The following is a 72,089-nucleotide window of genomic DNA, read 5'->3' on the forward strand; positions in this document are numbered from 1 at the left end:
CTCTGCCTCCCAAGTTCAAGTGAGTCTCCTGCCTTAGCCACCTGAATAGCTGGGATTACAGGTGTGTGCCACCATGCCTGGCTATTTTTTTTTATTTTTTACTTTTAGGAGAGACGAGGTTTCACCATGTTGGCCGGGCTGGTCTCAATCTTTTAGCCTCAAGTGATCTGCCCGCCTCGGCTTCCCAAAGTGCTGGGATTATAGGTGTAGCCCTGGCTAATTTTTAAATTTTATTTATTTATTTATTTTTCTGTGGAGACAGGATCTCTATATGTTGCCCAGGCTGGTCTTAAACTCTTGGGCTCAAGTGATCCTCCCACCTCAGACTCCCAAAGTATTGGGATTATAGGCATGAGCAACCATGCCCTGCCTAACTCCTTCATTATGTTTCCCATCAACTTTTCATCTAATAGTTTAATCTGTTGATGACCATTGGTGGAATTAATCATTTTACTAGTAGTTTCAAAATAGTGATTCCCTAATTTTGTTCTCCACATTAATTAGTTGGAATTCTTCTGAAAGTAAGCTTTCCCTCATCAACTAGGACTACTGTGTTACTCCTACAGGGAAGGCAGAATACATGATTAATTCTTTCCTTAATTGCCAATTTTCAGAGTAAAGAGTTGGTGCTCTACTTACTTTCAATGATATCCAATGAGTTGTATATGTTTGTTCTTTCCCTGTCATTATTAACCACTCTTTAAAAAATGTCTATCACAATATATGTACATCTATTTATGTATCCATAAAAATTAAAAATTTTAAATAATTTTTATGTATATCTATTTATGTATCCATAAAAATTAAAAATTAAAAAATGTATTCAATGGGTTTTAATTGACTGCATTCATTGTTCTTGTTAATGCTCAATTTTTACCATCTTTTGCCAATGTGTTGCCTCCTGTATGTTCCTGACATGACTCATTAATGTTCCATAGCTTGCTTGATTCCTGGCACAAGGTTTATATATTTCCTGCCTCAGACTTGCTATTTCTCCAAGGAGTCCTAGTTGACTTATATTTTCTTTTTTTAAAAAACAGCTTTATTAAAGTTTAATTTACATAGCATAAAATTCACCTATTTTAAATATACAATTCAAAACTTTTTAGTAAATTTATAGTTGTGCAACTATGTCCACAATCCAGTTTTAAAACATTTCCATCAAACTAAAAGATCTCCTATATACTTTTGCAGTCAATCCTGCTTCATGTCTGTAGCCCCAGGCAACCACTAATATGCTGTCTGTAGATCTGCCTTTTCTAGATATTTTATGTAAATGAAATCATATGCTATATAGCCTTTTGCTTTCACTTAGCACTAGGTGTTTTTAAAATTTGAAATATACATGCCATAAAATTCATCCTTTTAGAATGCATAACACAGTGGTTTTTAATATATTCACAAGGTGGTACAACTATCACCACTATCTAATTCCAGAACATTTCCCTCACACCAAAAATAAACCCTATATCCATTAGTGTGCACTTTCCATTTCCCCCTGCCCTCAGCCCCTGGCAGCCATTAATCTACTTACTGCCTCTATGAATTTGCACACTCTGGACATTTTATATAAACGGAATCATATAATATGTGGTCTTTTGTGTCTGATTTCTTTCACTTAGCATAATGTTTTCAAGGCATCCATGTTATAGCATGTATCAGTACTTCACTCCTTTTTATGGGTGAATAATATTCCACTGTATGGATATATATATATAACACTTATCCATTCATCAGTTGATGGACGTTTTGGGTTGTTTCTGCTTTTTGGGTCATAGAGTAACTCTAATGTTTAGCCTTTTGAGGCACTGGCACATTGTTTTCCAAAGCACAGGCTTTTTACATTGGTTGTACCATTTTACGTTTCTACCAGTAGAGTTTGAGGGTTTCAGTTTTCTCCACCCCTTGCCAACACTTACTTATTGTCCATCATTTTTATGATAGACATCCTAATGAGTGTAGCTACTTTGGAAAACAGTCTTGCAGTTCCTCAGAATGTTAAGCTTAGCGTTCTGATCCCCACTCCCTAATGATTGTTGTAGCTTTCCTTTATCTTTTTTTTTTTTGCCCCATCCCCCTCCACCCCTCTGTTGTATTTTCTTTCTCCTCTCTTGTCCTCCTCTCCTTTCCTCTTGTCCCCTCCTCCCCTCCTGTCCTTCAGAGATAGGGTCTCATTCTGTTGCCCAGGCTGGAGTGCAGTGGTGTGATCATAGGTCACTGCAGCCTCAATCTCCTGGGCTCAAGTGATCCTCCCGCCTCAGCCTCCCAAGTAGCTGGGACCACAGGCACGTGCCACCATGTCCAGCTAATTTTTAATTTTTTTTTGTAGAGACAGGGTCTCCTTATGTTGCCCGGGCTGGTCTTGAACTTCTTGCCTCATGCGATTCTCCTGCCTCAGCCTTCCAAAGTGCTGGAATTACAAGCATGAGCCACCGTACCCAGACTTTTGCTCAGTTAAATAAAAAAAATTGACCGGGTACGGTGGTTCATGCCTGTAATCCCAGCACTTTGGGAGGCCGAGGTGGGCGGATTACTTGAGGTCAGGAGTTGGAGACCAGCCTGGCCAACATGGTGAAACCCCCGTCTCTACTAAAAATACAAAAATTAGCCGGACTTCATGGCACATGCCTGTAATCCCAGCTACTCGGGATGCTGAGGCAGAAGAATTGCTTGAGCCCAGGAGATAGAGGTTGCAGTGAGCTGAGATTGTGCCACTGCACTCCAGCCTGGCCAACAGAGCAAGACTCTGTCTCAAAAAATAAAATAAAATAAAATATATATTTTTTTTCATTTCTAAGCCTGGCTTTCTAGGTATCATATCTGGGTCAGGGTAACTTAGTGGTCAGTCAATAATTTGCTGGAGGTTGTCCTGAAACACCTTGGGCCAGTATGTCTTCTGCCCTTTGCTGACGAAGTTGTGTGTGGTTGGGAAACACATTCAAAGTTTGGAGAGTTTACAAGTCTTCCATGACTTTTACTTCCTGATAGGCCTTCTCATGTCCTGTGCCTGTGCAAGGCCTCACATTCAGCCAAGGAAATGTAAATAACTAGGCCCCTCTCTGGTACCTTGAACTTCAGTGCAGCCTTGCACATGCACACAGCCTCCTAGACAACGAGGGCCTTGAAGGTGCTTATCAAGCCCCACTATTACTGTCCTGTTTTCTGGATCTCTCTGTAAACTTCTGGCAGATCTGCTATGCTGTTGCTTGCTCCAACCAATATTGTAACTTCAGGTAACTGTGATATTGGCTTCCCATGTTTGTATGAAATTGAGTTAGCTATTGTTTTAAACACCCCTGGGTATAGGATTTTTTTGGTGCTCATTCTTTATGAAGTAATTCCCCTCCAGCATCTAAATTGTTATTTTTTATGGCTTGCCTTGACTTTTCTTGTAAAATCAGCTCCAAGGGACCTAGTGGGAGCAGGGGAGATAGAAGCAGCCCCGTAGTCTCCCACTGTTCTTAGCCAAAGGTTCCACAGGTTTTCTTAAATGCTTCTTAATTTAATTTTTGTCTATTTCCAGAGTCCTGAAATTATTGTTTTTGACAATTTTTCCAGTTTTATCATTGTTTTAAGGAAGAGAGGATTTGCTGAGTTCCTCTGCCATTCCAGAAGTCCTGCCTAATTTATGTTTTTTTGTTTTTGTTTTTGTTTTTTTTTGAGATGGGGTCTCACTCTGTCACCAGGCTGGAGTGCGGTGGCACAATCTCAGCTCACTGCAAGCTCCGCTTCCTGGGTTCAAGTGATTCTCCTGCCTCAGCATCCCGAGTAGCTGAGATTACAGGTGCATGCCACCACACCCAGCTAATTTTTGTATTTTTAGTAGAGATGGGGTTTCACCATGTTGACCAGGATGGTCTCGATCTCTTGACCTCGTGATCTGCCTGCCTTGGCCTTCCAAAGTGCTGGGATTACAGGTGAGAGCCGCCACACCCGCCACTAATTTATGTTTTAAAAGATCATTTTTTTTTTTTTTTTTTGAGACGGAGTCTCGCTCTGTCACCCAGGCTGGAGGCAGTGGCCAGATCTCAGCTCACTGCAAGCTCTGCCTCCGGGTTCACGCCATTCTTCTGCCTCAGCCTCCCGAGTAGCTGGGACTACAGGCGCCGCCACCTCACCCGGCTAGTTTTGTATTTTAGTATTTGAAGAGACGGGGTTTCACACCGTGCTAGCCAGGGTGTCTCGATCTCCTGACCTCGTGATCTGCCCTCTCGGCCTCCCAAAGTGCTGGGATTACAGGCTTGAGCCACCGCGCCCGGCCAAAAGATCATTCTTAAGTGTTCTTACTACAAAAAAAAAGTATGGGATGTAATGCATATGTTGCTTATTAGCTCAATTTAGCCATTCCACAATGTGTACATCTTTCAAAATATCATATTGTATACCATAAATATCTATACTTTTTATTTGCCAACTTTTAAAAAAGAACATTCTGTTAGGAGTGGAGGATGGAAGGGAAGCTGGTGACCAGAAGTATATAATTTTACTCAGCAGTACTTTGTAAGCAGGAATGGAGAATATAAATAGTTTGGTTGATTTGTGGGTGAGAATTGACATAATAGGTGTGGTGGAAAATCAAGGGGATAGGAGAATAGAGAGTGCTTGTTACTTTTATTGAAGTCCCACTGTCCATAGACTCTTTCCTAAGTAGACAAGGAAGTGCAGTCCAAAAGTATGTGATGGCAATGACTTTAGGGACTCAGGGGGAAAGGGTGGGAAGGGGGTGAGGGATAAAAGACTACAAATATGTGCAGGGTATACTGCTCGGGTGATGGGTGCACAAAATCTCACAAATCCCACTAAAGAACTTACTCATGTAACCAAACACCACCTGTTCCCCAAAAACCTGTGGAAATAAAAATCTTTTTTAAAATAAAAGAATTCCAGTCCCCCCCCGAAAACAACAACAACAACAACAACAACAACAACAACAACAACAGCAACGCCCAAAAGTACGTGATGGCTTTGGAAAATAGGTAAGAGGGTTAATGAATTAAAGGCCTTGAGTCAGTTGAAGGGTAAATTCAGGGAGTATAAGGTTTAGGAGAGGTAGAATAACAAGTAGTTCTGAGAGTGGCTCCTGTGTTTGGTTTTGGAAGCAGAGCCATTCCAAGTGTCACTCCAGAAACAAATAATTGATACCTGGCAGGGGAGATACCATGATCACAAAGGTGGTTTTCTCAGGGTAAGGCCATCCATTGCATTCTGGGTGTGCGGGCCCTTGCGATTTCCCCAAATACAGGAAACTCGACTGCATAATGTGTGGTAGTGAGAGACTGAGTTTGTGCTTTCCCCTGAAAAAAAAAAAAAAAAAGAAATGGATGATTGAAATGGAATTAAGATCAAGAAATTAGAATAGGGTATGTCAAGGATCCATGAGGTCTGGGTGTTAGATCATCAAGGGGGATAATGAAGGCTTTCAGGATGAGAAAAGAAAAACAGTTGGTACGAAAGTCCTCAGTGAATGTTGGGGGGAGAATTGAGATTTTCGTTTAACATTGAGAGAGTCATAAAATTGAGTATTATGAACTTTGAAGAAAGAGGTTATTGAGGTAAGATGGTAAAATAATACCTTGGGGATCCAGTGAAGAAGATACAAGAAGATGATAACCTGATCTTGACTTATGGGGAGATATGAGCAAAGGAAAATGAACAGCCTCAGCTGGGCATGATTGTGTGCACCTGTAATTCCAGCTACTCGGGAGGCTGAAGTGGGAGGACCACTGAAGCCCCAGGAGTTCAAGGCCAGCCTGGGCAACATAGAGCAGGACCACTGTCTCTAAGAGAGAGAGAGAGAGAGAGAGAGACAGAGAGAGAGAGAGAGGAGAGAGAGAGAGAGAGAGAAGAGAGAAGAGAGAGAGAGGAGAGAGAGAGAAAAAGCCTCAAATGAGAGCTTGGCCATGGAGGAAAAAACAGCACAGTTCATGGTTTGAGGTGACCAGAGTTCAGGTAAGGAGAGGTGATAGAGGCTGAATGGATGGCATGACCAAAAGCTGGAAGGTTTTAGGGAATGGTGGCTAGTTTTGGCTCAAGCATAGGATGCAATTAGTTGTATAAGAAAAAGATAATATTGGAATCTATGTGGTTAGTTGGAATCCAGAACATAACTAGAGTCATTATTGTTGAAAATATTCTTCCCAGCCGGGTGCAGTGACTCATGCCTGTAATCCCAGCACTTTGGGAGGCCGAGGCGGGTGGATCAGAGGTCAAGAGATCGAGACCATCCTGGCTAACATGGTGAAACCCCGTCTCTACTAAAAATACAAAAAACTAGCCGGGCGTGGTGGCGGGCGCCTGTACTCACAGCTATTTGGGAGGCTGAGGCAGGAGAATGGCATGAACCTGAGTGGTGGAGCTTGCAGTGAGCCGTGATAATGCCACTGCACTCCAGCCTGGGTGACAGAGTGAGACTCCATCTCAAAAAAAAAAAAAATATATATATATATAATATAGCATATATAATATATAAATATATTTATATATGCTATATATTTATATGTATATTATATACATATAAATAGATACATAAAAATTTTAAATATATATTATATATATTTTTCCTAGGCAGTAAATTAAGGAAACTTTTTGAATTGTTTTGTTTAGATCTCAGTGAAATTTGGGAACTGATATTGGTAGCTGGGAAGTAATTTGACAGCTTTGGAATACTGTGACTATGACAAGCGTGAAATTGGTATGTGTGATAAGTTATTAATGCCCCCACTAGAATTAAAGTTGACTATAGATCATAATTTTGGTAAGAATGCAGTTTAGTATCAAACAGATTTTTCCTTGGGCTGTGTCCAGTATATTGTGATGAATTTTTTGTCTGTTTGTAATTAGAAAATTGGAGCTTAAAAAAATGTACTGATGCCGGGCATAGTGGTGTGTACCTATAGTCCCAGTTACTCAGGAGACTGAGGCAGTAGGATGACTTGAGCCCAGGAATTCGAGGCTGCAGTGAGCTATGATTGTACCACTCCACTCCAGGCTGGGTGACAGAGTGAGAACTCATCTCTAAAAACATGTATTGACTTTTTGGAATGACCTTTTTATATTCTTTTCCAGGACCATTTGCAATCCACAATATACAGAGACTACTTGGAATCTGCTTTAGTGTGAGGGTTCCATCTTAATTACCCTAGCTATATTTGATGTAATTTTATCGCTGTATAAATAAGATACATAGCTAGAAGCATGGAAGAGAAAATGTAAAGCAAAAATGAGAGTGAATCAGAGGTGTAGAGCTCCAGTTATGAAACCCTAAGAATATTAATTGCCGTGATGATAAATCTGGCACATATTGAGTTCTGGCTACCATTTGTTACAGGATAAAAGAACATTGGAATCGTTGGATACTGAGGTGCTAATGCTGGCAATGGAGTGGAGGAGAGGAGCTGATCAGCCGGAAAGGAGCCTTATAGCTGTTTCTGTACTAGTACTTTATATTTGATATTGGTTGACAACAGCAGAAAAATTATTATCACCGTGCTGGGGACTTATTAAATTGATTTCTACTCTGAAATAATATTGAAGAATTAATGGTTACTCTTAGAGATGTAATATTTCTTTATTTTTCATTCTAGCAGCCATCAGAAAAAAAAGTCACAAAAAATATATTGCTTGTACAGTCCTCTGTCATTTGTGACCTGGGATATTTTGCTCTCGGGCTGCCAGAATTCCAGTTTATGAGGCAATCTGTGTCATTCTGGTTTAGCCAGGTGAGTAGTCCCCCGGCTCTGTAGAAAAGAACAAGAAAGAAAAAGAACAAAAAAAGGGGAATGTGGAAAAATATAGATATGAATCTTAGACCCTAGAGGACAAGTTAAGGCCGGTTACAAGCGGCAACAGAGAGGAGGCCCCGGGGGTTATGGACACAGTCAATAGAGTGGTAGTCATGAATTATAAAAACTGAGAACTAGAGAAACTAACCCTGTGTGGGGACCTGGCTTGAGTTCAAAAATGAGAAGCTTACAGGAAGCAAGGTTAAATAGAAAGAAAGTATGCTTTCAAGTTAAAATGAATAGAAGGCCAGGCACGGTGACTCACACCTGTAATCCTAGCACTCTGGGAGGCCAAGGTGAGAGGACTGCTTGAGGTCAGAAGTTCGAGACCAGCCTGGACAATATAATGAGACCCTGTTTCTAAAAAAAAAAAAAAAATTTAATTAGCTGGAAATGATGGTGCACTAATGTAGTCCCAGCAACTTGGAAGGCTGAGGCTGTAGGATTTGTTGAGCCCAGGAGTTTTAGGTTGCAGTGAGCTATGATGGCACCACTGCACTCCAGCCGGGGCAGTAGAGTGAAAATATCTATGAATATCTATCTGTGTCAAAAAACAAAAAGTCACAAAAAACTAAAAATACTAAAAATGGATAGAAGTTTAATTATAGGCCAGGCATGGTGGTTTGCGCCTATAATCCCTGCAATTTGGGAGACTGAGGTGGGAGGATCACTTGAGCCTAGGAGTTGAGATCAGCCTGGGCAACATAGTGAGACCTTGTCCCTGCAATAACTAACTAACTAACTAAATAAATAGAAATTGAATTATGATGACTTATCCTTTTCTAATGAAATATTGGCTATATAGAGATGCCAATCATATTTTAAAGGTTTCTTGCCGCCTCCATTGCCGCCATCATGCCAGCCCCTCGGGTCTCCGCAAGGCCGGGTGATGCTCCAGAATGGGAGACAAGCCAATTTGGGAGCAGGTTGGATCCAGCTTCATTCAACATTACTACCAGTTATTTGATAACGATAGAACCCAATTAGGTGCAATTTACGTTGATGCATCATGCCTTACGTGAGAAGGACAACAGTTCCAGGGGAAAGCTGCCATTGTGGAGAAGTTGTCTAGCCTTCCGTTCCAGAAAATCCAGCACAGCATCACAGTGCAGGACCATTAGCTCACGCCAGATGGCTGCATCATCAGCATGGCTGTGGGGTCAGCTTAAGGCGGATGAAGACCTCATCATGGGATTCCACCAGATGTTCCTATTAAAGAACGTCAATGATGCTTTCACCAATGACATGTTCAGCTTGTTTGCCCTGCACAACTTCTGTTGACCTCCTCTCAGCCAGGCACTCATACTGTTTCCTCATCCCTCCTCTTCCCAATACTATTCCCACTCTTCCAGATGCTCCAAATGTCATGCACAAATGAGCAGGGCTGCGGCGGGAGTGGGCTCAGTGTGCTGCTGCCACCAAGGTGTTGTGCATGAAGTTTGGACACTAGACTAGTTGCTTCTGACGGGAGAAGTTTGTGTTGTACAGCACATGCGTTGGAAAGACTTAGGTAATGCAAAAGGTTGTCCTTTTTTTTTTTCTTTTTTAAATCTGTGGAGAAGTTGCTCTAGTAACCCAAAGAAGGGAAGGAGAAAGCAGCTGCCTCACTGCCCAGACATTGATTTGTTCAGATGATACAATGAAACCACAAGAGTTTTATTAACAACAAAAAAAGATTTCTTTAATATTTAATAGTTGAAAGAAGGATCCTGGCTCTCCTATGTACTAGCTGCCTGATCATAGAAATATTATTTACTTTCTCCAAACTCAGTTCTTCATCTATCAAGGATTGGATACTTACTGTAAGAATTAAATGAAAAAAATAAACCACACAACACGATGCCTGGCACATACTTAGAGCTCAATAGTCACTATTATTAGGCAGTGGAAAGCAGAGTTAATGAGATGGAAGTTGAATCATGTGATGGATTATTCTTCACAGATAGGTATGCAATTAATTATTTCTTGTCAAAGCAGCTTACAGAAGTTTAAGGGTCAGAGCTTCTTGGACATCAGGCTGCAATGGATGCAAATTAGGCTCATTTGAAGAAAGGTAGTTCCCTTTTGTTTCCTGAGTTTGTAAGAAATTAGATCTTCTGTATATTTTCTCTGATGGTTAATTTTAGATGTCAACTTGGCTGGATTAAGGAACACATAGAATCCTGGTAAAGTACTATTTTAAAGTGTGTCTGTGAGGGTGTTTCCGAAAGAGATGATTGTGTGAGTCTGAGTGGACTAGGTGGGGAAGATTTGCCCTTAGTGTGGGCAGGCATCATCCAATCTGTTAGAGACCTGTAGAGAACAAAAAATGAGAAAAAGGCAAATGTGTTGATTTATCTGCTGGAGCTGGGATACATTTGTCTCCTGCTTTGGGCAACAGAACTCTGGTCTCCCGGTCTTTGGACTCCAGAACTTACACCAGTGCTCCCTGCCTACCTTCGGTTCTCAGGCTCTGGCCTCAGACTGAGAGTTACACGCCATTGGCTTCCCTGTTTCTGAGGCCTTCAGACTTGGACTGAGCCATACTCTCAGCATCCCAGGGTCTCCAGCTTGCAGATGACCTGTTGTGGGATTTCTCAACCTCTATAATCATGTGTGCCAATTCCCCTAATAAATTCCCTCTCATATATCTATCTATATGTATCCTATTGGTTCTGTCTCTCTGGAGAACTCCGACTAATATACTTTCCTTCCAGAATAGTACTTTTAACATTAGCATTCTTTTTATTATTATTATTATTTTTTAGACAGAGTTTCACTTTTGTTGCCCAGGCTGGAATGCAATGGTGCAATCTTGGCTCACTGCAACCTCTGCCTCCTGGTTCAGTAATTCTCCTGCCTCAGCCTCCAGAGAAGCTGGGATTACAGGCATGCGCCACCATGCCCGGCTAATTTTGTATTTTTAGTAGAGATGGAGTTTCTCCATATTGGTCAGGCTGGTCTCAAACTCCTGACCTCAGGTGATCCACCTGCCTCAGCCTCCCAAAGTGCTGGGATTACAAGCGTGAGCCACCGTGCCCAGCCAACATTAGCATTCTTAGTATTTACCATTAGTATTTTTAATGTTTTTGTTTGACTCAAATCTTGAATTTTTTGGAAAATAGTAAAACGATGGACAGGTTAGGTAGACAGACCATGCTAGTTTAAAACAGAGAAGATGGTAAAGTATAAAAGATAGCTGGGCATAGCAGCATGCACCTGTAGTCCCAGCTACTCAGGAGGCTGGGGTGGGAGGATCACTTGAGACCAGTAGTTTGAGGCCAGCCTGGGCAACATAGTGAGACCCTATCTCTAAGAAAAAAAGTTTCCTCCTTAATCAGTTCAGATCACCTTTTGGATATAAGTCATTAGGTTATTTGTCTGGGTAGAGTAAAGCAGGCTGGCGGGAGTTGAAGCGTCACAGGGAGACTAAAGAAGAGGTACTAAAGAGGCTCTTTAGACGGCTTATTAAAGTTAAGGAGGAGGAGTTAGGCCTCTCAGTCTAGATAGCAAGGAAAGGGATGGACTGGTGTTTTGTTTGTTTGTTTGAGACAGAGTCTTGCTCTGTCGCCCAGGCTAGAGTGTAGTGGCGCCATCTTGGCTCACTGCAACCTCCACCTCCCAGGCTCATGCTATTCTCCTGCCTCAGCCTCCCGAGTAGCTGGGACTACAGGTGTCCACCACCATGCCCAGCTAATTTTTTGTATTTTTAGTGGAGATGGGGTTTCACCGTGTTAGCCAGGATGGTCTCAATCTCCTGACCTCATGATCTGCCCGCCTCGGCCTCCCAAAGTGCTGGGATTACAGGTGTAAGCCACTGCTTCTGGCCATACGCTTATTTTTGGAGAAGTTTTAGATTAACAGCAAAATTGAGCAGAAAGTATAGAGAGTTCCCATATACTTCCTGTCCACACATGCACAATCTCTTTCACTATCAACATCCCACACCACAGTGGTATTTGTCACAATCAATGAGCCATCATTACCACCCAAGGTCTATAGTTTACATTAGGGTTCACTCTTGGTATTATACATTCTATGGGTTTCAACAAATGTTTAGTGACATGTATCTACCATTACAGTATCATACAGAATAGTTTCACTGCCCTAAAAACCCTCAGTGCTCCACCTATTCTTCCCTCTCCTCCCAATCCCTAGAAGCCACTATAGTCATCATGATGTACAATAGATCTCCTGGCCAGGCGCAGTGGCTCACAACCATACTCCCAGCACTTTTGGAGGCTGAGGCTGGTGGATCACTTGAGGTCAGGAGTTTGAGACCAGCCTGGCCAACATGGTGAAACGCCGTCTCTACTAAAAACAGAAAACTTAGCCGGGGACAGTGGCTTGGGTTTGTGATCCCAGCAACTTGAGAGGCTGAGGCAGTAAGATCACTTGTGACCAGGAGTGTGAGGTTGCAATAAGCTATGATTGTGTCACTGTACTCCAGTCTTGGCAACCAGAACAAGACCCTTTCTCTAAAATAAATAAATAATAAAAATAAAGAGGTTAAAATGGTGAATTTTACCTTAATTTAAAACCACTCTTTTGTCTCTCTGTTATTTACAGATAAAACTCTTTAACAAGCCAGGCGTGGTGCTCATGCTTGTAATTCCAGCGCTTTGGGAAGCTGAAGTAGGAGGATTAGTTGAGGCCAGGGGTTGGAGACCAGCCTGGGTGACAGAATGAGACGCTATCTGTACTAAATAAATAATAAATAATAATGCACACCTCTAGTTTTAGTGCCTTGGAAGCTGAGACGGGAGATCACTTGAGCCTAGGAGTTGGAGGTTCCAGTGAGCTATGATTGCGCCACTGTGCTCCAGCCTGTCTCTGAAAAACAAAACAAAACAAAACAAAGCAACTCTTTAACTTGGTATGCAAAGCCCCACCTGTGTCTCTAGTCTCATTATTCACATGTATCTCCTTTCACAAATATTCTAGACATATTGAAAGTAAAACTTCTTTTCTGTATCCCTGTGTCTTTACATATCCTGTTCCTGTGCCTAGAATTACCAGTATTCTACTCACTTGGCAAATTTATAATCACTTTAGAAAATCCTGCTAAAATAACCTAAGTTGGGTTTGGTAACACACCTGTAATCTCAGCTACCCAGGAGGCTGTGGCAGGAGGATCACTTGAGGCCAGGAGTTTAAGACCAGCTTGGCAAGGCAGTGAGACCTTCATCTCTGAAAAAAAAAAAAAAAATTAGCTGGCTGTGGTGGTGCACACCTGTAGTTGCAGCTATTTGAGAGGCTGAGGTAGAGGACCTCTTGAGCCCAGGACTTTGAGGCTGCAGTGAACTATGATTTCACTATATGAAATCGTATGATTTCATATGATATGATTGTGCCACTATACTCCAGCCTGGGCAACAGAGTGAGATCCTGTCTCTAAAAACAAAATTAAATAAATAATAAATAAAATAAAACGTTACCCTCACATGAAGCTTTTCTTAGCTTTTTCTGGGACACTTAGTTGCTTTCTGATCTATATTCGCACAGCACTTTATTCATATTTCTCTTCTGTCACTTAGCTGAATTGTTGTGTAACCTGTCAGTTAACATATCTATTTCCCATTTGATCAGTGGCTTTTAAACTTTTTTAGAGGTCATAGATGATGTACTACAAACTGTGGACTCTGTCTAGAAAAATACACATATATGTATATATTTACACAGTTGTTCGTGAGGTTCATGAACCTCCCAAAGGACATGCACAGACTCTTCACCTGCATTAGAATCACTAGGAATGCTTGTTTATAAAGCAACCTGAGTTACTGAATCAGAATCTTTTGAGGGTAGGCCTCAAATATCTTGAACAATCCCACCAGGTAATTATTTTATTCACTAGGCCTCAAGAACCACTGTCCTAGCTTAAGGACGCCCATGGTAGACAGTGAGTTCTTGAGGGCAGAGAGTAGATATTATTGATCTTTAGATCTTATCGATCCTAAAATCTTATTGATCTTTGGATCTTGTTGATCCTAAGATCTCACCGTGTAATAGAGATCAGGATAAGAAAGAGATCATTTTTAGCCATGGTGATCAGAAAAGGTAGCAACAGGAGATGAGAATCACCTGCCCCACAGAAAACAGGTTTTCAGTAGGTTGAGATGAAGTAGTGGAAAACATTGTAGGCACAGAGATTGGCAGCAGCAAAGCAGAGAGGCTAGAAAATGCTATGTATATCCATCGAACCAGTAGGATAGTAGGAAATAAGGCCAGAGAGGAGGTTTATTTAGTCATTAACTAACCATCCCCTCCCAACACACTATGTGCTAGATACTATACAACACATTGAGAGTAAATATATGAATAAGACATGGCTTTTGCTCTTCAGGAATAAGAGCAATCTAGTAGCAGGGGAAACAAACATGAAATGTGATAAAGTATAACAATGGAGAGTGAGATCTGAGACATCTTCACAGAGAAGATAATTAAATGGAAACAGGGAATGAATACATATTTACCAAATGCACAAAGTTAGGAAGGATATTTCAGGAAGAAGAATTTAAACTACCCAGTTATGCTGGGGTGAAACAGTATGGCCCATTCTTATATCTGAAAATAGACTGGTATAATTGAACTATAGGTATCGAATAAAGAATTGGAGCCGGGCGCGGTGGCTCAAGCCTGTAATCCCAGCTCTTTGGGAGGCCGAGACGGGCGGATCACGAGGTCAGGAGATTGAGACCATTCTGGCGAACACGCTGAAGCCCCGTCTCTACTAAAAAATACAAAAAACTAGCCGGGCGAGGTGGCAGGCGCCTGTAGTCCCAGCTACTCGGGAGGCTGAGGCAGGAGAATGGCGTAAACCCGGAGGCCGAGCTTGCAGTGAGCTGAGATCCAGCCACTGCACTCCAGCTTGGGCGACAGGGCGAGACTCCGTCTCAAAAAAAAAAAAAAAAGAATTGGATAGAAGGTAAAGTTGGATAGGTAGGCAGTGGTCAGAGCACAGAAGAGCCTTGCATGCCAAACTATGTGAATAACTGGTAGCTGCTGAGGCGCTTTCAAGGGGAGAGTAAACTGTGTTTTAGATGGATGGTTACAGTATAAAGAAGACTGGCGGGGAAAGGCCAGAGGTAGGGAGACTAGAAGGACATTAGTATTCTCAAGGGAGAATGAGGGCTGAACAAAAGAGAGCAGGTGATACATTAGGAGACGTTTTCTTGTTTTCTTGTTGGTTTGTTTTTTGAGATGGATTCTTGCTCTATTGCCCAGGCTGGAGTGCAATGGTGTGATCCTGGCTCACTGCAACCTCTGCCTCCTGGGTTCAAGTGATTCTCCTGCCTTGCCTCAGCCTCCCGAGTAGCTGGGATTATAAGCGCATGCCGCCATGCCTGGCTAATTTTTTAAAATTTTTAGTAGAGACAGGGTTTCAACCATTTTGGCCAGGCTGGTCTTGAACTCCTGACCTCAGGTGATCCGCCCACCTCAGCCGCCCAAAGTGCTGGATTGCAGGCGTAAGCCACTGTGCCCAGCCCAGAGAGTTTTTTTTTTTTTTTTTGAGACAGAGTCTCGCTCTGTAGCCCAGGAGGCTGGAGGTATTTTAAAGAAGGATCAATAGGCCTTTGGTGACTAAGAATATGGGGAGTGTGAGAGGAGTTAAGAAGGATTGAAGCCATTAAACGGCATGAAAATAGGTTTAGGAGCCTAGGTCAGTGGCAAGACCATTAACCAAGAATGAGACTACAGGCAATAACAAAAGTTTGGGGAAAAGTGGCAGCGATATAATAATTTCTAACATTTACTGAACACCTGCTATGTGGCAGGCACTATACTAAATGCTTTATATGTACTTACTCATTCAATTCTCACAACAACCTTACATGAGGTAGGTATTAATATAAGCCCACTTTTACAATAGTATTTAAGAAGTGAGCAGAGAATGAGGAGCCAGTGAAGGAGATTGAAATTATGTTCATTAAATAATCGGAATTTTGTTCTTGTTAATTTATATATACATCAGTTTGGGAAAGCACTATTGGGTTCTTTATGCACAGTGCTATGTAGTACTTTGAGAGCTATCTGTAGTTTGAGATACATTGTACTTTCAAGGTTACAATACTTTTTTTGTTTTTTTTTTAAGCATACTGAGAGGTGGGACTTGGGTTGGTGGGCAAAATGGCAAAACCCCACAAAGGTCATAAACAGACATGTTTCAAAAGAAAACCATACATGTGGCCAACAAAAATATGAAAAAACCTCAACGTCACTGATCATTACAAAAATGCAAGTCAAAACCACAATGAGTTACCATCTCACATCAGGCTACTATTAAAAAGCCAAAGACAACCCAGAATTTCATATCCAGCCAAACTAAGTTTCATCAGTGAAGGAGAAATAAAATCCTTTACAGATAAGCAAATGCTTAGAGATTTTGTCACCACAGGCCTGCCTTACAAGAGACCCTGAAGGAAGCCCTAAACATGGAAAGGAACAACCGGTACCAGCCATTGCAAAAACATGCCAAAATGTAAAGACCATCGAGGCTAGGAAGAAACTGCATCAACTAATGAGCAAAATAACCAGTTAATATCATAATGACAGGATCAAGTTCACACATAACATATTAACCTTAAATGTAAATGGACTAAATGCTCCAATTAAAAGACACAGACTGGCAAACTGGATAAAGAGTCAAGACCCATCAGTCTGCTGTATTCAGGAGACCCATCTCACATGCAGAGACATACATAGGCTCAAAATAAAGGGATGGAGGAAGATCTACCAAGCAAATGGAGAACAAAAAAAAGCAGGGGTTGCAATCCTAGTCTCTGATAAAACAGACTTAAACCATCAAAGATCAAAAGAGACAAAGAAGGCCATTACATAATGGTAAAGGGATCAATTCAACAGGAAGAGCTAACTCTCCTAAATATATATGCACCCAATACAGGAGCACCCAGATTCATAAAGCAAGTCCTTAGAGACCTACAAAGAGACTTAGACTCCCATACAATAATAATGGGAGACTTCAACACTCCACTGTCAACATTAGACAGATCAACGAGACAGAAAGTTAACAAGGATATCCAGGAATTGAACTCATCTCTGCACCAAGCGGACCTAATAGACATCTATAGAACTCTCCACCCCAAATCAACAGAATATACATTCTTCTCAGCACCACATCGCACTTATTCCAAAATGACCACATAATTGGAAGTAAAGCACTCCTCAGCAAATGTACAAGAACAGAAATTATAACAAACTGTCTCTCAGACCACAGTGCAATCAAACTAGAACTCAGGACTAAGAAACTCAATCAAAACCGCTCAACTACATGGAAACTGAACAACCTGCTCCTGAATGACTACTGGGTACATAACGAAATGAAAGCAGAAATAAAGATGTTCTTTGAAACCAATGAGAACAAAAAGATACAACATACCAGAATCTCTGGGACACATTTAAAGCAGTGTGTAGAGGGAAATTTATAGCACTAAATGCCCACAAGAGAAAGCAGGAAAGATCTAAAATTGACACTCTAACATCACAATTAAAAGAACTAGAGAGGCAAGAGCAAACACATTCAAAAGCTAGCAGAAGGCAAGAAATAACTAAGATCAGAGCAGAACTGAAGGAGATAGAGACACAAAAAACCCTCCAAAAAATCAATGAATCCAGGAGTTGGTTTTTTGAAAAGATCAACAAAATTGACAGACCGCTAGCAAGACTAATAAAGAAGAAAAGAGAGAGGAATCAAATAGACGCAATAAAAAATGATAAAGGGGATATCACCACCGACCCCACAGAAATACAAACAACCATCAGAGAATACTATAAATGCCTCTACGCAAATCAACTAGAAAATCTAGAAGAAATGGATAATTTCCTGGACACTTACACTCTCCCAAGACTAAACAGGAAGAAGTTGAATCCCTGAATAGACCAATAACAGGCTCTGAAATTGAGGCAACAATTAATAGCCTACCACGAAAAAAAGTCCAGGACCAGATGGATTCACAGCTGAATTCTACCAGAGGTACAAGGAGGAGCTGGTACCATTCCTTCTGAAACTATTCAATCAATAGAAAAAGAGGGAATCCTCCCTAACTCATTTTATGAGGCCAACATCATCCTGATACCAAAGCCTGGCAGAGACACAACAAAAAAAGAGAATTTTAGACCAATATCCCTGATGAACATCGATGCAAAAATTCTCAATAAAATACTGGCAAACCGGATTCAGCAGCACATCAAAAAGCTTATCCACCATGATCAAGTGGGCTTCATCCCTGGGATGCAAGGCTGGTTCAACATTCGCAAATCAATAAACGTAATCCAGCATATAAACAGAACCAAAGACAAGAACCACATGATTATCTCAATAGATGCAGAAAAGGCTTTTGACAAAATTCAACAGCCCTTTATGCTAAAAACGCTCAATAAATTCGGTATTGATGGAACGTACCTCAAAATAATAAGAGCTATTTATGACAAACCCACAGCTAATATCATACTGAATGGGCAAAAACTGGAAAAATTCCCTTTGAAAACTGGCACAAGACAGGGATGCCCTCTCTCACCACTCCTATTCAACATAGTGTTGGAAGTTCTGGCTAGGGCAATCAGGCAAGAGAAAGAAATCAAGGGTATCCAGTTAGGAAAAGAAGAAGTCAAATTGTCCCTGTTTGCAGATGACATGATTGTATATTTAGAAAAACCCATCGTCTCAGCCCAAAATCTCCTTAAGCTGATAAGCAACTTCAGCAAAGTCTCAGGATACAAAATTAATGTGCAAAATCACAAGCATTCTTATACACCAGTAACAGACAAGCAGAGAGCAAATCAGGAATGAACTTCCATTCACAATTGCTTCAAAGAGAATAAAATACCTAGGAATCCAGCTTACAAGGGATGTAAAGGACCTCTTCAAGGAGAACTACAAACCACTGCTCAGTGAAATCAAAGAGGACACAAACAAATGGAAGAACATACCATGCTCATGGATAGGAAGAATCAATATCGTGAAAATGGCCATACTGCCCAAGGTTATTTATAGATTCAATGCCATCCCATCAAGCTACCAATGACTTTCTTCACAGAATTGGAAAAAAACTGCTTTAAAGTTCATATGGAACCAAAAAAGAGCCCGCATTGCCAAGACAATCCTAAGTCAAAAGGACAAAGCTGGAGGCGTCACGCTACCTGACTTCAAACTATACTACAAGGCTACAGTAACCAAAACAGCATGGTACTGGTACCACAACAGAGATATAGACCAATGGAACAGAACAGAGTCCTCAGAAATAATACCACACATCTACAGCCATCTGATCTTTGACAAACCTGACAAAAACAAGAAATGGGGAAAGGATTCCCTATTTAATAAATGGTGCTGGGAAAATTGGCTAGCCATAAGTAGAAAGCTGAAACTGGATCCTTTCCTTACCCCTATACGAAAATTAATTCAAGATGGATTAGAGACTTAAATGTTAGACCTAATACCATAAAAACCCTAGAAGAAAATCTAGGTAGTACCATTCAGGACATAGGCATGGGCAAGGACTTCATGTCTAAAACACCAAAAGCAACGGCAGCAAAAGCCAAAATTGACAAATGGGATCTAATTAAACTAAAGAGCTTTTGCACAGCAAAAGAAACTACCATCAGAGTGAACAGGCAACCTACAGAATGGGAGAAAATTTTTGCAACCTACTCATCTGACAAAGGGCTAATATCCAGAATCTACAAAGAACTCAAACAAATATACAAGAAAAAACAAACAACCCCATCAAAAAGTGGGGAAAGGATATGAACAGACATTTCTCAAAAGAAGACATCATACAGCCAACAGACACATGAAAAAAATGCTCATCATCACTCGCCATCAGAGAAATGCAAATCAAAACACAATGAGATACCATCTCACACCAGTTAGAATGGCAATCATTAAGAAGTCAGGAAACAACAGGTGTTGGAGAGGATGTGGAGAAATAGGAACACTTTTACACTGTTGGTGGGATTGTAAACTAGTTCAACCATTATGGAAAACAGTATGGCGATTCCTCAAGGATCTAGAACTAGATGTACCATATGACCCAGCCATCCCACTACTGGGTATATACCCAAAGGATTATAAATTACTCTACTACAAAGACACATGCACACGTATGTTTATTGCGGCACTATTCACAATAGCAAAGACTTGGAATCAACCCAAATGTCCATCTGTGACAGACTGGATTAAGAAAATGTGGCACATATACACCATGGAATACTATGCAGCCATCAAAAAGGATGAGTTTGCGTCCTTTGTAGGGACATGGATGCAGCTGGAAACCATCATCTTAGCAAACTATCACAAGAAGAGAAAACCAAAACCGCATGTTCTCACTCATAGGTGGGAACTGAACAATGAGATCACTTGGACTCGGGAAGGGGAACATCACACACTGGGGCCTATCATGGGGAGGGGGGAGGAGGGAGGGATTGCATTGGGGAGTTATACATGATATAAACGTTATGCACATGTACCTAGAACTTAAAGTATAATAAAAAATAAAAAAATAAAAAAATAAAAAAATAAAAAAATAAAAAAATAAAAAAATAAAAAGCCAAAGAATGACAGATGCTGGCAAGGTTGCGGAGAAAAAGGAACACATATACTGCTGGTGGGAGTGTCAATTAGTTCAATCATTGTGGAAGATTGTGTGGCAATTCCTCAAAGACCTAAAAACAGAAATACCATTTGACCCAGCAATCTCATTATTGGGTATATACCCAAAGGAATATAAACCATTCTGTTTTAAAGACATACACACTTATGTTCATTGTAACCAAATCACAGTAGCAAAGACATGGAATCAACCTAAATGCCCATCAATGGTAGACTGGATAAGGAAAATGTGGTGTGTATACACTATGGAATACTATATAGCCACGAAAAAGAATGAGATCATGTCCTTTGTAGGAGCATGGATGGAGCTGTAGACCATTATCCTTAGCAAACTAATGCAGTAACAGAAAACCAAATACCGCGTGTTTTCACTTATAAGCGGGAGCTGAATGATGAGAACACATGGCTCATAGAGGGGAACAACACACACTGAAGATATGGAGGGTGAGAGGAGAGAGAGGATCAGGAAAAATAACTAATGGGTACTAGGCTTAATATCTGGGTGATAAAATAACCTGTACAACAAACTCCCATGAGTTTGCACATGTACCCTGAACTTAAAATACAAGTTAAATAAAAACAAAACAAAAAATACAAAAATTAGCCAGGTGTGGTGGTGCATGCCTGTAGTCTACTTGGGAGGCTGAGCTGGGAGGATCAATTGACCCCGGGAGTTCAAGGCTGCAGTGAGCCATGATCACACCGCTGTACTACAGCCTGAGTGACACAGCAAGACCCTGTCTCTGTAAAAAAAAAATACGTGTAATTTGTCCTGCTTTCTCCCAAGCCCCTGGCAACCACCAATGTGCTTTCTGTCTTTGTGGATGTGTTTATTCTGGACATTTCATGTAAATGAAATCATCCAATATGTGGTCTTTTGTGTCTGACTTCTTTGACTTAGCATGTATTTTCAAGGTTCATCCACATTTGGCATTACTTCAACCATTTTCTGGCTGAAAAATATTCCATTGTGTGGATACACTACATTTTGTTTATCCAGTTAACCATTGATGGACATTTGGGTTGTTTCTACCTTTTCACTACTGTGAATAGTGCTTCTACGAACATATGTTTTCAAGGTTTTGTTTGATTATTTGTTTTCAATCTCTTGGGCATATACCTAGGACTGGAATTGCTGGGTAATTCTATATTTAACATTTTGGGAAACCACCAACTTTAGTTTCCTTTAATCTGGAACATATTCCTTAGCCTTTCTTTGTCATTCATGGCATTAATATTTTTGAAGAACATAGGTCAGGTTTTTTTAGAATGTCCCTCATTTTGGGTTTGTCTGATATTTCTATGCAATTTAATTCAAGTTAAGCATTTTCAGTAGGAATATTACAGAAGTAATTTGTGTCCTTCTCAGTGCATAATATCAGGAGGCACATAATATTTATTAGTGCCATTGCTGGTGATATTAATGTTGATCACGAGTTGGTTAAAGAAAGATCTGCCAGTTTTCTACATTCTCAAGGTACTATTCTTCCCTTTGCAAGTAATAAATACCTTTGAGGAAGATGTTTTAAGAATATCTTGTTTCTCATCAAACTTTCACCCACTAGTTCTAGCATTCATTGATGATACTTGCCTAAAACAAGTATTACTATGCTGTTTGTAAAATATTGCACAATAAGGTGTTTTTCTTTGCAGTATCTGACCTTTATTTCGTGCTTGGATTGAGAATGTTGTGACTAAATTTACCTTTTGGAGAAGACACACATCAATCAGCAGCTAACTACATGCTAGTCTAAGTGACACATAGGCACTTAGAGAGAAACAAAGAAGTGAACATGTAACAATTAGTGTAGGGGGTAGCATATACATAATTTATCTCCTAAGTTCTTTTTGCCCTGAGTTCATTGGCATTAATGTCACATCATCGTTGTATCGAATTCATTTGGAAATTACTCATTAATATATTTTTACCTTAATAAATCCTTAATTGAAACACTCAATATTTTTGCACAGTAAGTTTTTCATGACGTCATACCTACCACACACAGCACATCACACAGATGGACATGACAGCACATGGATTCTTGGTAGTTTTAATGAAAACTCTGAATCCCACTGCACAGTGCTGCATCCCACTAATAGTGTGTAGACCGTTGGTCGAGAGTAAGATTGAAAGTGCTAAGGAGATAGTGGTATCAAAGCTAAGGGAGGTGAAAGTTCTAAGGTAGAAAAAGTTGAATAGGATCAAATGCTGCAGAAGTAAACTAGTTATTTCATTATACTTGAAAATGCTCATGAAATTTGGCTTTTAAGCACAATTGGTGACCTCTTGAGCAGTATAATTGGAATGGTATGGTTCAGAAACCAGTTTATAGTGGCTGGAAGAGTAAGGCAAGCACAACCGTAAAGAAAATTATTGATAACCTTGAAAAATTGTAAGTAGTAAAAAATACCAAAACACCATAAACAAAGTGAAAAAAGTCAAACTCATGAAAAATACTTTTGATTTTCAGACAATTTTCAGATTTCAAAATTGTAGATAAGGGATTGAAGACGTGTACAACCTTCTTGGAAAGCAGCTGGGCATATACAGTTAGTGTTGGTTAGTGACGGGATACCTTCTAAGAAATACATTGTTAGACAATTTGTTCCTTTTGCAAACATCATAGTGTATTTACACAAATCTAGGTGGTATAGCTCACTACACATCTAGGCTATATGGACATAGCCTATTGCTCCTAGGCTACAAACCTGTACAGCATGTTACTACATTTAATACTGTAGACAATTGTAACACATGGTAAGTATCTGTGTAACTATGTTTAGATACATTTATATTTAAACATAAAAAATATACAGTAAAATAATGGTAATATAATTTTATGGGACCATCATTTTATATGTAGTCTGTCGTTGACTAAAATATAGTTATGTGGCTCATTACTATATAGTAAAGTTGAAGATATCTACCTCTCAACTAAGTAATTCCATTCCTAGTACAAAAGGACCCATATAAGAGTGTGCATTGCAATATTGCTTGTAGTAGTGAGAAACTGGAAACACAAATGTCCATTAGTAAGTGAATAAATGAATAAAGAAATGATGGTATATTCATATGAAAGGACTCTTTGTTCAAGTTAGTTTAAAATGAATGAACTATAGCTATAGGTGTAAACATGGAAAGATCTCAATATGAAGAAACAAAAAAACCAAGTTGTGATGTAATATGTATAATATGATATTATGGATATAAAACTAAACCACACCAAAACTTAGTCACTTAAAACAACATTTTATGTATGTACATTTAGAGACAGGATCTTGTTCTGTCACGCAGGCTGGAGTGCAGTGGTATGATCACTGCTCACTGCAGCCTCGACCTCCCGGGCTCAAGCAATCCTCCCACCTCAGCCTCTCGAGTAGCTGAGACCACAGACGTGCGTCACCTTGCCCAGCTAATTTTTTATTTTTTATTTTTTTGTAGAGACGAAGTCTTGCTATGTTGCCCAGGCTGGTCTTGAACTCCTGAGTTCAAGCGATCCTCCCACCTTGGCCTCCCAAAGTGCTGGGATGACAGGAGTGAGCCACTGCACTGGCTTCATTTATTTGATTTGCTCAAAATTCTGTAGATGATTAAATTCTGAGTGTAGACTCAGTTGGGCATTTCTTCTCTTGGTCTTGCCGAGGCTCTCTGTGGCAGTCAGCTGTCAAGTGGTGGGGGCTGGATGACCTAAGATGACCTCACTCACACATCTGGCAGTTGGCAGGCTATTAGCCACAGTGCCCACAGTGGCCTCTCCAGAAGGTTTGGACCTGTTCATGTGGTGGCAGCATTTCAAGAGGGCAAGCCTTAATGTACAAGTGTTTTTCAAGCCTCTGTTTGCATCACATCTGTAGATATCCTGTTGTCCAAAGCAAATCACATGACCAATACCGAAGGTATGCGTTCTGGTAAGAATGATTCATTGGGAATCATTACTCACATCTTGTGTAGTGTGTAGACTGTCAGTCAAGAGAGAGATTCAGAGCACTAAGGAGACAGTGGTGTCGAAACTAAGGGAGGTGAAGTTCTAAGGTAGAAAAAAATGAATAGGATCAAATGCTGCAGAGGTCAACTAGTTATTACATATATGGAAATGAGAAATACCAAAGTCTGAATAGTGACTACCTCTGGGGAAGGAGGAAGAGGGATGGGGATGGGATAGGTACACATAATGCTTACTCTATCAATGTTTTACTTCTTTAAAAAATAAGAAAGAAATTTGACAAAATGTCAGCTGTGTTTTGTTTTGTTTTGTTTTGAGATGGAGTTTCGCTCTTGTTGCTCAGACTGGAGTGCAATGGCACGATCTTGACTCACCACAACCTCTGCCTCCCGGGTTCAAGCAATTCTCCTGCCTCAGCCTCCCGAGTAGCTGGGATTACAGGCATGTGCCACCACACCCGGCTGATTTTGTATTTTAAATAGAGACGGGGTTTCTTCATGTTGGTCAGGCTGGTCTCAAACTCCCGACCTCAGGGGATCCACCCGCCTCGGCCTCCCAAAGTGCTGGGATTACAGGCATAAGCCACCGTGCCCAGCCAAAATGTCAGTTTCTAATGAACTGAGTTGTAGGTACATGGGTTTTTATTATATTATCCTTTACCCTTTTTTGTTTGCTTAAAGTATTTCTAAATTTCAAAGAAGCAAATGGGAGGTGTGGAAATGCAGACTAATCTTTAAAGAAGTTTGGCAAAGGGAAAGAGTAATAGGGAAAGCAGACTATAGCTAGCATGGTTGAAGGAATGTGATTTTTTTAAAGATGGGCAAAGACTTGAGAACACTAAGTTAAAGAGAAGATGTCAGTAGAATAGGCTATGAGAGAAAGTTAATTCAAGAAGTACATTTTAGAGGGAAGCTTATTGATCAATTCCTCTGTTGATCACTTCATATAAATTCACTTAGTATATGAAAGGAAATTTTTATGAAACACTGTCAAAATTGCTAGCATTAGGCAAGGTCGTGGAGAAAAGGCAATGCTTATACACTGCTGGTGGGAGTTAAATTGTGGAAGACAGTGTGGCAATTCCTCAAAGAACTAAAAACTGAAATACCATTTGACCCAGCAATCCCACTACTGGGTATATACCCAAAACAATAAAGGCACATTCATGCGTATGTTCACTGCAGCACATTCACAATAGCAAAGACATGGAATCAACCTAAATGCCCATCAATGGTAGACTTGATAAAGAAAATGTAGTGGCCAGGCACAGTGGCTCACGCTTGTAATCCCAGCACTTTGGGAGGCGGAGGCGGGTGGATCACCTGAGGTCAGGTGTTCGAGATCAGCCTGACCAACATGATGAAACTCTGTCTCTACTAAAATACAAAATTAGCCAGGCATGGTGGCAGGTGCCTGTAATCTCAGCTACTCAGGAGGCTGAGGCAGGAGAATCACTGGAACCTGGAAGGCAGAGGTTGTGGTGAACCGAGATCACGCCATTGCACTCCAGCCTGGGCAACAGAGTAAGACTTCATCTCAAAAAAAAAAAACAAGAAAGAAAGAAAGAAAGAAAATGTGGTACGTATACACCATGGAGTACTACACAGCCATAAAGAAGAACAAGATCATGTCCTTTGCAGGAACATGGATGGAGCTGAAGGCCACTATCCTTTGCAAACTAAGGCAAGAAGAGAAAACCAAACACTACATGTTCTCACTTATACGTAGGAGCTAAACAATGAGAACACATGGACACATAGAGGGAAACAACAGACTCTGGGTTCTACTTGAGGGAAGAGGATGGGAGGATGGAGAGGTTTAGGGAAAAAAAAAAAAAACAACAACTGTTGGGTACTATGCTTAGTACCCGGGTGACGAAATAATCTGTACAACAAACCCTTGAGTCACGAGGTTACCTATATAACAAACCTGTACGTCTACCTCAAACCTAAAATAGAAGTTAAAATATTTAAAAAAGAATTTTTTTTGCTTTAAGATCTGGGATACATGTGCAGAACGTGCAGGTTTTTTTCATAGGTATACAGGTGCCATGGTGGTTTGCTGCACCTATCAACCTGTCATCTAGGTTTTAAGCCCCACGTGCATTGGGTATTTGTCCTAATGCTTTCCCTCTCCCTGCCCCTTAACCCCCGACAGGCCCCAGTGTGTGATGTTCCCCTCCCTGTGTCCATGTGTTCTCATTGTTCACTCCCACTTGTGAGTGAGAACATGCGGTGTTTGGTTTTCTGTTCCTGTGTTAGTTTGCTGAGAATGATGGTTTCCAGCTTCATCCATGTCCCTGCAAAGGACATGAACTCATTCTTTAAAAAAGAAATTTGTACATACATTTAAATAATAATACTTACAAATCTGTTTATTAATAATGTAAGATATTAAAGTTACTATGCAAATAGTAAGGGAGTATAATAAAAAAGCCTGAAACACAATTTTTAAAATTGCCAGCATTTACTGCTCGTAGTTGAACGAATAATGAAAGGACACTGTATTAGTCCGTTCTCATGCTGCTAATAAAGACATACCTGAGACTAGGTAATTTATAAAGGAAAAAAGTTTAATGGACTCACTGTTTAGCATGGCTGGGGAGGCCTCAGGAAACTTACAATCGTGGTGGAGGGGAAAACAAGTATGTCCTTCTTCACATGGTAGCAGCAAGTAGAAGTGCAGAGCAAAGGGTGGGAAAAATCCCCTTATAAAACCATCAGATCTCATGAGAACTCACTCACTATCATGAGAACAGGATGGGGGAAACTGCCCCCATGATTCAATTATCTCCACTTGGTCTCTCCCAGGACACATGGGGATTATGGGAACTACAATTCAAGAAGAGATTTGTGTGGGGACACGGCCAAACCATATTAGACACAGTCAGAAGAAAAAGCAAGGCAACAAACAAAAGGCTACTTACTGCCAGAGAGAGGTTTCAAAATTCATTTATATAGTGAACATTTATTGAGCACTTACAATGTGCTAAACACACTGAGATACAAAGATTGGTTAAGCCTGCCTGCCTGCGTTGGTTCCTTCCTTCCTTCCTTCCTTCCTTCCTTCCTTCCTTCCTTCCTTCCTCTCTTTCCTTCTTTCTTTTGAGACCAATCTCACTCTTATTGCCCAGGCTGGAGTGCAGGGGCACCATCATAGCTCACGACAGACTTGAACTCCTAGGCTCAAGCAGTCCTCCCACCTCAGCCGCCCCAGTAGCTGGGACTACAGGCACACACCACCACGCCCGGCTGCAAGATTTTATCTCTATCACCATGTATCTTATATCTAGTGGGGGATGATATTGTGTAAACAGAAATATTACATTCTAGTGTGGTAACTGCCATTGCAGAGTGGTGAACAGAGTGCTATGGGAACACAGAGAACAGAACAATCAACTATGTATAATACACATTGCCTGTAGCATAGTGGTTAAAAGTTCAGGTTTTGAATACCTATATTTAAATCCCACCATTTAGTAGATGACAATGTTATTTAGCCCCTTTAATCTCAGCTTTTTCATCTGTAAAATGATAATAGTAGTTATCTCACAGAATTGATTGAGGCTTAAAATAAGCTAATGAACATAAATTGCTTAGCAAAACTTCTTGATAAATAATAGCTAGTTTGTCTTTCCCAAGAAGACACATACTAAAGGATGAGTAGGACATTGTCAGGTGAGGAAGAAAGAAAAGGACATTCTAAGAGGACAGGATACAATGTGTGTGAAGACATGGAGACATTATATGGCCTGGTGTGTTTGTGGAATGGTGAGAAGCTTAGCATGCAGGAGTTGGGGGGTGGAGTACAGCGTGAGGCTAACAAGCTGGACTGAATCCTAATATACTAGACCAAGGAGTTGTGTTTTCTCCTGTAGGCACTGAGGAGTCAAAAGAGTGAGTTTTGTTTTGTAAAGATTGTTTTGAAAGTAGTGTGGAAGTTCAACAGGTGTAGAATGGGGAGAGATTGGTGGCAGGACTACTTAGCAGACGTAATAGTCCCAGCTGGACATTATGAGAGTCTGAACCAAGATTGAGGCAGTGCAGGAGAAAGGCTAGGCTTGACAGAATGACATTTATGAGTTAAAATCAATAGGACTGTATGCTGATTGATTAGATTTGCAGCGTTAGGGAGAAGGGATAGTTAAGGCAAAAGCAAAAACTTCTAGCTTAGGAACATGGCTTGCGATTGTGAATGAGAATGTAATTCAAGAATTTAATAAATTGTGGCAGTAGAGAAGATAAGTCTGATTTTAGACTAGTGGAGCTTAGGGTACCTGTTTGTAACCTGTATGTAAAGATGCTTAATTGTAATTTGGAAATACAAATCTGGAGCTTAAGCAAGAGTTCGAGGCAATTATTACAAATTTTGCAATCTATCATTGTATAGATGATAGTTGAAGCTGTGTAAGTAGATAAACTTTGTTCCAGGTGGTGTAAGAAGATAAGAGACTAGGACATAACCCTAGGGAATCCCAATGAATAAGTGTGGAACAGAAGAGGGAAATCTGACACGGAAAGGTAAGAAAAAAAATTAAGAGACAGTAGTGTCATTTCTTCCCATTTCACTCCTTTCTTCCCAGAGGCCAAGAAGAAGAACTTCTGGGAAATAAGAGCAACCAATCACCCTAGGCTGTGTAAATATCGGCCAGTAAGTTCAGCAACTAGGAAGCTTTCCTTTAAAGTTTGTTGGAGTCATGGCAGAAGGCAGACTGCAGCAAATTGAAGAAATGGAAACGGGGAAAAGACCGTGGTTGTAGATTAATTGTTCCAGAAATCTGGCTATGAAAGAAGGAGGTAGAAAGGATGGTAGTTTGTAACGAGATAAGGGAGAAATAGTGTTTTAACTTTGTTTTAGAATGGGGAAACGTTAAGCATGTCTATAGGTGGTAAGAAAATGTGGAAAATAGAAGAGAAAGGGGATGTTTGATGGAATCGGAGTCTAGAGAGACAATTTTCCTGATAGATTCTTTTGGTTACCACCACTTGTAAGTTGATTTAGGATGTTCAGAGTGTGGAACAAAGCCAGAGAAGAATCGAGAGGGGGTGAGACACAACAGAACAAAGCTTGGAGTCCTGTTCATTACTTCCTTTTATGTTCTAGAGAATTCTTATCATAGAGAACAATCAGTCTTTCTCTGGGTCTCCATTTACCCTGTTACTTTGCCCTAGAAGATGTTACTCATTTCCCTGACTGAAACAGATGGTAGAAATGCAACTCAGCTTACTTACTATTAAAACAAACCATCTTTTTGGACTTTTATCATTTGGAATTTTCTTACAATAGTTATATTTATTTTAGAAATTTTAGATAATACAGATAAGCAAAAAATAAAAGAAAACTGGTAGCCCTACTCCCCAGAAATAATCAATATTAACATTTTGGTATATATTCTTTCAGTCTTTTTTCCCCTATCTGTAATAGGAGGAAAATACGCAAATAGCCAACCACCACTGAACCACTTCCATAAGGCTTCTGTCAGATTCCAAATGGTTCCAAGGCTTTTATAGTACTTATGTAACAAGCCACACAGTGGATTGATTACTGTTATGTTATATCCTCTGGGAGTTGCCAAGGAGGCTCACAGTTTCAATTTCTGTACATCCCAGATTTGAAAGCATATCCCTAACTATGTGTCTTAAGGATTTTAATTTTTTTCTTTCTTGCTACTGGATATGAGTGTCTAATAATTCTCACTGGGAATTGATTAGTGAGTAGGTATTGTCAGGTAAAATGATTAATGCTGTAATAGTATATAGGAAACTAAGAACTCAGAAAAAGAATTACTCATTGAAATTTTAATAATAACTGTCATTTAAGAGATGAGATTAACTATCTGGAGAAGTGGTTTACAACTGTGTTGCTAATGAAAACTTATAGGAAATAATCAAGTTATCAAAGTGCAACTTTAGAACTGGGTGGTAACTTAAAAAAGCATTTCTGCCCTCCCTCAGCTGCAGGCATCTCAGCACGGAGAGAGAGAGAAGACTCTGTTTGTTTGGGAAAAAGTAAGGGCAGAGAAAAAGAGTCTGTGTCTGGTAATCCAGAGAATTCTTCCGGATTTGATCCAAGACCACCAAGGCAGTACCTCAATGAGTCTGCAAGAACCACAGCGTTACCGAGCTTGGGGTGCCCCCTAATGTAGATGTGACTACAGTGATCAAAAACTTAGATCACAACACGCAAAGTCCCTTCGAATACCTGGAAAGTTTCCCAAGAAGGACGGGTATGAACAAGCCCAGACTACAAAGACTACTAAACACCTAACTTTTCAATACTTAGACACTGACGAACATGCACAAGCATGAAGACCATTTAGGAAAACATGATCTTCCCGAACGAACTAAATAAGGCACCAAGGACCAAACCTGGAGAGACAGAGATATGTGATCTTTTGGACAGAGAATTCGAAATAGCTGTTTTGAAGAAACTCAAGAAAATTCAAGATAACACAGATAAGGAGTTCAGAATCCTAACAGATAAATTTAACAAAGAGATTTAAATAATTTAAAAGTATCTAGCAGGAATTCTGGTGTTAAAAAATGTAATTGACATGCTGAAGAATGAATCAAAGTTTCTTAATTGCAGAATTGATCAAGCAGAAGAAAGAAATAATGAGCTTGAAGACAGGCCATTTGAAAATACATGGCTTGCCATAGTAGCTCATGTCTGTAATCCCAGCACTTCAGGAGGGTGAAGCAGGAGGATCTCTTGAGCCCAGGAGTTTAAGATCAGCCTGGGCAACATAATAAGGAATCATTTCTATAAAATTTTTTAAAATTAGCTGGGTGTAGTGGCATGCGTGCCTGTAGTCTTAGCTACTGAGGAGGCTGAGGCAGGAGGATCACTTGAATCTAGGAGTTCAAGGCTGCAATGAGCTATGATTGTGCCACTGCACGACAGCCTGGGTGAAAGAGCAAGACCTTAAAAAAAAAACCCCACAGTCAGAGGAGACCAAAGAAAAAATAATAAAAAAGAATGAAGCACACTTACAAGATCTAGAAAATAGCCTCAAAAGGGCAAGTCTAAGAGTTATTGGCCATAAAGAGACGAGAGAGAGAGATAGGGGTAGAAAGTTTGTTTAAAGGGACAATAACAGAGAACTTCCCAAACGTAGAGAAAGTTACCAATATTTGAATACAAGAGAGTTATAGAGCAGCAAGTAGATTGAACTGAAATAAGACTATCATTTAATAATCAAACTTCCAAAGGTCAAGAATAAAGAAAGGATCTAGGCTAGGCACAGTGGCTCATGCCTGTAATCCCAGCACTTTGGGAGGCCAAGGTGGGTGGATCACTTGAGGCCAGGAGTTCGAGACTAGCCTGGCCAACATGGTGAAACCCTGTCTCTACTAAAAATTAAAAAAAAAATAGCCAGGTGTGGTGCCCTGTCCCTGTAGTCCCAGCCATTTAGGAGGCTGAAGCATGAGAATTGCTAGAACCTGGGAAGTGGAGGTTGCAGTGAGCCGAGACTGTGCCACTGCACTCCAGTCTGAGTGACAGAGGGAGACTCTGTCTCAAAAAATAATAATAATAAAATAAAAATATAAGATACCAAAAGCAGCAAGAGAAAAGAAGGAAAAAAAAAATACAATGGAGCTCCAATATATCCAGCAGTAGACTTTTCAGTGGAAACCTTACAGGCCACAAGAGAGTGGCATGACATATTTAAAGTGTTGAAGGAAAAAAACTTTTACCCTAAAATAGTGTATCTGGCAAAAATATCCTTCAAATATGAAGGAGAAATAAAGACTTTTCCAGACAAACAAAAGCTGAGGGATTTCATCAACACCAGACTTATTTTACAAGAAGTGGTAAAGGGAGTTCTTCAGTCTGAAAGAAAAATATACTAATGAGGAATAAGAAATCATCTGAAGGTATATATGAAACTCACAGGTAACAGTAAGTACACAGAAAAACATAAAATATTATAACACTGTAATTGCAATGTATAAATACTCATATCTTGAATAGAAAGACTAAAAGATGAACCAATCAAAAATAATAACTGACAACTTTTCAAGACATAGACGGTACAATAAAATATAAATAGAAACAACAAAGAGTTACACGGCTGGAGGATGAGGTTAAAGTGTAGAGTTTTTATTAGTTTTCTCTTTGCTTTTTTGTTAGTTACCTTGTTTGTTCCTGCAATTAGTGTTAAGTTGCCATCAGTTTAATAATAACATTGAATGTAAATGGACTCAACTCTCCAATCAAAAGTCGCAGAGTGACTGAATGGATAAAAAAAGCAAGACCCAATGATCCGTTGCCTACAAGAAGCACATTCACCTATAAAGACACACATAGACTGAAAATAAAGGGATGGAAAAAGATATCCCATGCCAATGGAAATCAAAAAGGAGGAGTAGCTATACTTCTGTCAGACAAAATAGATTTCAAGACAAAAACTATAAAGAGACAAAGGTCATTATATATAATATAAATATAAATATTATACGTAAATATAAATATATGTAAAGAGACAAAGAAGGTCATTCTATATAAAGAGACAAAGAAAGTCATTATATAGTGATAAATTCAGCAAGAGGATATAACAATTTTAAATATATATGCACCCAACACCAGAGCACCCTGATATACAAAAGAAATATTATTAGAGCTAAAAAAAGAGACAGAACCCAATACAATAATAGCTGTAGACTTCAACATCCCACTTTCAGCATTGGACAGATCATCCAGACAGAAAACCGACAAAGAAACATTGAACTTAATCTGTACTATAGACCAAATTGACCTAAAAGATATTTATAGAACATTTCATCCAATGGTTGCAGAATACACATCTTCTCATCAGCACATGGATCATCCTCAAGGACAGACTATATGTTAGGCCACAAAACAAGTCTTAAAACATTAAAAAAAATTATTTCAAATACCTTCTCTGACCACAATGGAATAAAACTAGAAATCAATAACAAGAGGAATTTTGGAAACTATACAAACACATGGAAATTAAGCATCATGCACCTAAATGACAAGTAGGCCAATAAGAAAAATGAGAAGAAAACTGAACAATTTCTTGAAACAAATGATAATGGAAGCACAACATACCCAAACCTATGGGACACAGTGAAAGCAGTACTAAGAGGGACTTTATAGCTATAAGCACCTACGTCCAAAAAGTATTAGGTTGATGCAAAAGTAATTGCGATTTTTGCCATTGAACATAATGCCAAAAAGTAATGGTTTTTGCTTTCGGTGGCAAAAACCGCAATTACTTTTGCATCAACCTAGAAAAAACTTCATCCTAGTTCTAGTTGAAGAGATAAATGAACTTTTCTAGTTCTTTAACATGCATCAGTAGGTTGTTTATTTGAAGAATAGAACCTAATGATGCATGATAGAGAACTAGAAAAACAAGAAAAAAACCCAAAATTAGTAGAAGAAAATAAATAGTAATGATGAGAGCAGAAATAAATGAAGTTGAAACAAATAAAACAAAACAAAAGACCAATGAAGTGAAAAGTTGTGTATTTTTTGGAAAAGATAAACAAGATTGACAAACCTTTAGCCAGACTAAGAACGGAAGAGAGATTATCAAATAAATAAAATCACAGATGAAAAGGGAGATTTTACAATTGATACTGCAGAAATTCAAAGGATCATTAGAGGCCACTATGAGCAACTATATGCCAATAAGTTAGAAAACCTAGAAGAAATGAATAAATTCCTAGACATATACACCCTCCCAAGATTGAACCATGAAGAAATCCAAAACCTGAACACACCAATAACAAGTAATGAGATCGAAGTTATAATAATAAGTCTCCCAGCAAAGATAACCCTGGGGCCCAATGGCTTCACTGTTGAGTTTTACCAAACATTTTAAGAAGAACTAATACCAATCCTATTCAAACTATTCCAAGTAATAGAGGAGGGAATATTTTCAAACTCAGTCTACAAGGCCAGTATTACCGTGATACCAAAACCAGACAAAGACACATCAGAAAAAGAAAACTACAGGCCAGTATCCCTGATGAACATTAACATAAAAATTCTCAAGAAGGCCAGGCACAGTGGCTCAGGCCTGTAATTCCAGCACTTTGGGAGGATGAGGTGGGTGGATTACGTGAGGCCAGGAGTTTGAGACCAGCCTGGCCAACATGGTGAAACCCCATCTCTACTAAAAATACAAAAGTTAGCTGGGTGTGTTGCTGCTCATCTGTAACCCCAGCTACTCAGGAGGCTGAGCCATGAGAATTGCTTGAACCTGGGGAGCAGAGGTTGCAGTGAGTTGAGATCGTGCCACTGCACTCCAGCCTGGGCAAGAGGGTGAGGCTTTATCTAAAAAAAAAAAAAAATCCTCAAGAAAATACTAACAACCAGTCAGATGCAATGCCTCATGCCTGTCAATCCCAGTGCTTTGGGAGGCCAATGTGGGAGGATTACTTGAAGCCAGGAGTTTGAGACCAGACTGGGCAACATAGTGAGACTCTGTCTCTACTAAAAAAAAAAAAAAAGGCCGGGCGCGGTGGCTCAAGCCTGTAATCCCAGCACTTTGGGAGGCCGAGGCGGCGGATCACGAGGTCAGGAGATCGAGACCATCCTGGCTAACACGGTGAAACCCCGTCTCTACTAAAAATACAAAAAACTAGCCGGGCGAGGTGGCGGGCGCCTGTAGTCCCAGCTACTCGGGAGGCTGAGGCAGGAGAATGGCGTAAACCCGGGAGGCGGAGCTTGCAGTGAGCTGAGATCCGGCCACTGCACTCCAGCCGGGGCGACAGAGCGAGACTCCGTCTCAAAAAAAAAAAAAAAAAAAAAAGACAAAAAATACTAGCAAATGGAATTCAACAACACATTAAAAAGATCATTCATCATGGCCAAGTGGGATTTATCTCTGGATGGAAGGATGGTTTAATGTATGCAAATCAATCAATGAGATATGTCATACCAATAGAACAAAGGACAGAAACCATATGATCATTTCAACTGATGCTGAAAAAATATTTAATAAAATTCAACATCCCTTCATGATAAAAATCCTCAAGAAATTGGGTATAGAAGAAACATACCTCAACACAACACAAGCCATATATGACAGACCACAGCTAGTATCATACTGAATGAGGAAAACCTCAAGGCCTTTACTCTAAGATCTAGAACACAAGAAGGATGACCACTGTAAACACTGTTATTCAACATAGTACTGGAAGTCCTAGCTAGAGCAATCAGACAAGAGAAAGAAATAAAAGGTATCCAAATGGAAAATAAATCAAATTAACCTTGTTTGTAAATGATATGATCTTATATTTGGAAAAACCTAAAGACTTCACCAAAAAACTATTAGAACTGATAACAAATTCATAAAGTTGCAGGATATAAAATGAACATACAAAAATCAGTAGTATTTCTACATGCCAGCAGTGAATAATCTGAAAAAGAAATTAAGACGGTAACTCCATTTACAATAGCTACACATAAAATTAAATACCTAGGAATTAACTTTTTTTAAATTTTTATTTATTTTTTTTTGAGACGGAGTCTCGCTCTGTCGCCCAGGCTGGAGTGCAGTGGCCGGATCTCAGCTCACTGTAAGCTCCGCCTCCCAGGTTTAGGCCATTCTCCTGCCTCAGCCTCCTGAGTAGCTGGGACTACAAGTGCCCACCACCTTGCCCAGCTAGTATTTTGTATTTTTTAGTAGAGACGGGGTTTCACTGTGTTAGCCAGGATGGTCTTGATCTCCTGACCTCGTGATCCGCCTGTCTCAGCCTCCCAAAGTGCTGGGATTACAGGCTTGAGCCACCACGCCCAGCAGAATTAGCTTATAAAAGGAAGTGAAAGATCTCTACCATAAAAACTATAAAACATTGGTGAAATAAATTTAACAGGATACAAAATATAGAAAGATATTCCATGTTCATGGACTGAAAGAATCAACATTGTTAAAATGGCCATACTACCAAAAGCAATCGGAAGATTCAGTGTAATCCCTATCAAAGTACCAATGACATTCTTTACAGAAATAGAAAAAACAATCCTAAAATTTATGTGGAACCACAAAAGACCCTGAATAGTCAAAACTATCCTAAGCAAAAAGAACAAAACTGGAGGAATCACATTACCTGACTTCAAATTATATTACAGGCCAGGCATAGTGGCTCACACCTGTAATCCCAGAACTTTGGGAGGCCAAGGCAGGAGGATCACGTGAAGTCAGGAGTTCGAGACCAGCTGGCCAACGTGATGAAACCCGTCTCTACTAAAAATACAAAAATTAGCTGGGTGTGGTGGCGGGCACCTGTAATCCCAGCTATGGGGGAGTCTGAGGCAGGAAAATAACTTGAACCCGGGAGGTGGAGGTTGCAGTGAGTTGAGATTGTACCACTGCATTCCAGCCTGGGCAACAGTGGCAGACTTTGTCTCAATAAAAGAAAGAAAAAGAAACAAATTATACTACAGAGCTATAGTAACCAGAACAGCATGGTACTGGCATAAAAACAGACATAGACCAATGGAACAGAATAGAGAACCCAGAAACAAATCCATACAACTATAGTGAACTAATCTTCAACAAAGGTGTCAAGAACATACAAAGGGGAAAGGACAGTCTCTTCAATAAATACTGCTGGGAAAACTGGCTATCCATATGCAGAAGAATGAAACTAGACCCCTTTATCTTGCCATATACAAAAACCAAATAAAAATGGATTAAAGACATAAATCTAAGACCTCAAACTATGAAACTACTAAAAGAAAATATTGGGGATTTATATGGCTTGGCTGTGTCCCCACTCAAATCTCATCTTGAATTGTAGCTCCCATAATTCCCACGTGTTGTGGGAGGGACACAGTGGGAGATAACTGAATCATGGGGCGGTTTCCCCCATACTATTCTTGTGGCAGTGAACAAGTCTCATAAGATCTGATGGTTTTATAAGGGAAAACCCCTTTCACTTGGTTCTCATTCTCTCTTGTCTGCCACCATGTAAGACATGTCTTTCACCTTCTGCCATGATTGTGAGGCCTCCCCAGCCACGTGAAACTGTGAGTCCATTGAACCTCTTTTTCTTTATAAATTACCCAGTCTCAGGTGTGTCTTTATCAGCAGTGTGAAAAATAACTAATACAGGAACTCTCCAGGACATTGGACTGGGCAAAGATTTCTTGAGGAATACCCCACAAGCACAGTCAACCAAAGCAAAAATGGACTAATGGGATCACATCAAGTTAAAAAGCTTCTGTACAGCAAAGAAAACAATCAACAAAATGAAGAGAGAGAATGGGAGAAAATATTTGCAAACTGTCTGACAAGGAATTATTAATCAGAATATATAAGAAGCTCAAACAACTCTATAGAAAAAATCTAACAATCTGATTTAAAATGAGCAAAAGATCTGAATAGACATTTCTCAAAAGAAGACATATAAATGGCAAACAGGTATATGAAAAGATGCTCAACCTCGTTAATCATCAGAGAAGTACAAATTAAAACTACAACGAGATATCATCTCACCCCAGTTAAAATGGTTTTTACCCGAAAGACAGACAATAATAAATTCTAGCAAGGATATGGAGAAAAAGGGACACTTGTACACTGTTGGTGGGAATGTCAATTAGTGCAACCACTATAGAGAACAGTTTGGATGTTCCTCAAAAAACTAAAAATAGAGCTAACTACCATATGACCCAACAACCTGACTGCTGTGTATGTACGCCAAGGTAAGGAAATCAGTATACTGAAGAGATATCTGCACTCCTATGTTTGTTGCATCATTATTTACAATAGCCAAGATTTTGAAGCAACCTAAGTGTCCGTCAACAGATGAGTGGATAAAGAAAATGCTACATATACACAGTGGAGTACTGTTCAGCCATAAAAAAGAATGAGATCCTGTCATTTGCAACAATATGGATGGAACTGGAGGACATTATGTTAAGTGAAATAAGCCAGGCACAGAAAGACAACTAGATGTGTTTTCACTTGAGGGGGCCAAAAATGAAAGCAATTGACCCTGGAGATAGAGAATAGAAGGGATAGTTATCAGAGGCTAGGGAGGGTAGTGGTGGGGGCAGTGGGAATGATTAATGGGTAAAACATACGGTTGGATAGAATGAATAAGATCTAGTATTTGATAGCACAACAGGGTGACTACAGTCACAATAACTTATCATATATTTAAAGTAACTAAAAGAGTATAATTGGATTGTTTGTAACACAAAACAGGATAAATGTTTGAGGTGATGGATATTCCATTTACAGTGGTATGATTATTTTTCATTATATGACTGTATGAAAATACCTCACTCATCCCGTAAATATATAGTGTACCCACAAGATTAAAAATTAAAAATAAAACCAAATAACTTTAAATAAAGAACAAAAAATGTTTTAAATAAAATTCATAAAAAAGAGGAAATGAGTTCTGTAGTCAGCCTGAGATACAAGTTTATGGTGAAGGTTCTCACTCCATAGAACAGAGAAGATAGCTTTCCCAGTATAAATGGTACTAGATAGCATTTGAGATAATCTCCTGAAATACTACTCTATACAAACAACACTAACCTTGTAATTATATTTCTTAAGTGACCCACACCCTGAATAATGTCTTTAGAGGCCAAACATCTACAGACTAAAAGCACTTTCAGAAGGCCCATTCATTTCAGGTAGATTGTTTTATAAAAGGATTATTCTTATTGACTTTTAATGTGTCTTCCAACTCTGAAATTCATTCAGGAATGTAATAAATGGAAAGGGGATTGGGAACCACTTATTTCTAAATTTGGTATTCACTGTTCCTAAAGTTGCAGTCACTAACATTGTAACTTACAGATAAATTAGGTGCCACCAGGCTGCATTAGACTGAGCCTTAAAGATGCCACAGTATCTCTGTGGCATTTCCTAGACTAGGGCCTGATCTGTTGTTTTGTAGGTCCAGAAACTCAATTTTGTCAGTTCATCCAAAGATGATCAGATTCAGAACTAACTTGAATTCTGTGGCCAATAGACCAGAAAGAAATGTATTAATTAATGTTTCTTAAATGTGTGTAGCATTTTAAATCTTTCCTTATTAGTAACTTTTTTTTTCTATTTAAAGTAACACATCTGGGGAAAATGCAAGTTGAGAAACAAAATATAAAATATGATTAAGATGACAAACAGCAATTCTACTTCTGAGTATATGCCCATAAGAATTAAAGCAGGGACTTGAACAGGTATCTGTACAACCATGTTCACAGCAGCATCATTCAGAATAGCTGAAAGGTAGAAACAACCCAAAAGTCCATCAATGGACGAATGGATAAATGAAATGTGGTACACAATGGAATATTATTCAGCCTTAGAAAGGAAGGAAATTCTGACATATGCTACATGAATAAACTTTGAGGACATTATGCTAAATGAAATAAACCATACCATTCTAATCTGCTCTGTTCCTATTCCTGAAACCTTTATGACTTTGGCCTTTGTGTTCTTTTCTAGGTGACCGGGGTGACATCTAAAAGAAGAAAGGAAGCATTAGTCACATGAAAAACAGATCTGCCTTTAGGGAATGTGCTCCTTGGCTCTAGATTCCAAACTTTGATCTTTTCATTCAACTTAGAATTTATGAGTACTTACTTATGCCAGGTATTTTGTGAGACTTTGAACTAAGAAGTTGTGAAAGATTTAGCCCCTGTACAGGAAGAGTTTATAATTCTGTGGGGGAAACAAACATATGAACAAATAATTGCCATATTACAAAGCATAAGAGCAAGAATGGAGGTGCTATGGGAACACAATATGGGAGCCTAACAGTGTTAGAAAAAAATCCTCGGCCGGGCACGGTGGCTCACACTTGTAATCCCAGCACTTTGGGAGGCTGAGGCAGGTGTATCACCTGAGGTCAGGAATTTGAGACTAACCTGGCCAACATGGTGAAATCTTGTCTCTACTAAAAATACAAAATTAACTGGGCATGGTGGCACATGCCTGTAATCCCAGCTACTTAGAAGACTGAGGCAGTAGAATCGCTTGAACCTGGGAGGCAGAAGTTGCAGCGAGCCAAGATCGCACCATTGCACTCCAGCTTGGGCAACAAGAGAGAAACTCCGTCTCGATAAAAAGAAAAATCCTCATGGAAGAGGTAGTTAAGTTGAGTATTGAAGCATAAGGAGAAATGTACTAGGCAGACATTAGACAGAACAGCATGAGGAAAGGCAGAGAGAGATGAAAGAACATGGAATGTTTGGGGACCATCAGAAAGTTCCCTCTAAGGGCTCACCAAAAATTCATAACTATACTGAGGTGGGAGACTGGCAGTACTTGTTTTCTGGTCACAACCCTGCTGACCAAAACAGGATATGGTCCAGATAGGACAAAATGAAGAAACCTGCAGGAAACAGCAGATGGCAACAAAAGTGATCCCTAGCTGCTTTTTTTTTTTTTTTTTTCCAAGACGGAGTCTTGCTCTGTTGCCCAGGCTGGAGTGCAGTGGCATGATCTTGGCTCACTGCAATCTCCACCTCCCGGGTTCAAGTAATTCTCCTGCCTCAGTCTCCCGAGTAGCTGGGATTACAGGCATGCCCCACCATGCCCGGCTAATTTTTGTATTCTTAGGAGAGATGGGATTTTACTATGTTGGCTAGGTTGGTCTCGAACTCTTGATCTCATGATCCACCCACTTCAGCCTCCCAAAATGCTGGGATTACAGTCATGAGCCACTGCGCCCACCCCACTAGCTGCTTTCATTGCTTACTGAGATATGGCACTCCCACCAGGCCATGACAGTTTACAAATGTCGTGGCAACAACCTAGAAGTTACCACCCTTTCCATAGCAATAACCTGGAACTTATTGCCTGTTTCCTAGAAAATTCTAAATAACCCACTCAGTCATTTGCATTCACCCATCCCTTAATTTGCATGTAATTGAAAATGGGTCTGAGTATAAATACAGTTGCCAAGAACCCAGACCTTGCCAACCCTGGTGCGCTGCCTGTGAGGTAGCTGTGCTCCACAAGGAGCAGTACACTTCAATCAAAGATTACTGTCTCACACTACTGGCTTGCTCTTGACCTTTTTTTTTTTTTTTTTTTTTTTTTTTTTGAGGCAGAGTCTAGCTCTGTCGCCCAGGCTGGAGTGCAGTGGCACGATCTCAGCTCACTGCAACCTCCGCCTCCTGGGTTCAAACGATTCTCCTGCCTCAGCCTCCCAAGTAGCTGGGATTATAGGCACACACTATCACACCTGGCTAATTTTTTTATTTTTAGTAGAGATGAGGTTTCACCATGTTGGCCAGGCTGGTCTCAAACTCCTGATCTCAGGCAATCTACCTGCCTCGGCCTCTCAAAGTGCAGGGATTACAGGCTTAAAAATTGTAGCAATTTTGTAATGTTCTGCAATATCAAATATTCAGTCAGTGTGCAAATAATCTCATAGTCTACAGATTGAATCGAAATTCCAAAATGTCTATACATTGCAATTGGTTCATATGTCTCATAAATTTCTTTATTCAGTAGTCTTACTTTTTTCCTCACAACTTGTTGCTAATAAATGATGAATTTGTCTTGTAAAAAAAGAAAAAAGAAAGTTCCTTCTAATTAGAATGGTACATTTATGATGAAAAAAATTAGAAATATAGGATGAGACCTTTCCTTATGGAATTTGTTTTTTGTTTCTTTTTTGAAGACAGAGCCTCGCTCTATCCCCCAGGCTGGAGTGCAGTGGCATGATCTCAGCTGACTGCAACCTCCGCCTCCTGGGTTCAAGCGATTCTTATGCCTCAGCCTCCTGAGCAGCTGGGACTATAGGCGTGTGCCACCACGCCTGACTAATTTTTGTATTTTTAGTAGAGATGGGGTTTCACCATGTTGGCCAGGCTGGTCTCAAACTCCTGACCTCAGGTGATCTGCCCGCCTCAGCCTCCCAAAGTGTTGGGATTACAGGCTTGAGCCACCATTCCTGGACCCTTATGGAATTAAAGCTTTATCATGTAGGCCAATGTTTCCCAAGCTTCACTTATTCATATTCTACCTTCACCATTTTAACTTCTTAAATTTAGACAATAATATAATAATATGCTTGAAGTTGTGATTTTGTTATATTTTCTTTTTTTGTTGTTTTTTTGAGACAGAGTCTCACTCTGTCACCCAGTCTGGAGTGCAGTGGCGTGATCGCACACTGCAGCCTCAACCTCCTGGGCTCAAGCGATCCTCTCTCAGCCTCCCGAGTAGCTGGGACAACAGGCATGAGCCACCACAGTCAGCTAATTTTTAAGTTATTTGTAGGGACAGGGTCTCACTTTGTTGCCCAGGCTGGTCTCAATCTCCCGCACTCAAGCAATCCTCCTACCACGGCCTCCCAAAGTGCTGGGATTACACAGATGAGCCACCACACTCAGCCTAGTATTTTTGCATATACTACTTTATACACTTTTCTCGGTGGTTGCTCTAGGTATTACAATATAAATATGTATCTTATCACAGTGTACTGGTATCAGTGTTTGAGTGCACTTTGAGTGAAGTATAGAAACCTTATATTTAGATCCCCTTTCTCCACTTTAAAAATATATAATTATCTTACTTATTTGCTCTATACACATTGAGCACCACATTAAGTTGTGTTACAATTTTTGCTTTAGGCATTAAATATACTTTTAAAAACTCATAAAGAGGATAGTATACCCCTACTTTTGCCCAATCCAATATTCTTCTTTCCTTTCTGAAGTTCCAGGTCTCCTTCTTTTATCACTTCCTTCCTGTTTAGAGAACTTCTTTTAGCCATTCTTATTTTTTTCTTTGAGACAGAGTCTTGCTCTGTTGCCCAGGCTGGAGTGCAATAGCACGATCTCGGCCCACTGCAACCTCTGCCTCCCAGGGTTCAAGCGATTCTCCTGCTTCAGCCTCCTGAGTAGCTGGGATTACAGGTGCACGCCACCACATGCAGCTAATTTTTTGTATTTTTAGTACAGACGAGGTTTCGCCATGTTGGCTAGGCTGGTCTTGAACTCCTGACCTCAGGTGATCCACCTGCCTCTGCTTCCAAAGTGCTGGGATTACAAGAGTGAGCCACCTGGCCCAGCCTTTTAGCCATTCTTTTTTTTTTTTTTTTTTTTTTTTTTTTTGAGACACAGTCCCGCTCTGTTGCTCAGGTTGGAGTGCAGTGGCCCAATCTCGGCTCACTGCAACTCCACCTCCCGGATTCAAGCAATTCTCCTGCCTCAGCCTCCTGAGTAGCTGGGATTACAGGTGCGCACCACCATGCCTGGCTAATTTTTGTATTTTTAGTAGAGACGGGGTTTCACCATATTGGTCAGGCTGATCTCAAACTCCTGACCTCGTGATCCACCCGCCTCAGCCTCCCAAAGTGCTGGGATTACAGGCGTGAGCCACCGCGCCCGGCCTTTTTAGCCATTCTTTAAGGGTAGGTTTGTTAACAACAAATTCACTTAATTTTCCTTTATCTGAAGGTATTTCTTTGTTAGAACAGTTTTAGATTTATAGAAACATTGCAAAGATAGTACAGAGTTTCCATATACCCTACATCCAGTTTCTCCTATTATTAACCACTTATATTAATATAGTACATTTGCTGCAATTAATGAAGCAGTATTAACACATTATTATTAAGTCCTTACTTTATTCAGAGTTCCTTAGTTTTTACCTAATGTACTTTAAAAAGTTATGTTTAGCAGCAAGGTCTTGCTCTGTTGCCTAGGCTGGAATGCAGTGGTGTGATCATAGCTCACTGCAGCCTTGAACTCCTGGGCCCAAGTGATCCTCTTGTCCTAGTCTCCTGAGTTGCTGGGACTTCAGGTACATGCCACCATGCCCGGATAATTTTTTAAAAATTTCTGGAAGAGATGTGGTCTAGCTATGCTGCCTGGGCTGGACTGGAACTCCTGGCCTCAAGTGATCCTCCCACCTTGGCCTCCCAAAGTGCTGAGATTACAGGCATGAACCACCATGCCTGGCCACCTAATGTCCTTTATCTGCTCCAGAATATCATCTGGGACACTGCATTACATTTAGTCATCATGTCTCCTTAGGCTCCCCTTGGCTATGACAATTTCTCAGGTGTTTATTGTTTTTGATGACCTTGATAGTTTGAGAAGTACTCGTCAGTAATTTTATAAAATATTCAAATTTGTCTGATGTCTGTTGATATGGTTTGGCTCTGATATGGTTTGGATGGCTCCCATCCAAATCTCACCTTGAGCTGTAATCCCCATAATCCCCATGTGTCAATGGTGGGACCAAGTGGAGGTAATTGGATCATGGGGGCAGTTTCCCCCATGCTGTTCTTGTGATAGTGAATGAGTCTCATGAGATCTGATGGTTTTATAAGCATCTGGCATTTCCCTTCCTTGCACTCACTCCGTCCTGCACCCTGTGCAGAAAGTGCTTGCTTCTCCTTTCCTTCAACCAGGATTGCAAGTTTCCTGAGGCCTTCCCAGCCATGTGGAACTATGAGTCAATTAAGCCTCTTTCCTTTATAAATTACCCAGTCTCGGGTATTTCTTCATAGCAGTGTGAGATTGAACTAATACACTTGTCTCATTATTAAACTGAGGTTATGGATTTTAGGGAGGAAGACCACAGAAGTGCCATTTTCATCACATCATATCATGGATACATACTATTGATGTTGATCTTGATCACCTGACTGAAGTAGTGTTTGTCAGGTTTCTCCATAGCAAAGTTATTCTTTTTCTCCTTTTCCATACTATACCTTTGAGATGGAGTTTCGCTCTCGTTGCCCAGGCTAGAGTGCGGTGGCACAATCTTGGCTCACCACAACCTCTGCCTCAGCCTCTCGAGTAGCTGTGATTACAGGCACACGCCACCATGCCTGGCTAATTTTGTATTTTTAGTAGAGACTGGGTTTCTTCATGTTGGTCAGGCTGGTCTCAAACTCCCAATCTCAGGTGATCCACGTGCCTTGGCCTCCCAGAGTGCTGGGATTACAGGCATGAGCCACCGCACCCGGCCATACTATACTCTTAGAAGTCACTATGTGCATTCAAATTGAAGGACTAGAGCTATGCTCCATCTCCTTGATGGGCAGAGTATCTACATAAACTATTCAGAATTGTACGTGGGAGATTTGTCTCTATCTACCTATATCTATCTATTTATCTATCTATCTATCTATCTATCTATGTATCTATCTATCTATCTGCTATAGTTCGAATGCGTCCCCAAAAGTTCATGATTGGAAACATAGTTAAAGAAGTGAGGTCCTTAAGAGGTAATTAGACCATGAAGGCTTTGCTCTCCTGAAAAGATTAATGCTGTTATCTCAGGAGTGGGCTCCTGATAAGTTCAGACCTCTTCCTCTCTGTCTCACATGTTTATTTGCCCTTCCATCATAAGATGATCCTTGCTACATGGCACCAACAGCCTCCAGAATCACAGCCTCCAGAATCATGAGCCAAATAAACGTCTGTTCTTATTAAACCACCCAGTGTATGGTATTCTGTTATAGTAGCAGAAAATGGACTAAGACACTATCTGTGTATCCATTCAGCCATCCAGCAATCCATCTGATCAAGTCATTTGTTTACAACAGTATGAACTCATGGATTATGTTTGGGTTTTTCTTTCTTTTCTTTTCTTTTTTTTTTTTTTTTTGAGACAGAGTTTTGTTTTGCTGCCAAGGCTGGAGTGCAGTGGTGTGATCACAGCTCACTGCCACCTCTGCCTCCTGGGCTCAAGTGATTCTCCCATCTCAGCTTCCCAAGTAGCTAGGAATACAGGCAGACACCCCTGCACCCAGCTAATTTTTGTAATTTTTGTAGAGATGGGGTTTCACCATGTTTCCCAAGCTGGTCTTGAACTCCTGAGCTCAAGTGATCCACCTGCTTTGGCCTCCCAAAGTGCTGGGATTACAGGTATGAGCCACCATGCCCAGGAAGATATATATTTTATACTTTAGGTTATAATACAATACTATATTTTATTGTTCATATTGTTCTAACTTTGGACATTAGGAGCTCTTTTAGTTGCCTCCTGTGCCCTTTTACATCCTATCATTGTCTTTTTTTTTTTTCTTTTGAGCACTTCCTTACTTTCTGTCACTATGAGATGTTCCAGCCTTATCTTGTATACTTCCTGCCCTAATCTGACAATTCTTTTCTTTCTGCTCTAAAGCAAATGTTGTGCCACTTAATTCTGGCCCACATGGTTTCATTTGCGAAATCTGCTCTCATTGCAATTGGTGTTCTGCTGTAAGTGATGCATCTTTTCTCTTACCTGACTTCAAGGTTTTTTCTTTTGTTTTCTTTCTTTCCTTTCCTTCCTTCCTTCTCCTTCCTTCCTTCCTTCTTCCTTCCTTCCTTCCTCCTTCCTTCCTTCCTTCCTTCCTTCCTTCCTTCCTCTCTCTTTCTCTTTCTCTCTTTCTTTCTTTCTTTCAATGGAATTTCACTCTTGTCGCCCAGGCTGGAGTGCAGTGGCACGATCTCGGCTCACTGCAACCTCCACCTCCTGGGTTCAAGCGATTCTCCTGCCTCAGCCTCCCAAGTAGCTGTGATTACAGGTGTATGCCACCATGCCTGGCTAAGTTTTGTAATTTTTGTAGAGACGGGGTTTCACCATGTTGATCAGGCTGGTCTCGAACCCCTGACCTCAGGTGCTTCACCTGCCTCCACCTCCCAAAGTGCTGGGATTACAGGCATATGCCACCGTGCCTGGCCTGTTTCCTTATGTTTAATTATGATGTGTCTTGGCATGGATTTCTTTGTAACTCATTCTGCATACTATCCCATATGTGGAGATACCAGAAGTTAAAAATATCTTCTGTAGAAATATAATCACCAATATAAAGACATCCATGTAGAGGATATTTACTGTGGCATTATTGTTGATGGCAAAAAAATGGAACAAACTATAGGGTCAAAAAGAATATGTTATTAATTTGGGGAGTTCCTCAGTGATGCAGGTTAAGTTAATCATATTCCTCAGTTTATAGCATATTATCATTATTGATCTGTGTTAGGTTCCTCCCTTATATATTCTCTTTTATAAGACTTATTAGGAGTAGAAAAAATATGTATATATTATCTTTAATTCTCATTCCCCATCCCCGTGCCCTCTCCACCTCATAGACAACCATTCTTTAATGTATATCCTTTCGTTTGAATGTATTCTTTTGGTTTTTTTTTGTTTTTTTGTTTTTTGTTTTTTTTGGAGAAAGGGTCTCATCTGTCACCCAAGTTGGAGTGCAGTGGAGTGATCATGGCTCACTGCAGCCTCAACCTTCCAGGTTCAGGTGATTTTCCCACCTCAGCCTCCCAAGTAGCTGGAACTACAGGCATGTGCCACCACATCCGGCTCATTTTTGATTTTTTAAAATAGAGCTGGTGTTTCGCCACGTTGCCCAGGCTGTTCTTGAATACATGAGTTCAAGTGAGCTGCCTGCCTTGACTTCCTAAAGTGCTGAAATTACAGGCATGAGCCACTGTATGGAGCCTGAATGTATTCCTAAAAGTGCAATTTATTTTATGTGTGTATTTTTTAATTTTTTATTTTTTTTGAGATGGAGTCTCACTCTCTCACCCAGACTGGAGTGCAGTGGCATGATCTTAGTTCACTGCAGCCTCTGCCTCCCAGGTTTAAGTGATTCTCCTGCCTCAGCCTCCCAAGTAGCTGGGATTAAAGGTGTGTGCCACCACGCCCGGCTAATTTTTGTATTAGTAGAGACAGGGTTTTGCCATGTTGGCCATGCTGGTCTCGAACTCCTGACCTCAACTGGTCTGCTCACCTCAGCCTCCCAACGTGCTGGGATTATAGGTGTGAGCCACTGGCACCTGGCCTATGTGTGTATTTTAATTTACATAAATTGTATTGTGTTAGACATGTCAATGTTTCCTTTTTCACTCAGCATTCTTTTGTAAAAGCCATTCCTGTTGCTAGGTATATATCTAATGCATTCCTTCTAACTGCCGCACAGTACTCTAAGATATATCTGCCACATTTTCCCTATTCATTTATCCAGTGATGGACAATCAGATTACCTCCAACTTCCTGTTATCACAAACAACGATCTGACGAGCATCCTCATACAAGCACCTTAATGGACTTGTGTGGTTATTTCCTTGGTATAAGAGGAATATATATGTATTTTATGTTTTAATAGGTATTTTTAGATTACTTTCCTAAAAGGATACAGCAAGTCATCCTTCTGCCAGCAGTGTACAAGGGTGCCTGTTTCCCTTAATCTTCACCAACACCGGATGCCATTATTCTCATTAATTTTGCCCAGTCTTTGTCAGAAATACTGTATGCATTACTTTAATTTGCATTTCCTTGACTATAAGGTGAGGTTGAGTAGCTTTTCATATGTTTTTGGCACCTTGAATTTCTTCCCTAAATTGCCTTGCTTAGAATTTAATTTTGAGTGTGTTCAGTTGGAGACACCTAGGAACATCTAGATGGACCCATCTAGTAGGCAATTCAAAATATGAGCCTGCAGGAGTTCGAGAACAGCTTGGGCAACATGGCGAAAACCCGTCTCTACAAAAAAGCAAGAATTAGCCTGGCGTGATGGTATGCACATGTAGTCCCAGCCTCTCAGGAGAGTGCGGCGGGAGGATCACTTGAACTCAGGAAGTGGAGGTTGTGGTAAGCCAAGATTATGCCACTGCAATCCATCCTGGGTGACACAGTGAGACTCTATCTCAAAAACAAAAACAAACAGACAAACAAACAAAAACAAAATATGAGCCTGTAGTTCCAAACAGAATAAAAGTCTGAAGACAGCAATTTGGGAGTTGACAGTTTATAGATGACAGCCAAAATCGTCTAAATGGGATTTGGAAGGTAAGATTATCTTTGAAAAAAACTATAAAGTAATAAAAGAGCTGAAAAGAAGCCCTGCAATTCAATATTTAAGCAGCAAATAGATGAGGAACCACGAAGAATGTCAGAAGGAAAAGTCATAGAGGAGAAAGAGAAGCAGGAAAGAATGATACCAGAGACGCCAAGAGAGGAGAAATTTCCAAAGAGGATATGATTAGCTATTTCCAAGGCTACAGAGAGGCCTTGTGAGATTGGTACTGAAAAGTAATTGTTAGATTTGTCAATTATGGCATTATTTGTGGTGAGGGTAGTGATGGTAGTTCCAATAATATGGTAGGGGCAGAAACCAGGAGTCAAGTACAGACTCAGAAGCGAGGAAGTAGATATACTGAGAAATAGATGATCTGTTTTTGTTGTTCTTTTTGTTGTTGTTGTTGTTGTTGTTGTTGAGACGGAGTCTTGCTCTGTCGCCCAGGCTGGAGTACAGTGGCGCAATCTTGGTTCACCACAATCTCTGCCTTCTGGGTTCTAGAGATTCTCCTGCCTCAGCCTCCCGAGTACCTGGGACTACAGGCGTGCACCACCATGCCTGGTTAATTTTTGTATTTTGGGTAGAGACGGGGTTTCACCATGTTGCCCAGGCTGGTCTTGAACTCCTGGCCTCAAGTGATCCTACTGCCTCGGCCTCCTAAAGTTCTGGGATTACAGGCATGAGCCACTACACCCAGCTAAGGTGATCCTTTAAAGAAGTTTGGATACAAAGGAAAGGAAAGAGGGTAATAGTTAGAGGGATTATAAGGTTGGGAAAGGCTTCATTTGTTTTAAGAAACAAGAGACTTGACCATTTGTACAGGCTGACAGAAGGAGAGATTAGAGACATAAGAGGAAGAGTTTTTTATAATTAATTTATTTTCTTTGAGACAGGGTCTGGTTCTGTCGCCCAGGCTGCAGTGCAGTAGTGCCATCACAGCTTATTGCAGCCTCCTGGGCTCAAGCAATCCTCCTGCCTCAGCTCACCATGTAGTTGGGACCACAGGTGTATGGACCATGCCTGGCTAATGTTTTGATTTTTTTGTAAAAATGGTGTCTCACTTTGTTGCCATGCTGGTCTTGAACTCCTGGGCTCAATTAATCCTCCCACCTTGGCCTCCTAAAGTGGTAAGATTAAAGCCTGAGCCACCATATCTGGCCAGGAGATTTTTTTTTTTTAATATATTTTTGTTTTTAGACGGAGTTTCACTCTTGTTGCCTAGGTTGGAGTGCAATGGCTCGATCTCGGCTCACTGCAACGTCCGCCTCCCAGGTTCAAGCAATTCTCCTGCCTCAGCCTCTGGGGTAGCTGGGATCACAGGCATACGCCACCACGCCTGACTAATTTTTGTATTTTTAGTAGAAACGGGGTTTCACCATGTTAGTCAGGTTGATCTTGAACTCCTGACCTCAGGTGATCCACCCACCTCAGCCTTCCGAAGTACTGGGATTGCAGGTGTGAGCCACCATGCCCGGCCAGGAGATTTTTTTTTTTTAATGTCCAAAATAGAATTCCTGATTTCCCTTCCAAACTTATTTCTCCCTGAGACTTTCCAATCTCAGTAAAAGGCACTCTCTCACTTAGTTGCTCAATCCTAAAACCTGAATATGACTCTTGAGTCTTCTTTTTCCCCTCTTTCTCTCATTCCATTTCACGAGCAAGTGGGAATGTTGGAAGAGCACCTAAATATTCTAGTAATCTAAGAAGCTTCCCTTGCTTCTTGAAGTCTTCCCAGAGCAGAATTTTAGGAGCCATGTAGGTCAAGGTCAGAGAAAGGGTGAGCTTGCTTTTTATTTCCTGACCATGTTCATAGATAATAGTCAATTTTGAGAAGACAGCAGATGCCAACCGTAAACAGCTTACTGAACTTCTTTTGATTACTAAGGACAATACATTGGCTTCAGTGCTATGTTTGGAATGGATGAGAAGCATCATCAAAATAGTACAAACTGGTAATGGGAATACATGTAGCTATTCTTCATAATAGGTATTCATTCTGATCTTCCTTTCAGTTCTCTGGCAAGGAAGAAAGAGTATTAGGCCTCTGTCTAACAATGAAGGGGGAGGGTATGGGTGAGGGGTGTGTGTGAAAGAAATTAGCCTTTGAAAATATGCCTTAAAACTCATTAGACTTAAAACCTTAATAGCAAAGACTGTGTCTGTACTCTCAATACCTGGTATATAGTGTAGCTACTCAATAAATGTTTGAATCTAAACTGTTAAATTACCTCATCTAATTCTTGCAACAATTCTGTGATTGTAAATATTTTTATCCATATTTTACAGGTTAGGATACTAAAGCTTAGAGAGTTTGGTAGCTTTTGCCCAAGTTCACGACCTCCCTTTTCCAGACTCATGGGAATGTGCATGCATAAGAGAGTCAGTGGTTTGGGTTAAGGGGTGAGACTGGGGGAAGAGAGTAACTCTTCCTCTGCACCAATCAGCTTTCTTACTTGCTTTCTTTCTCTCTCTGTCCTTCTCTCTCTCTTCCTCTTTCTCTCTCTCTCTCTCTCTCTGTCTCTTTCTTTTTTGTTTTTCCCCAGCCTGGAGTGCAATGGCGTGATCTCGGCTCACTGCAACCTCTGCCTCCTGGGTTCAAGCGATTCTCTTGCCTCAGCCTCCCAAGTAGCTGGGACTACAGGCGTGCACCACCATACCCGGCTAATTTTTGTATTTTTGGTAGAGATGGGGTTTTGCCATGTTGGCCAGGCTGATCTCGAACTCCTGACCTCAGGTGATCTGCCCGCCTCGGCCTCCAAAAGTGCTGGGATTACAGGGGTGAGCCACCACGCCTGTCCCCAGTCTGCTTTAGAACAGAGTTTCTCAACTTTGGAACTTGACATTTGCTGCTGGCTAATTCTTTGTTGTGTATTGGCAGGTGCTGTCCTGTGCTTTGTATGATGTAGCAGTATCTGGCCTCTACCCACTAAATGTCAGTAGCATGTTCCTCTCCCAGCAATGTTTTGACAACTAAAAGTCTTTGGACATTGCTAGAAGTTAAAATCACTCCTGAATGAAAACCACTGCTTCAGAGGCTCACGGGACAAAGCCAGTACTGCCCAGGAAGTTCTTCATTTCAAAGACAGAAAAGACTGGGGTCTTCCCCAGTCTTTTCTCGCTACAAAGTCAATGGTAGACAGCCTGATGTGAACACAAATTGACATTGACCAGTTCTAAGTCATTGCCCTTTTCCTGCGCCCTTTATACTCTTCCCTCCCTATGGAGATTTCTGTTTTCCCTTCCCTTGCATACCCCACCCCTACCCCAGCCCTTTCAACCATATTGGCCAACGTTGTGCTTGGTGTGAAAGTAGCACCCTATAGGCAGTAGAATGGTAGTCACTTAGAGTGTGTTTGAATTTTCTGGTGAAATCCAGGCCCTTTCTGCTACCAAACTTTACTCTAGGCCCTGAGGCTGGTTGACTCTCCACTCTCATCTCTGCTTCTCTGCCACGGTCTCCTTTATCGTGGGGAAATGCCAGTCATATTTGTGCAATTCCATCCATAGTTTTCAAAAAGTGGTGGAATCAGGTCTATCTGAATCCAATGCATTTGTCTTGTCTCTACCCCAGTTGTTCTCAAACTTGAGTGTGCATCAGAAGTTCTCAAAGCTCAGGTTACCAGATTGAGAAAAGCAAACAAAAACTAGCATTCCCAGTTAAATTTGAATTTGAATGTGTCTCAAATATTGCAAACATTTATACTAAAAATTTACTCACTGTTCATCTGAAATTCAAACTCAGTGAGTGTCCTGTATTTTATCTAGCAACTCTTTAGAGAGTTTATTAAAACACAGATTGCTGGGCCCCACCCCTAGAGATTCTGATTCAGTAGGTTTGGATGGGGCCTGAGAATCTGCATATGCTGGTTCAGGGACTACACTTCTGAGAACCACTGGCATATAGGTTAAATGGTGAAAGACAAGAGGTTGTATCTGTGAAGTCTTCCCCTCAAAGTAGCAAAGCAGAAGGGGGAAAATGGCTAAAAAGAAGGTAACTGCCTGATCAGAAATCCATGTGTGAAGATATATGAATTTTTATTGATAACAATGGCGTGCTAGCTATTCAAAACTATGGATTTTGAGCAGTAATGCAAAACAATCTAAAATTCAGTTTGGGAAACTTATTCTTACCATTTACCAAAACACAGTGTTAGTCATTGCACAATTTTAATTAGGTCAACGAGAATGCCTCCTTTCATAAACTAAAGGATTCTTGACATGTATGAGGCATTTCTGACCCTTGATAATTATGAGATGATCACAGTTCTTTTTTCTTAAATTTTCTTTAATGGTTGTTTTCATTAATTATAAAAGTATTATGTGATGCTGGGTGGGGTGGCTCACGCTGGTAATCCTAGCATTTTGGGAGGCTGAGATGGGTGGATCACTTGAGGTCAGGAGTTCGAGACCAGCCTGGCCAACGTGGTGAAACCCCGTCTCTACTAAAAATACAAAAATTAACTGGGCATGGTGGCACACGCCTGGGATCCCAGCTACTCAGGAGGTTGAGGCATGAGAATTATTTGAACTCAAGAGGAGGAGGTTGCAGTGAGCCGAGTGCATGCCATTGCATTCCAGCCTAGGCAACAGAGTGAGACTCCGTCTCAAAAAAAAAAAAAAAAAAAAAAAGTAGTATCTGCTCATTAAATTTCTTTCTTTCTTTCTTTCTTCTTTCTTTCTTTCTTTCTATTTATTATTATTTTTTTTGAGACGAAGTTTCGACCCTGTTGCCCAGGCTGGAGTGCAATGGCATGATCTCTGCTCACTACAACCTCTGCCTCTGGGTTCAAGCGATTCTCCTGCCTCAGCCTCCCGAGTAGGTGGGATTACAGGTGCCCAACACCACGCCTGGCTAAGTTTTTGTATTTTTAGTAGAGATGGGGTTTCACCATCTTGGCCAGGTTGGTCTCGAACTCCTGACCTCAGGTAATCCACCTGCCTCGGCCTCCCAAAGTGCTGGGATTATAGGCATGAGCCACTGCTCCTGGCCTGCTTATTAAATTTCAAGCAAACGTTATAGAAAGTTGTGATCTTGAAAGAAAAATTCTCTATAATCACAGTCCCAAGAGATAAGCTCGGTTGACTATTTGCTGTAAGTTTATATAAAAGCTTTTTGCATAGTGTTAATATGTACACTTTTGTTTTTTTTAAACAAAATTGGATTATACTAAAATACTATTATGCAACTTTTTGAAATTTGACCATATAGTTTGGACATTTTCCCATACCAGTGCACATAGATAATTCCTTTTAAATTAAAATATGTTTTTAAAATCAAAGTAATACATCACGAAAAAGCACATAACAGAAAAGGATTTTTAAGAAAAATGAAAAGATATTCCATGTTCATGAATTGGAAGAATTAATATTATTAAAATGACTGTATTACCCAAAAACAACATACAGATTCAATGCAGTCTCTATCAAAATACCAATGACATTTTTTTACAGAAATAGAAAAAACAATTTTAAAATTAATATGGAACCACAAAAGACCCTAAATAGCCAAAGCAAAACTAAGCAAATAGAACAAACCTGGAGGCATCACACTGACTACAAAATACACCCGACTTCAAAATATACCAGAAAGCTATAGTAACCTAAACAGCATGGTGTTGGAATAACAACAGACACATAGACCAATGAAACAGAATACAAAACCCAGAAATAAACCCATGTATTTACAGCCAAAGAATTTTTGACAAAGGCGCCAAGAGTGTTGGCAGAAAGGATATTCTCTTCAATAAATGGTGCTGGGAAAACTAGACATGATATCCATATGCAAAATAGTGATATTAGACCTGTGTCTCTCACCATATACAAAAATCAACTTCAAATGGATTAAACACTTAATCATAAGACCCCCAAACTATAAAACTACTAGAAGAAATCTTAGGGGAAATGCTTCAGGACATTGGTCTATGCAAAGATTTTATGGGTAAGACTTCAAAAGCACAGGCAACAAAAACAAAAATAGGCCAGGCGCAGTGGCTCACACCTGTAATCCCAGCACTTTGGGAGGCCGAGGCAGGCAGATCCCCTGAGGTCAGGAATTCAAGACTAGTCTGGCCAACATGGTGAAACTCTATCTCTACTAAAAATTAAAAAATTAGGCAGGTGTGATGGTGTGTGCCTATAATCCCAGCTACTGAGGAGGCTGAGGCAGCAGAATTGCTTGAGCCCAGGAGATGGAGGTTGCAGTGAGCTGAGATCACACCACTGCACTCCGGCCTGGGTGACAGAGTGAGATTCTGTCTCAAAAACAAACAAACAAACAAACAGAAAACCCAAAAAACAAAAACCAAAAAATCCCCAAAATAGACAACTGGGACTATATCAAAGTAAAAACCTTCGCACAGGAAAGCAAACAATCAACACAGTGAAGAGACAATCTGTAGAATGGGAGAAAATATTTGCAAACTATTCATCCAACAAGGGACTAGCATCCAAACTGTATAAGGAATGTGGCCGGGCACAGTGGCTCATGCTTGTAATCCCAGCACTTTGGTAGGCCGAGGCAGGTTGATCACCTAAGGTCAGTAGTTTGAGACCAGCCTGACCAAGATGGTGAAACTCAGTCTCTACTAAAAATACAAAAATCAGCCAGGGGTGGTGGCATGTGCCTGTAGTCCCAGCTACTCGGGAGGCTGAGACAGGAGAATTGCTTGAACTTGGAAGGTGAAGGTTGCAGTAAGCTGCGATTGTGCCACTGCACTCCAGCCTGGGCAACAGAGCCAGGCTCCATCTCAAAAAAAAAAAAAGTATAAGGAACGCAACAGCAAAAAAACCAATTCAGTTAAAAAATAGGGCCCAGTGGCCGGGCGCGGTGACTCACGCCTGTAATCCCAGCACTTTGGGAGGCCAAGATGTGCGGATCACCTGAGGTCAAGAGATTGAGACCAGCCTGACCAACATGGTGAAACCCCGTCTCTACTAAAAATACAAAAATTAGCTGGGCATGGTCTGGGCGCCTGTAATCCCAGCTACTCAGGAGGCTGAGGCAAGAGAATCGCTTGAACCCAGCAGGTGGAGGTTGCAGTGAGCCGAGAGCGTGCCATTGCACTCCAGCCTGGGCAACAAGAGCGAAACTCCATCTCAAAATAAATAAATAAATACATAAATAAATGGGACCCAGCACAGTGGCTTACACCTGTAATCCCAGCACTCAGGACAGGGAGGCCAGGGCAGCAAGACTGCTTGAGGCCAGGAGTTTGAGACCAGCCTGGGCAACATAACAAGACTCTGTCTCTACAAAAATAAAAATAAAAAAATTAGCCTAGCATGGTGGTGCATGCCTGTAGTCCTAGCTACCTGGGAGGCTGAGGCAGGAGGATCATTTGAGCTCAGGAGTACCGGGCTGCCATGAGGTATGACTGCACCACTGCACTCCAGCCTAGATGACAAAACAAGACACTGTCTCAAAAAAAAAAAAAAAAGGGCAAAATATCTGAATAGAGATTTCTCAAAAGAAGACACAAATGGCCAAGAAGTATATGAAAAAATGCTTAACATCTGTGCTAATCAGGGAAATGCAAATCACAACCACAATGAGATATCTCACCCCAGTTGGAATGGCTGTCATCAAAAAGACCAAAAAAAAAAAAAAAAGCAAATGCTGGCGAAGATGCAGAGAACAGGAAACTCTTGTATACTGTTTATGGGACTGTATATTAGTACAGGCATTATGAAAAACAGTATGGCAGTTTCTTCAAAAACTAAAAATAGAGCTGGTAGATCTAGCTCTCTTATACTAATCCCTGTCTCCACTCCCTAATTCAATTTTCTTTCTTTCTTTTTTTTTTTTTTTTTCAAAGACAGGGTTTCGCCTTGTCTCCCAGGCTGGGGTGCAATGGTGCAATCTCTGCTCACTGCAACCTCTGCCTCCTGGGTTCAAGTGATTCTCCTGTCTCAGCCTCACAAGCACCTGGGATTACAGGCACCCACCACCATGCCCGGCTAATTTTTGTCTTTTTAGTAGAGACAGGATTTCACCATATTGGCCAGGCTGGTCTCCATCTCCTGACTTCAGGTGATCTGCCTGCCTTGGCCTCCCAAAGTGCTGGGATTACAGGCGTGAGCCACCGTGCCCAGTCCCTACTCCAGTTTTCATAATCATATTATTTTTAGTGTTTCTATAGATTAACTTTGTAACATTAAAAAATAAAACTTTAAGCCTGGCGTGGTGGTTGAGTACTCCGTCTCAAAAATTAAAAATAAAATAAAATAAAATAAAGTAAAATTTAATTTATTATTCTGTCAACTCTGATTGTATTTGTTGACTTCCCATTATGTAAGAGGAAGTTATGAATTCCCCACACCTTTTCTCCCAACTTCTCTCCCACCTCCACATTAGCTGTATCTTAACTTCTACCTTGTCAAGGTTGAGAACAGTTACAATTTGTTGGGTAATGGTAATTAATTTTTCCATGCATTTTTTTTGTCTTTTTTTTTTTTTTTTTTCCTTTTTGTGGAGAACGGGGTCTCGCTGTATTACCCAGCAGGTCTCGAACTCCTGGGCTCAAGCTATCCTCCCGCCTCTGCCTCCCTGAGAGCTGGGATTACAGGCGTGAGCCACCGCGCCCGGCCTCCGTGCATTGTTTATAGGTTGATGCTAAAAGTTGTAAAGCAATAAACAATATTTGCATTATTACAACTATACAAATGTTTTTCACTGCAGAGACAGGAAGAGTTTTAGGATTACACTTTCTTTTCTAGTGGCACAATGTCATGATTTCTGTGCTACTTGACAAGGTCAGATAAACTCTCTTCTTACACTCCATCCAAAATCATACCACATTTTAGTTGGCTTCATATTTTTTTCTTGTTATACATGCTTATCAAGATTCTGTCTTTCTAAGCTGGAGAAGATTCTATCTCAGGGTCTGGATTTCTCACTACTCCAACTCAGAAGAGTGCTATACTGCCATTTTCCCTTGGCGGTTGTGTGTGGAAAACAGTAAATACCGGAGGGTGTATAAATGTAACAGTTTAAAGGAAAAAAGAAATTGTCAAGTGTCCCTCCCTGATTATACACATCTCTTTCTACTCCCCACCCCCTCTGCCAGGTAACTACAGTCATGAATTTCGTGATAACTATTTCCACAAATAAAAAATAATAATTTTGCCATCGGAGAATGTATCCCTAAATAATATAGTTTAGTTTTGCCCGATTTTGAACTGTATATAAATGGAATCATACTACATATGTTCTTTTGTGATTTTCTTCTTTTATTCATATTTGAACTTTTGCTCAAATCTATGCTTATTGTTTTCTGCTTGTTCTGTTAATTACTGAAACAGCTGTCTTAAATTTACTATGATTGTAGTTTTTTTCTGTTTCTTCTTCTTCTGTGTCAAAATTTTCTTTGCATTTTATAGCCATATTATTACATACATATTATCCATTTTAAAGTACACAAGCAAACATTCTCTAATAGTATTACTTCCAACTGGGCACAGTGGCACATGCCTATAGTCCTAGCTACTCAAGAAACTGAGGTGGGAAGATTGCATGAGCTCAGGAGTCTAGTCCAGAATTTTGTCCTAATATGATATATTTTATGCTTGAAAGTCTTTTTTATTGCCCACCATACTTCTCTGCCTCAAAAATATATGTATTTTGTAATTTTTTTTTTTTTTTGAGATGTAGTCTCACTTTGTCACCCAGGTTGGAGTGCAGTGGCACGATCTCGGCTCACTACAACCTCTGATTCCCAGGTTCAAGCAATTCTCCTGCCTCAGACTCCCAAGTAACTGGGATTACAGGTGTGTGCCACCACACCCGGCTAATTTTTGTGTTTTTAGTAGAGACGGGGTTTCACCAGGTTGGCCAGCCTGGTCTCCAACTTCTGACCTCAGGTGATCCGCCCACCTTGGCCTCCCAAAGTGCTGGGATTACAGGCATGTGCCACCACACCCAACTAATTTTTATATTTTTAGTAGGGATGGAGTTTCACCATGTTGACCAGGCCTGTCTTGAACTCCTGACCTCAGGTGATCCACTCGCCTTGGCCTCCCAAAGTGCTGGGATTACAGGCGTGAGCCACTGTGCCCAGCTATAAAACGGTGATATTCTAATTCCATTATTAATCATTATTTGCTGGAATAAAGAGAAACATCCTCTCCTCTATTATTTGGTTGCCCAATAGTCTAGTTTTTAAGGAAAAGCAGGATAAATGCTTGATTTTTCCCTTTAACATTTTCAAAAACATTGAGTTGGTTTTCTATCACTCTAAAATTTTCAGTGATTTTAAAAAACAGAATCATTATGAACTTGTGGATTTAAATATAGTTGGTATTTCGGGCTTATCTTGTAAATTTTCTGTCCCAGACCTGGAATCAGCCATTCTCCAAAAAGCCCTGGTTTCTTTTTAGTGAAAAATGGTATTTCAAGGCCACAGTCTGGATGGTAGCAATGCTCATAGCTACTGGGCTAGTCATTGTTTCTAAACTTTTTAAAGAAGAAAATGCCTCATGAATTCACATTGATTTTTATTTTATTTTATTTATTTTGAGACAAGAGTTTTGCTCTTGTTACCCAGGCTGCAGTGCAATGGCACAGTCTCGGCTCACTGCAACCTCCACCTCCCGGGTTCAAGCGATTCTCCTGTCTTAGCCTCCCAAGTAGCTGGGATTATAGGCGTGCGCCACCACGCCCAGCTAATTTTTGTGATTTTAGTAGGGACGGGATTTCACCACTTTGGCCAGGCTGGTCTTAAGCTCCTGACCTGAAGTGATCCACTCACCTTAGCCTCCCCAAGTGTTGGGATTACAGGCATGAGCCACCGCACCAGGCCAGCACATTGATAATTTTTTTTTTTTTTTTTTTTTAGGAGCAAAACTGCAAGTTTATTTTGGTCACCTAAGGTGTGGGGAAGAGGTCTGTCGGCCTCCGGCAAAGAAGGCCGACAGAGTCCCCCGGTGGGGCTCTCGGATGGAGTTCCTGCAGTCCCGACATCCCGACAGGAGTGGAGGACTGAGGAAGGCCACCGCACATTGATAATTTTAATTCAGATTCAGGTCTATGGGGTTTTCCTTAACTATCTTACATTTGAATCTCCTTTCTTTCACCGTTGAGAATCTTGGTTCCCAAGGACATATGGGATAATATAATTCAAATATCACATAATTACTCATTTGCTTTATCCCCCATAATATACACAACTGTCTCAGAATAGCAATATTAGTACTACCACTACTAATATGATTATAAAAACAATTTGAAATGTTTTTCACATATCTCTTCACTTTTTTCCCATCTTTAGTGATTATATACTGTACTCTTACTGAGAACCTTCACTGAATCTTACCTCTACAAGTATCCATGTGTGTTTATTAAGTTTATTTAATGTTCACCAACAGTCCTTATGTCATTGTATTTCTAGTTATTTTGCCTTTCTGGACTTTGTTCCATAATAGATTCCTCAGAAAAGGTTCACAGGAGCAACATTTCCTACATGATTGCAGATTAGTTTACAAACTACAGCCTCTATCCTGGAAAGCCAGCGTATTAATTTGCTGAGGTTGACACGACAAAATTACAGATTGAATGACAAACAACAGAAATGTATTTTCTCACAGTTGTGGAGAATAGAAGTCCAAAATTGGGGTATTTGGAAGGTTTGGTTTCTGTGAGGCTTCTGCCCTTGGCTTGCAGATGGCTGCCTCTTGCTGTGTCCCCACATGGTCTTTTCCCTGGTGTCTTTGTGAGTCTACATTTCTTCTTTCTATATTTATTTTTATTTTATTTTATTTTATTTTTTGAGACAGGACCTTGCTGAGTCACCCAGGCTAGAGTGCAGTGGCATGATCATGCGTCACTGTAGCCTTGACCTTCCAGACTCAAGCGATTCTCCCACCTTGGCCTCTCAAGGAACTGGGACTACAGACCTGTGCCACCATGCTCGGCTAACTTTAAAAAACATGTTTGTAGAGATAGTGTCTCCCTACGTTGCCCAGCCTGGTCTCAAACTCCTGGGCTCAAGTAATCCTCTGGCCTTGGCCTCCCAAAGCGCTGGGATTACAAGTGTGAGCCACCCTGCCTGGCCTCCTCTTTTTATAAAGACACTAGTGAGTTTGGATTAGTGCCCACCTAATGGCTTCATTTTAATCACCTCTTCTGGGCTGGCACAGTGGCTCACACCTGTAATCCCAGCAGTTTGGGAGGTTGAGATAGGTGGATCACTTGAGGCCAGGAGTTCAAGACCAGCCTAAGCAACATGGCAAAACCCCATCTCTACTAAAAAGTACAAAAATCAGCCGGGTGTGGTGGCATACGCCTGTAGTCCCAGGTACTTGGGAGGCTGATTGCACCACTGCACTCCAGCCTGGGTGACAGAGCTAGGCTCTTCTCAAAAAAAAAAAAAAAAAAAAAAATCACCTCTTTTAAAGTCCCAATCTCCAAATACATCTCATTCTGAGGTATTGGGAGTTAAGGCATCAACATATGAATTTTGGGTGGGATACACAATTTAGCCCATAACAGTCCATTTGGCTGGATATAAAAGTCTTTGGTTCACATTTTTTTCCTTTTTTTTTTTTAACTTTTATTTTCGGTTCCGGGGTAAATGTGCAGGTTTGTTACATAGGGTAAACTCGTGCCACAGGGTTCTGCATATAGATCATTTCATCACCCAGATACTAAGCCTAGTACCCAATAGTTATTTTTTCTGCTCCTCTCTTTCCTCTCACCCTCCACCCTCTAGTAGGCCCCACATAGCACATTTGTTGTTCCCCGCTATGTGTCCATGTGTTCTTATCATTTAGCTCCCACTTATAAGTAAGAGATGTGCTATTTGGTTTTCTATTCCTGCGTTAGTTTGCTAGGGCTAATAGCCTCCAGCTCCATCCACGTTCCTGTAAAGGACATAGTCTTGTTCCTTTTTATGGCTGTGCAATATTCCATAGTGTATACGTACCACATTTTCTTTATCTACTCTACCATTGATGAGCATTTAGGTTGATTCCATGTCTTTGCTATTGTGAATAGTGCTGTGATGAACATATGTCTGCATGTGTCTTTATGGTAGAGCTATTTATATTCTTTTGGGTATATACCCAATAATGGGATTGCTGAGTCGAATGGTAATTTTGTTTTAAGTTCTTTGAGAAATCACCACACTACTTTCCACAATGGCTGAACTAATTTACACCCCTACCAGCAGTGTATAAGCATTCCCTTTTCTCTGCGACCTCACCAGCATCTGTTATTTCTTTGACTTTTTAATAATTGACTCACATTTTCTTTTCTGAAATGTATCTTGGATATGCTACTTTATTTTCTTATGGCATAAAGCATTGCTGTTAATATATCTGATGACTGGTTTATTTTCTTTCCATTGTTCTCTTTGCCTGGATGCATTTTTTTTTCTTTAAAGTCCAATAATTTTACTAGAATACATCTCAATGTTGGTCATTTTGGGATGATTTTCTCAGGCACACAAATTATCTTTTTAATATATTATTTTAGGCTGGGCGCAGTGGCTCACGCCTGTAATCCCAGCACTTTGGGTTGCCGAGGCAAGTGGATCACCTGAGGTCAGGAGTTTGAGACCAGCCTGGCCAACATGATGAAACTCCGTCTCTACTAAAAATATAAAAAATTAGCCAGTCGTGGTGGTGGGTGCCTGTAATCCCAGCTACTCAGGAGGCTGAGACAGGAGAATTGTGTGAACCTGGGAGGCGGAGGTTGCAGTTAGCTGAGATCATGCCATTGCACCCCAGTCTGGGCGACAGAGCAAGACTCTGTCTCAAAAAAAAAAAAAAAAAAATCTACATATAGTTTCAAGCCTTTGTTAAAAGTTGTTTCATTGTGACATAGAGCTGATAAAAACAATTTAAAAAAAATTTAAAATAAAGTTGTTTCAGGAAAACTTTCTTATAGTCTTTATTATTTGTTATTTTCCCTTGCTTTGGTTTTCTTCTATGTATGTTGGATTTTCTTTAACTGTCTGTTAAATGTATCACTTTCTCTCAAATCCTTTTATCTCTTTTTTTCTATTCTTATTGGTTTTAAATTTTTTGTTTCTTTTCATCTGTTTCTCTTAAGGCGTTATGTTTTGTGTTTATTTGCTCTTGAGCCCCTGGTTTAGAATTCATTTCTGATTGCTTTGTTTTCAATTATTTCTTTAGTCCTATTACTCATTTTTTGAATTTTTCTAATTCTGATTTATTTTTTCATATCTTGTATCATTTTTAATGTCTTTTTACTTGTTTTGAAATTGTAGATTATAGTTTTGATGTTTTGTAGTCATATATTCCTGCCATGTTCTCATTGCCAAAGGATGTTATTCTCCTTACTCTCTTTTTTCTTGTAATAAATGCAACTTTGATCCTTTCTGTTGACCGTTTTTATAGGAGTTTTTTTCCTTTTAGAAGGCTGGATTCAGAATAGATTTTCTAATTTCACAGCTTTTAGCTCCCTCTTCTGTTGCTTTTGTGTAGTTTTTAAAAATGTAGCAATTTTCTCAGATATCTTGGTGCTGTTTTACTCCTCCACTTTCATCTGAACCTTCTTTTGCTGTGCTGCTACCTTTGGATTCTGTTTCCAGCAGTTTCTTTTCAATGTGGGGATTTGTCCTGGAATGGAGATTTAGCTGCTTAGTTTTGAGAGTACATGGGGATCACACTGTTCCAGACCCGTGAAACTGACTTTGCAAAAATTCTAACACTGAGAAAATTACGGCAGTGAAGGAGATCTGAGCTCGCTAACCCCATCTTACCTTTAGCCTTAAAGCTGCCCTTCATGATTCCTGGGCTTAGACCAAACTAACTTTGGGAGACATTTAGTTTATCGTTTAAATGATAATAGCCCTTCCCCAAAACTCAAGCACCTTTGTAAAGCTAATGAGAGACCACCAGGCTGAGAGGATAGAGGAGCCTGAGTTCTGCCAAGGTGCAAACATAAATGATTTCCAGCCGTTATTTTGGAGGTCACATGATATGCATCTTCCTCAATTACTCTTGCAGATAATATCACTATTGTAGAACCTAAGATTGGTCTTTTGAGGTCTCTTTTCAGGTTTTTTGCATGTCTGATACCAATGGCGCCACCTGGACTCTTGTCAGCCACTCTTAAGGCCCCACCCAGAAGCGACTCAGAGATCAGGAAAACCGTACCCCTATGAATGAGCACCCAAACAATCAGCAGCAAGCACCCATTGCCTAGCCACCCCCACCCCTTCCTCCAAACTACCCTTGAAAAACCCTAGCTCCCAAATTCTCTGGGAGATTGACTTGAGTCATAATAAAACTCTGGTCTTCAGTTCAGCCCGCTCTATGTGAATTGAACTCTTTCTCTATTGCAATTCACTTACCTTGATAAATCAGCTCTATTTGGGCAGCAGGCAAGAAGAACCTATTGGGCGGTCACGCCCAAATTGTTCCAATCTCTTTAGGTCTTACCTGCAGTTGGAATATGCATAGCCTCTTCCAGTTTCAGCTGTTGTCCTCAAATTGCCCCCCTAGGCTTCCCAGTGAGTAACTTTGGCTCTTTGGGGATTTTTGGTTTTGCTATCCCATTTTCTCTGTTTTTATGGCAGGGAGGGTTGAGGGGTATTCTTTTCTTTCTGACTGTTATTTTTAAAACCTACGCCATCTCCACCAACTCCCAAGAATCCTCTTGTCCATTTTAAAAAATTATTATTTTAGAGACAGGCTCTTGCTGTGTCACCATAGCTCACTGCAGACTTGAATTCCTGGGCTCAAGCAATCCTCCTGCCTCAGCCTCCTAAGTAGCTGGGACTACAGGTTTGTGCCACCAGACCTGGCTAATTTTTATTTATTTATTTTTAGAGATGGCATCTGGCTGTGTTGCTTAGGTATGTCTCGAACTCCTGGCCTCAAGAGATCTTTCCGCCTCAGCCTCCCGAGTAGCTGGGATTACAGGCACAAGCCACCTCACCCAGCTTCTGCTGCCCATTAAGTTTTCATTACAATTATTATATTTCTCAATTTTACACATTTTAAAATCCATTTAAATCAACTTTTAAAGTGTTATTTATAGACAATAAAATGTACCTATATTACATGTACACTTTTACGAGTTTTGACAAATGAATACTCCTGTGTAATCATCATCACTGGCAAGACAGAACGTTTCTAGCATTCCAGAAAATTCACTTGTGCCCCTTTTCAGTCAATCCTCCCCAACCATGGTCCAAGGCAACCATTATCTGCTTCCTGTTACTACAGATTTGTCTCTTCTAGAATATCATGTAAGTGGAATTGAACAGTATGTACTTTTCTGTGTCTGGGTTCTTTTGCTCAGAATAATGTTTTAGAGATTCATTCATGTTGTTACCTATATCAATAGTTTGTTCTTTTTTAATGCTAGTATTTCTTCTTATGGATACGCCACCATTAATTCTATTGATGGGCATTTGGGTACTTTTTAATGTTTGGCTATTGTGAATAAAGCTGAATATTCTTGTGCATATCTTGTGATGGCTATATGCACTCATTGCTGTTTAGTGTTTGCCTTGGAGTGGAATTTCTGGGTCACAGGGTTTCCAAAGTGGTTGTATCAATTTACTTTCCTGCTAGTAATTATGAGAGTTCAGGTTGCTCCACATCCTTACCAAAAATTGGCATTTTAAGGTTTTTTTTTTTTTTTTTTTAAGACATGGTGCAATTTTGGCTTGCCGCAACCTCTGCCTCCTGGGCTCAAATGATCCTTCCACCTCAACCTTCCAAATAGCTAGAACTACAGGTGTGGGCTACCACACTCCGCTAATATTTGTATTTTTTGGTGGAGATGGGGTTTCACCATGTTGCCCAGGCTAGTTTCAAACTCTTGGCTCAAGCAATCCTCCCGCCTCGGCCTCCTAAAGTGTTGGGATTACAGATGTGAGCCCCATGCCTGGCCAGTATTTTTAAAAATAATTTAAACTTTCTGGTGAGAGAGAAGTGAGCTTTAGTAATTTGTGACAGTGAGCTGCTCATCTGCTGATTTTTCTTGGAAAATTATTTGTCGGAATATTTTGAGGCATAGGGTAAAAGAGCATTTTTTCAGAAAGTTGTGTTTGCTTCTGCTAGGTACTTATGGGCAATGCTAGTCTCTGACTGTAAACTAATTTAAGATTTTTAGACCACCAGTGGTGTATATTTTAACTGTAAACTTGTGCAAGGACCAGCTTATTGTTCAATTTCTCAGGGACTTATTTATCGCCTCTACTCTGTTCAGAGCAAAGGCAACTTTTTCTTCAAGCCCTTTGGGTTGGGGAGTAGGGTGGGGTGGGATTACATTCTAATCTACCCTTACTTAAGGTTGTAGCCCTTTCTGAATCCAGCTAAGACCCAAGGATACAGAAAGAGGATCTCCTTTTAGTCGCCCCACCTTGGACGGACCTAAGGGTCTATGAGGAATTTAGCTGAAGGTTACTAGGTTTTGTAAATACTCTCATGCCAAAAGCAGCTTCAGTATACCACGTCTGTATGAATTCCCTTTTATCTCGATAATTCTTTATCATCTTATTAGTCCTTTGATATTTTTAAATAAGATATTTTATGCTTTATCCAGTCTCTTAAGTGATTTTCTGTGAGAGGGTTGGTGCAGATCCTAATCCATCATATTATCAAGAATGGAAATTATGTTTCATATTTCTGTCATTATTTTCTCGTATAGTTTTTATTTATTTGTTTTTCCCGGAGTTTCTAATTGCTTTTTGTATTTTCTTTTTGAGAAAAGAGACATGACTTCTTCTTCTTCTTTTTTTTTGTTTGATACAGGGTCTCACTCTGTCACCCAGGATGGAATGCAGTTGCACGATCATGGCTCACTACAGCCTCCACCTGTCGGGCTCAAGTGATCCTCCCACCTCAGCCTCCTGATTAGCTGGGACTACAGGCACATGCCACAGTAGTCAGCCAATTTCTTTCTTTCTTTTTTTTTTTGGTAGAGACAGGGTCTCACTATGTTGCCTAGACTTGTCTTGAACTCCTGGCTCAAGTGATCCTCTCACCTCGGCCTCCCAAAGTACTGAGATTACAGGCATGAGCTACCATGTCCAGCTGACTTCTTCAGACCATTAATATTTTCCAGCTCCTTACTCAGTCTACTCATTGGTTGGAATCTATTTCATTCTTCTTCTTTTTTTTTTTAATTGAAAGAGGGTCTTACTATATTGCCTAGGCTGGTCTTGAACTCCTGAGCTCAAGTGATCCTCCTGCCTCAGCCTCCCAAAGTGCTGGGATTACAGGCATGAGCCACTGCACCTGGCTTATTTCATTCTTCTTGAAGACATTCTTTCTATAGCACTGGTTTCTTTTTTAATTGATACATAATATTTGTACATATTTTGGGGGTACATTTGATATTTTGACACATACATACAATGTATAATGATCAAATCAGGATATTCAGGATATCTGTCACCCTGAACATTTATCATTTCTTTGTGTTGGGAACATTTCAAATCTTCTCTTCTAGCTATTTTGAAATATGCAATATATTATTAACCATAGTCACCCTACTATGCTATGGAACACTAGCACTTACTCCTTCTAACAGTGTTTGTACCCATTAACTAGTCTCTCTTCATTCCCCCCATACACTTCCCAGTCTCTGGTAACTATCATTCTACTCTCTATCACCATGACATCAATTTTTCTAGCTCCCAAATATGAATGAGAACATGTGATATTTGTCTTTCTGTGCCTGACTTATATCACTCAATATAATGTATTCCTCCAGTTCCATCCATGTTGCTGCAAATGACAGGATTTCATTCTTTTTTTAAGGATAGATAGTATTCCATTGTGTATACATACATTTTATTTATCCATTCATCTGTTGATAGACACAAGTTGATTCCATATCTTAGTCATTGTGAATAGTGCTGCAATAAATATGGGGGTGCACATATGCATTTGATATATGTGAGTTCCTTTCCTTTTGATGCCCAGTAGTGGGATTGCAGGGTTGTATGATAGTTTTATTCCCGTTTTTTTGAGAAACTTCCATACTGTTTTCCATAATGGCTATACTAGTTAGCATTCCCACTGCAAAGATAAGAGTTACCTTTCTTTGCATTTTCACCAGTATTTGCTATTTTTTGTCTTTTTGGTGATAGTCATTCTAGCTGAGATGATATCTCACTGTGACTTTGATTTGCATTTCTCTGATGAATAGTGATGTTGAAGATTTTTTCATATACCTGTTGGCCATTTGTATGTCTTCTTTTGAGAAATGTCTATTCAGATCTGTAGCATTGGTTTCTTATTCTAAATTGGACTGATTGCTTTTCAGACCTAGTTTATAATTTTGTTTTTTTGAGACGGAGTCTCACTCTGTCGCCCAGGCTGGAGTGCAGTGGCCAGATCTCAGCTCACTGCAAGCTCTGCCTCCCGGGTTCACGCCATTCTCCTGCCTCAGCCTCCCGTGTAGCTTGGACTACAGGCGCCTGCCACCTCGCCTGGCTAGTGTTTTTTTTTTTTTTTTTTTTGTATCTTTTAGTAGAGATGGGGTTTCACGTGTTAGCCAGGATGGTCTCGATCTCCTGACCTCGTGATCCACCCGTCTCGGCCTCCCCTAGTTTATAATTTTTAAGCTTATAGCTTTTCTCTCATTGGATTTACGAGTTATCTACTATTTCTTGCTTCCCATGTTTTTTTCTTTCTTGCATTTACCCAGGTTTTGTTAGAGTACATGCTTGTGATGATGTGACTGGATTTTTTAGTTTTTATTTGTTTATTTTTTTGAGATGGAGTCTCGCTCTGTTGCCAGGCTGGAGTACAATGGCGCTATCTCTGCTCACTGCAACATCCGCTTCCCAGGTTCAAGTGATTCTCCTGCCTCGGCCTCCCGAGTAGCTGGGACTACAGGCGTGCACCACCATGCCTAGCTAATTTTTGTATTTTTAGTAGAGACGGGGTTTCACCATGTTGGCCAGGATGGTCTTGATCTCTTGACCTTGTGATCCCCCTGCCTCACCCTCCCAAAGTTCTGGGATTACAGGCGTAAGCCACCGTGCCTGGCTTTGGATGGGTTTTTAATTCTAACTTCAGAGTAATTTTCCATCGGAATTGTAAAGTGGTCTCGCATCCGGTGTTGTTAATGAGAAAACTGCTTTTTGTTTCTTTACGAGTAACCTACTTTTCCTTTCTGGGAGCAGTTACGATTTTCTTTTTATTCCTGATAGTGTAAAATGATATAGTGTCTAGGTGTGGACTTTTCCCCCTCCTTTGATCTTAGTAGGTCCTTACAATCTACTCTGAAGTATCTCTGTTCCCTCTAGGTTAATTCTGCTTGTTTATCTTGACGTTTCTTTTTATATGCTATTTTTCTTCATATTTCTGGTAGTCTTTGACTGTTTCTTCATATTTAAAAATGAAACAATAGGTAGTTAATACAGGTTTCTCTACTTTATATATGCAGATCCATTTTTTCACTGAGATTTTCCCCTGGATAGGGAGTCTAACTAAGACATCTGTGTAACGGGTCAGGGCTTGTGTCTAGCGACTTTCTCTTTTAGACTTGGGTTAGGGAAGCTGCCTTTAGGCTGCAGGCCCTCAAATGCCAGAATAGGAAGAATTTTCTTTTGCTCTGTGGCACTAGCACCCTTAGTTTTCTTTAGGCAGCTTATTCTATTTCCATTGAGTCCTCCAGTTTCCTTTTCTTTTCTTCCTTTTCTCTTCTTTCCTTTTCTTTTCTCCCTTCCCTTCCCTTCCCTTCCCTTCCCCTTGCTTTCCCTTCCCCTCCCCTCCCCTCCCCTCCCCTCCCCTCCCCTCCCCTTCCCTTCCCTTCTTTTCCCTTCCCTTCCCTTCCCTCTTTTCTTCTGGCTAGGAGATAAAGATTGGGCTAACTATGCTAAATATGGGGATGATGGCTGGGGGATCATAAGGAGTCAATGGGGGTACTTCTTTCACAAGGTTTCAGTTCACCCCCTAATTTTCAGACTCCCTTCTTATTTTGACCTTGAGCACTTCCTAGCTCTGAAACAGGAGCCTCTCTGGGATTCTGCCAGGCACATTGGCTTGTTCCATTCTGTTTCATCAGTTGACACACTTCCAATCTTCCAGAAATTTGTTAAGCCCATTTTCTTCACTGTTAAGGGCTTATTCTTTTATTACCATTTTAATGGGATGTCAAAAGGGAGGGAGATAAACACATATCTTTAATCAGACATCTTCAATTAGAACTCTCTTATCTTTATAATGGCCTTATAGTAGACCTTTGTGTGGATGTAATATAGTTTATTAAATGCCCAAGTGATGGACATTTGGGTTCTTTCCGGTTTTTCACTATTCAAGCAATGTTATAGTGGACATCTTTTGTACGTAAATCTTTGGGCACCTGTGCAAGTATTTCTATAAGATAAATTCATAGAAGTAAAATTGGTAGATATTGCCAGATCATTCTCTTGAAACATTGATCCCCTTCACACACTCAGAACAGCAATAAATGGAAATTTCTTTCCTATATCTTCACAACACATTATCATTAATCTTTTTCCATCTTTGCCAATCTGATGACCAAAAATTGGCTCACTCATTGTTTCAATTTGTATTTCTTAATTATGAGTGAAGTTGAGTATTTTTTTCAGATATATTGGTCATTAACCAATTTTTTTCCATTGGTTGCCTACTGATGTCCTTTGCCCATATTGTTTGTCTTTTACCAATAGATTTGTGGGAGCTCTTTTTATATTATGTATCACAATTCTGAATCTGGGTTTACATCATTAATAAGTTTGGAATATGTAGGGTGAAACCAAATTAAGCAACCTCCTTTACCACAGGATTTTAAAAAAGGCTTTAATGTGATAATTACATTCTGAAGAAGTGAATTTAGTATGTGACATTTCTCAGATTAATCTGACCATAGAACTATTTTTTCTTGAAGTATCTTGAGGAACTAATTCTGAGGGATCAGTTTGGGAGCCACTGTCCTACCTAGTGATTAAGCTCATGAGAATGAGAGCTATAGAACTATGTATTATTGACCATTTTATGTTTAGCATCCAGTACCTGGTATGTAGTAAATGCTCAATAAATATTTGTTGAATAAATATGTTAATGCCTAGTAAATGAGCACGTTTGCACCTACTAATATGGTACTCTGATAAATACTGTTCAAGATGTAGAATTATTTTATTTCATCTAATCTGAAAATCATTGATTATAAGATGCACCCATATTTTAAGCACCGCTAATAAAAAACAAAATACTGCCAACTAAATTATAACACAAGGCTGGACGTGGTGTTTCCAGCACTTTGGGAGGCTGAGGCAGGAGACTCTCTTGAGGCCAGCAGTTCAAGGCTGCAGTGAGCTATGATTGTGCCAGCTGCCCTCCAGGCTGGGTGACAGAGAGATATACAGTCTCTAAGCAAATAAATAAATTACAGCACAAGATAATTTTAGCATCTAGAATTTATATTTTATAATGATTGAAGGTTTTGTTTAAGTCTTGTTTAGGAGCTGAGCACGGTGGCTCATGCCTGTAATCCCAGCACTTTGGGAGGTTGGGGCGAATAGACTGCTTGGTCCCAGGAGCTTGAGACCAGCCTGGGCAACCTGGCAAAACCCCGTCTCTCTCTCTCTCTTTTTTAAAGACTTATTTAGAAATGGATTTTTATCATATATCACTCTCTTGCATATGTGACAAGGAACATTGAAGGAAATAAATAAAACTGGTTAAAGTATTTCTAAAATATTTTTATATTTGGAGATCTGACTTCGAATTACTGTTTGACTCAGTCAACAAGTTCTGAGTTTTCCATAAAATATTATTCTTTTTGTCATTAAGAACACTGATGATTTCCTGGGGGGAAAAAATGTGTCTTACTATTGTTTTCTTCTAAGTTGCTGACATCCATTATGCAAGTTTTGATGCTGGTGCTTTTTTGATCTTACCAGAAGGTGTCAGGCAATGACAACTACATCACAACTGCTGCTAGCCGACAGCAAACGTGAGATTCCATTAATTGTAAGATGCGTCCCAATTTCAGAAATGTTAAAAACATGAAGAAATGTGCATCTTTGAGTCA

General features: G+C 40.3%; 1 non-coding gene and 1 pseudogene across 1 annotated transcript; both read left to right on the forward strand.

Moving 5' to 3' along the window:
* The first annotated feature begins 5,134 nt into the window (after window positions 1-5,134).
* Window positions 5,135-5,297, forward strand: LOC117078698. The gene has a single exon (XR_004435126.1). It is a non-coding gene; the product is annotated as a U1 spliceosomal RNA (small nuclear RNA).
* A 1,276-nt stretch (window positions 5,298-6,573) lies between these two features.
* LOC117078114 lies at window positions 6,574-10,536 on the forward strand (annotated as a pseudogene).
* Window positions 10,537-72,089: the final 61,553 nt, after the last annotated feature.

Source organism: Trachypithecus francoisi, unplaced genomic scaffold (genome assembly GCF_009764315.1).
Source record: "Trachypithecus francoisi isolate TF-2019V2 unplaced genomic scaffold, Tfra_2.0 Lachesis_group6, whole genome shotgun sequence".
In the NCBI taxonomy this organism is placed as follows: domain Eukaryota; kingdom Metazoa; phylum Chordata; class Mammalia; order Primates; family Cercopithecidae; genus Trachypithecus; species Trachypithecus francoisi.